This window comes from Crinia signifera, chromosome 2 (genome assembly GCF_055691185.1).
Source record: "Crinia signifera chromosome 2, ASM5569118v1, whole genome shotgun sequence".
In the NCBI taxonomy this organism is placed as follows: Eukaryota; Metazoa; Chordata; class Amphibia; order Anura; family Myobatrachidae; genus Crinia; species Crinia signifera.
Window position 1 is genome coordinate 236,523,454 of NC_139218.1, and position 72,089 is coordinate 236,595,542.

Below are 72,089 nucleotides of genomic sequence, written 5' to 3' on the forward strand. Positions count from 1 at the left end.
GCATAGGGGGCAAACATCGCTTCGCATCGCATGCCATGCGATGCGACGCGATGAAAACATTGCGCGATGCACATCGAGGGCACTGCTATAATACACAAGTACCTAAAGACCTCTCAGGCATAATAAAAATGGCTTATTAAGTTTGCCGCTATTGGCCGCCTTGCGGCCTAGCGGCTCCTGATTGGCCGCTAGGCCGCAAGGCTGCCAATAGCGGCATTCGGGAGGCGTAGCCGCACGATATACACAAACACTGTGCGGCTCCTGCTGTCTGGCTGGTTTCGGGTGTCGGTTTGTTTTTTTGCAAGGACCCTTACCTGGACTACGTCGCCCCGGGACAGGTGAGTATGGTTTCCTTCCACAGCTTCCTCCATGGATTTCGTCGGACTCCGGACGCCATCGCCGACAGCGACGTCGACATGAAGAAGAATGCTGACACAGACCGGACATCAGGACCAGGGCTACCTACGGAAAGAAGATAGGTAAGTATTAGTATGTGTGGGCTTTGTATGTATTAAAGTTTTATTTTAAGTATGTGTCAGTGTGTTTTATTGTACTATTTTTAATACTGTGGCACTACAAGACCCAGCGGGCCCTTTAATGCCCCGCAGGCTGGGACTTGTGGTTCTCCAAGTCCCAGCTTGCGGGGGAGGCTTGCTGGGACTCATAGTGCCCCAGTATTAGACAATAGTTTAATCTTTTTTTTACACCACTATCAGCTCGATGCCCACCGCCCAGGGGCATCGAGGACAGCACCAGGCTTCAGCCTGGTCAGGTAAGTCCTGGAGGGGGGGGACCCCTTTATTGGGGGGGTCCCCACTCCCCCAGGGCCCCTGGCCAGGCTGACTGGTCGGTAGGTCTGAATGCTTTGGCTGGGGGGACTTGTATAAAAAGTCTCCCCCCGGCTGTGGCATTACCCTGCTGGCTGGTTTGGCCTGGGGCTGGTTCTTGAAATACGGGGGACCCCTAGTCATTTTGTCCCCAGTATTTTGGGAACCAGCCCCGGACCTGGAGCCTGGGGCTGGTTGTTAAAAATCGGGGAACGCCTATTTGTCGGGTTCCCTGATTTTTAATTACCGGCCCCGGCTCCATCAGCCTGGTGCTGGTTACAGCTGTGGGGGGGACCCCACGCTGTTTTTTTTTAATATTTATTTATTTTTCTATTTTTTTACACTAAAGCCTGCACGGATCTGACTGATCCGTGCAGGCTTAAAGCAAATACGACAGGGAAAGCAAGGTGTATTTTCCTGTAATATTTGCGTGGGTGTTTCACACCACTTAGCAGCCGTATTATCAGTACGGCTGCTTAGTACATCAGGAACCACCATTCTTTTGAATGGTGATTTCTGTCATATCCTATCGATGGTGTAGACATTCGTATTTGTAAATACAAATACGAATGTTCCATCTTTAGGAATACGAATTGTTAAATTTTCGGGATTGTAAATCCCGAAAATACAATTTCTCCCTACGAATACACCTTTTTTCTACGAATCCATTTTGGTAAATGTCCCCCTTTATATCCACCTGCTCATCATTCTGAACTGATGTCCCACCACTTTGGAAGTCTGATGCTCTATTGACCTGAACAATAGCTCGCTTGCCATTGAGGTTCCCTGAATTTGGTGACCGGGATAACACCTCCAGCGACACCAAGGATTTCCCAATTGACTCCTTCACAAAGGGACAATGCAGGTTATAAATGGGTGCCAGACGCGGTCCCGACAGTCGGGATCCCAACAGTCATTTACCCGACGTCGGGATCCCGACTGTCAAAACTCCAACATGGTTGCCGGACGGCCATTGGCTATTCTCCCTCGTGGGGGTCCACGGCCCCCACAGAGGGAGAATAGAATAGGTGGCGAGCGCAGTGAGCCACCGTGCCTGCAGCGTGGCAAGCGCAGCAAACTTGCAAGGGGCTTTGTTGCGCTCACCATGCTGTCTGAGTCCGAGTAGTCGGGATCCCGACATCGGGCTAATGACTGTCGGGATCCCGACTGTCGGTACCGTATACCACACCCATTATAAACTAACTTTTAGATATCTTTCTATTTGCACTAGGTCAAAAAAATCTGTGATTTTACATTAGTTTATTATATTTTATGAAAAAAGGATAAAAAGATCCACAAAAGATCAAATTGATCAAAAAGGATTTTTCTTGAGGTTTTCAGCACAGCGCTAGACCTTTGGAATCAGTGTAAACTGGATGATTCTTATTTTGCATGAAATAGTGCAGTCCACTCCTCTTCTAAAGATTTGTAAAAAAGCATTTATTTGAAAAAGAAAAAACATGAAAAACACATCTAAAAAGTCACTTTCCTATATAAAAACACAGAAAAAAATCCCAAAAAAGACTTCTTTACATAACACAGTCACTGCATCATAGGGAAACACAGAAAGTTCCTGATGTAGCAAGCCAGATCTTTTCTAGGTGACTAAGCTATGCCAAAAAAAGAAATTTCATGGAAGAAGATGCAATCCCCGGGAAGTCTTATGAACTAGAAACCTTTTCCAAGGCCTGGAGCACGAAATAGAAAAAAGGAGAACACTCTCACCCTTCCGCTGTCGACACACTGGTGGGGTACCTCTCGCCTTGGTATAGGGATGCCATGGATTCACACACTGCCACTGTGCTTGTCCGTGCAGTCCCTTTCCCTCTGGATACCCTCCTCTCAGGAGAGATGTTATACCCAGGGGTTGCTCTGCCACTGCAGCCCCCTGGTTTCTCCTGGCTCACAGTACTTCTGACTTCTCTTTGCGGGGAAAAACAACGTGGGAGCTGGAGAGACTGTCAGCACGTCTCCTGCTCCAAAGCGCAGATCTCAATCAGCTGTAATCAGCTGTGCGCCTCCTGCTCTCGCCCTGTCTGATAGTCAGCTTCTTACAACGGGTGGGTGGTCTACTGCGGGACTGTCCATGCGCTTGTTATCACAAAGTCCTCCAAGCGCCGCTCAGGTCTCCGCATATAAGTGCTCCCTCCTTTCCTCCTGCAAACTCCCTCTCTCCTTATCTGTGAGTACAGTGATCTGCTACACTCCAGGCTGCTGCCGCCAATGCGTTTTCTCCCTCTACGGGTCTTTGTCAAGATCTGGCGTGCTACCTCAGGAACATTGGGTGACATTCTGTGGGATGAGATTATTAGACTTTTGCGAGTTTTTTCGCAAAAACGGCCGAAATCGCATTTTTTTCCATTTTCGCATATTTAATGAGCTGCGAAAATGTGAAAAAAGTGCGATTTTGGCCAACAAGTTGGACACACTGGAAATGCGATGGCTGCTTTTCGCAGCACATCGCATCCAGATGTTTTCACATGAAAAAGTATACAAATCGCATATTTAATGGTATGCGATTTGTATAAAGTGTGTCTATAATTCGCCCAAAAATCAGACCAGTTTCTGATGGGCGAATTAGCCAGAACCCTGCACAGATCGCAATGATCTGTGCAGGGTTCTGGTGTAAAAATAAGTTGAAACAGTTAAAATAAAATAAAAAACCAGCGCGGGGTCCCCCGCCAGAGCATAACCAGCCCCGGGCTCATTGAGCCGGTGCTGGTGACATAAAATCAGGGTCCCCGACAAATAGGGGTCCCCTTGATTTAATGAAACCAGCACCAGGCTCAAGGTCCGGCGCTGGTTCCCGAAATACGGGGGACAAAATGACTAGGGGTCCCCCGTATTTTAAGAACCAGCACCAGACTCAACCAGCCAGCAGGGTAATGCCACAGCCGGGGGACACTTATTATATAAGGTCCCGCGGCCAAAGCATTATCCCCGTGGCTGCTCAGCATGGGCAGGGGTCCTGGGGAAGTGGGGACCCCCCCAATGAAGGGGTCCCCCCCTCCAGGACTTACCAGCCCATGCTGAAAGTCCGGGGCTGTCCCCGATGCCCCTGGGCGGTGGGCATCGGGCTGATGGAAAGTGTAAAAAAATAGAAGAAAAACTATTGTTTTCTACTGTAGAACTATGAGTCCCAGCAAGCCTACCCCGCATGCTGGGACTTGGAGAACCACAAGTCCCAGCATGCGGGGCATTAAAGGGCCCGCTGGCACTTGTAGTTCTACAGTACAAAAAATAGTCAAATAAAACACACTGACACCCTGAAAAATAAAAGTTTAATACACACATAACACACACACTGATACTTACCTTGAGCCCGTAGGTCGGTCCCTGGATCCGGGGTCCGGGGCTCCTGGACAGAAGAGTCCGGTTCCGGGGCTGGTCCGGGGTCCTGGGCTCCAGGGCTGATGTCTCCGGGGTCCAGGATCCGAAGAAGTCCAAAAGGGGTTCCAAAGGAAGGAAAGAATACTCACCTGGTCCCCGGCGACGACATCGGCATCCTCTCCGGCAGACGCGCTGCTCCCGACTGGTACCCGCTCACGGACTGAAGAGGCGCAGAGATGTTTAATCTTCCGCGCCTCTTCTCCAAATGATTCTATTGGCTCCTGATTGGCCGCTAGGCGGCCAATGAAATCATATAGTATATCTATAGTATATCTATACGTCATCTGTCCATATTTATGGTTAAGATTTAGCCATACATATCAATTACAGTAAATCTATATAGGTGTCCTCCCCCCCCCACCACCAGCACCCCCCACCACCACCACCACCACCTTGTCTGTGGCCCCACGCGCAGTATTATTATCCATCATTTCTATCCCCCTCCGTTTGGGAAACGAATACAGAAGTTTCCAAGGATTGCTGTGAGGGTCTTAAGACTCTTGGTGAATAGGCAAATATATCTAAGCTATATCATATCGTACTGACAATATCCAAGCGCCTTACAGGTTGTTGTTGTTGTTGTTGTTGTTGTTAAATAAATAAGTAGATTCTGATTGGTTGATAAGGGCAACATCACATCTTCAATTTAACTCCAGTCTAAGTAAATAAACCCCAACAGTCCATATGTAAGTATTTCAATAGTTAAGCAAAGATAGTTAAATCAGATTGGCACTACTGAGAGCTCTACTATTTGAATTTTAAGATTCAGGTTAGCACATAAATTGCAGTATGTGTCAAATGTATTAAACCTGGTGAAGTGATAACGTGGAAGGTGATAAAGCAGCAGCAAGTCAGCTCCTGTCATATTCTGTAACCTGACAGTTGGCTGGTGCATTATAACCTTCCACTTTATCACTTCACGAGGCTTAATACATCTGGCCTATTTTTCTTGTATTCCATAATACCAGCTACCTAGGGTGCCAGAATCTCGGAGGGGGGCAACACAAGTCTGCCTGTCACAAAATGAAGGATGCCCATGAGGAAGACATCTTTGTACTAAATGCAGGTGGTGGCTGTGGATCTTCTTAAACACCACCTCCACACTTTCATTGAGGAGCTAGAAAGTGGTTATTTGTGGCATTGTGTGGTTCGGGGAAGTGTTGACTAGAGAAGCCTTACATCGGCCGTGCATAATACTTCCCATTGTTCCATGAAAACGTTTAGTAAATGTTATTATTTATTAATAGTACTAATAGTACTAATACTAATAGTACTAATATGTATACTAATATGTATAGACTTAGCAAATGTGTGCATTTTTAATCAAGTCGTACTAAGTTAGATGTTTGTCACTATTGTTTTGTCATCACAATGGAGACATGATTTGGCACTACTATAATGTACAAACAGTACTGACATTGGAATCAGTGTTTAGATCAGGGGGCAGCTGTTAGCAGCCGCAAACACACAAGTAGCAATGGGCACGTACAGTATGTGAGCAAACCCAATGGAAAAGTTGATCTCAGTGTGATTCCAATTATCAGCCCCCTCCAGCAGATAAAATTGTCAACATATACATACCTAATTAATATTGTAGGATGTTAAATGTAAGTCATTCAATCATATAAAATAGAATTATTTCAAAGGAATATGAGACAATAGGTCTCATGCTGAGATATATATAAAACATGGAAATAGTTACAATCCATGCCCACACAAATCTGTAAGCCTACAAGTGCATGCAAATAAGGTTCTTCCATCTCCATGAACTTGAAGAAATGGTAAGTGTTACACACAGGCCAATAGTTGTAAGGTCATCCTTTTTGTAACTGAGAACTAAGGCAGACCCACACATTGAATACACCTATTGTTGGAAATGTTGTGTGTGCAGGTGTTGATATTACAGATTTACATATGTACACACCAGCACATGACTCAAACTATGAACAACCATAACCTGTGATGTTTGTTTAATGATCAATAATAGGTACAGCCATATTTATGTTTACACACTGGTTGTCATGGAGCAGAGCTTTAGTGTAGTGCGGTGTCATACAGATCATCAACCGGTTAGTGTATGAACAGTGTAGTGTAGGTGGTGCACCTACACTGTAATCGGTACTTGTTTCCTAGCAGGGCGCCCAGTACGCTAAATGCTTACTGGGATATTCTCCGTAGTGAAATCGGATCGTATTGCATCGCATGCCGCGGTATAATAGCATGTGATGCATGCGATGCGATGTCCATATAAAGTGCACAGGAGTGCTTATACAATGAAATATCTAATCCGATCTCAGTCCACCAAATACGATGCGATGCGATATTTCATTGTACAAGCCCCCATGTGATGGGTGTTTACAATTGTAATCACCTATGCCATCATTTTGAGTCAACCCCAGTATCAACGCCACCCAGAGTGGCAAGCGCCCCTGCGAGGGGCGGTGGAACACGTCCTCCGACCTTCTTATACGCTCACTATCCACGTCGACGTGGAGTTGATGTTATATAGTGTGGCAAGCGCAGCGAGCCACTGAGCTCGAAGCGTGGTGAGCACAATGAGCACTGCGATGGGAAGCGGAATACATGTAAAGTAATCCGTGTCTCCTCGTGGGGCTCGCTGCGCTTGCCACGCTTTGGGCTCGGTGGTTCGCTGTGCTCACCACACTATATAAAGTTGACTCCACGCCGACGTGGATAGTGGGGGTATGAAACGGTCGGAGGACGTGTTCCGTCGCCCCTCGCCATGCTTCGGGGTGGTGTTGATACTGGTGGGGTTTTAGGAACAGATTCTACTTTCCATCTATGGGAGTCATGGAATCCCAAGAGGGAGAGTAGCACCTGTAAATTGGGATCTGGCTGTCGGCCAGTTTATCAGTCGGGGTTCCGGGGAGTGAAATTGCATCGCATTCATTGCACGGCAAAAACGTACCATGCGATGTGATTTCACTACATTTGCGTACGTAAGAAATCTGGGCGCCCTGCTAGGAAACAAGTACCCTGTAATCTTTGTGGATTACAGTAATTGCCAGTCTCTCTGGAGCCAAGTAGAAGATGTGTCTTCCACTGTGATGCTCTCACACAGACTACACAATAAAGTTTAAGATGGCACCTGCACATGGTCAGTAGAGACATTGGTGGCCATCTTGGAATTGGACATTATTTGTCCTTGGTGGATAGGAAGACTAAAGTCTGTGCACAAACAAAAATACTAAGATCGGGAAATCAATACTGAAATTGAAGGTTGTGAAGCCAGAACGCGGGAATCTGGCATTAGATTCTTGCGAGACACTGAGTCTATAAAAGCTCGGCGTCCTGAGAATTCGGTGCCATTTCTCAGTCACACTTCCAGCTGTGCACAGCTCATCTTGTGGCGGGTCTGGGTGTTGTGCAGGCTACAGGGGTGTTGAACTTGTCATCATTAGTGTGCAGAGGGGTGTTGTGCAGAGGGGTGCAGTGCAGTCAGTTCAGAGGGGTGCTGTGCAGTGCAGACAGAGGGGTGTTGTGCAGTGCAGACTGCATACTTCAGAAGGGCTTGTGCTGTGCAGACTCAGAGGGGTGTTGTGCAGTGCAGAGGGGTGATGTGCAGTGCAGACTAGAGGGGTTTGTGCAGTGCAGAGGGGTGTTGTGCAGTGCAGAGGGGTTTTTGCTGTGCAGAGGGGTTTGTGGCAGTGCAGTGCAGACTCAGAGAAGAGGGGTTTGTGCAGTCCAGAGGGGTTTGTGCTACAGTATATACTTAATTATATTGTAGTAATTGTACTGGTCATGTGTTAGGCAGGCTTTCAGTCAGTGTAGTGTGGTACAGTAGTACACAGGCAGACTGTCAGTCAGCTTTTAATTGTGGTGTGTGGTCACTGTGGTGTGCTGCACTGCAATCAAATACAACATATAATACTGTCAGAAGCAGAACAAGTTCAGTGTGTGATTGTTCTGCCTCCACGGTCCACACAGTGTTATACAAAAAAAATACAATATAAAAATACATTTTGCTGTTCTTTATTTTTTGGTGTATACTGCACCCCAATAGTATACACCACAAGTTCTGTGTGTGACTGTTTTGTATCCACACAGCATTATACAAGCTGCGCATTAAAAATAACTCCGACCTGGGGTAATGACCATGGTTCGGAGCTGGGACTTCAGCTATACATACCGTTTTCACACTGCCGGATGGTCCCTATATGCCATATGGTCCCTTATGTAAATACAATGCATTTAAACCAAGTGGTTTTTTTTCTTTACATTCTGCAGGAATAATTGGTCTTGAGCTGGGTTCAATTTAATGTATACCATTAATTTTCTATGATAAAATCCTCTAAGAAAATTGCCCTAACTGTATTCTTTTTCAGAATAATTTATATTGGGTCATTGTTTATTATTGTTATTCTATATGTGTTTTTATTATTTTTTATAAATATTCTCAAAGTTAATAAATTTTATATGAATTTTGAATAATTCTACAGATGTGTGGCACTCTCTTTTGAGTCAGTTATATTTAAGCACATACGTGTACAAGAGTAATTTTTTTTTACTACTTAATCATCCAGTACAATGCATTTTGTCTGTGGACTTCTTCAAGGGGTGGAAGGCTCTTGTGTGACTGCCTAACTCCTGCTAATAAATTTAACATACTCCACAATAAACTATATTGTTGGATGGAGTTCTGGACCTTTATGATATTTAACCTGTTGGACATTGTTGTAACTGTAAAGGTCCTTTGATTGCCACCTGCTATTTTCATCTAATATATAGATTATATTTTATATATATATCACTCCTCCAATCAATATTCCCGGCTCTCTACACTGACCTTCCCTTACTGCTCCCTACACTCAGCCTCACTTGCTGCTCCTTATACCCTTCCTCACTGCTCCCTCTACACCCACTTTTCCTACTCCCTATAGCAATCCATACTCCAATCCCAAAATCCCTGGATTTGAAAAACAGTACAGGATTGGCCTCCCTTTACAGAACCTTTGTCAAGACTCTCCTCAGGACCATCTTTACATAACCAGCACATGGACAGGTAAACACTATAATAAAAACTGAGTAGTTCTATATATCAGTTTTACTACAGTTCAGGTATAATTAATCAACAATTAACAACAGACTTGTTCCTGGGAATATGTGCTTAGAGCTTAAAAAAAAGAGATTTACATAGGCCTGTATGAGAATCGCATGGTACCCCTCTACCATTGTTAGGTAGAAGTCATGAAAATAAGGGATGCAGGCTAAAGAAACACTTTACACCGAGTATATGCAGCCACATAAATACATGCAGGCATGCTCTTTGTAGCAGCATAAGCAAGATACATAGATACATATAGCAGCTAGATTATATTAAACATATAAAGGTCAAGTATAAGAAGTGGCAGATTTGTCATTGTTTTTGTAAGAGAATTAACTCTTTTGTTGCTGGAACAACTCGTCACAGAGCTTGAAAAATAATATTTAGTAAAATGTGATGAGGCCACAAGCCTGACTCGGTCTTCTTCAATATAATGTAATATGTTATGCTCCCTGCAGATACCTAGTTAAAAAAAAAATTAAAGAAGTACATGAATTTTATGGAACACTTACAGGTGACTAGCGGTGGAGATGGCGACATTCAGAATAACTACCGATGCTGGCATCATGATGCAGGGAATCCCAATAGGGGACAGGCAAATGTACTTACCTTATGCTTGCCCTCCTCAGAATAACTGCACTAATTCCGTTCTCCGGCTGTTCTGGGTAACAGGATCCAGCGTCTCCAAGTCCTGCTCTGCAGAGATCTGGTCCGTGACCAGTGGGGAAACAACTGACGCCAGTGAGGGGTGTGTCAGCAGCGTGTCAACGCATACACCCCAGCAGGTACTACTCAGGTGCCAGCGTTTGGGCCTGAGGGAACCGCGGTTCTAAACACGTAGTAGGAGTCTGGTGGTGGCAGCGATATCCCCGCCCACTGAGTAGTGGGTGGAGTCAGTAACAGGCAGTCACCGACAGTAACAGGGAATACCCTATTGGCCAGGTCCCGTGAGACCAGAAACCGCCATCTGTGGACCTGAAGGGCGAAGCGAGAGTGTAAGGGCAGGCGTCCAGTCACACTATTATTAAAACCTTTTTTTCTGTTCCATGCCAAGACAAGCTGCGCTTATATCAGGGGTTCCCAAACTTTTTTGATTCTTGGCACCCTAGAGCATCAAAATATTTTCATGGCATCCCTAGGCCAAATGCTTCTTATGGAGAAATTCAGAAAAAAAATATTCAATTAAGTGCAGTGTGTGTATATGTCTCAGTTATCTGGTGAGGGACAGGATTTGCTTCTGTTTGTCCACATATATTATGATTGGCAGCCACTAGCACTGGTTTTGCCTGGTACATTGACCATAAATAATATGAATTGATACTGGTCCACCAACCCAAGGCACCCCTGCAAGTGTCCTGATGCACCCTAGGGTGCCTAAGCACACAGTTTGGGAACCACTGGCTTATGTGATTCATTGAGTTGTGTTGAACGCTTGCAATATTTTATTGTACACAATCCATGACAATAGTAAAGTCCATTCAGCATGTCCTCCTACCCCCTATCACATCTGTGATAATACATGTGTGTGTGTATATATCAGAGGCAAACGCAGGATTTTCAGAAGGGGGTTTCCAGAGGGGCAACAAAGGGGTTTTGTCAATCTCACTGGAAGGTATGAATTATTACGCTTGTAGGACCCCTTTATTAAAGTAAAGGACAATGTTTACTATGGGGTCTGCTGCCTTTGGACAATAGGTATAACACAATTGCAAAGAGGAAAGAGAGATTGTCACGTGTAAGGCGCACCTGGCGAAAAAAAGAGTTTATAAAATATAACTTTTATTTCTTTTTTTTTTTCTTTAAGAACTGTGACATATAAAACACATATAAGGGTAAGACAAGGTAAGTATAAAAAGGGGATTAGCCCCGCGTAGTGGATCCCCTCTATCCCCAATTTATCTTTTGTAATTGGTGTGTGCTTTGTGTCAGATGGGGTTAGCGCATTTACAATTGACAATAATTCCTTTATTTGAATATTAACAGGGCGAATAAGTGATTTTGCTGTTTCCAGCTAAATGGCACAGTAAGGCAGATGTATACACCTCGAGTAATCAGCTATTTTATTTGCTGTGGGTTTCCACTAACATTCACTTCTGCTTAGGTGCCAACAGTATTAATTATTTATTGGGTGTCACTGTATATGAATATCACACAGGGAACATTTATTAATTTATGTGGTGTTTGCCCCTGAAATCATCGGCTCTTTATATCGCAGGGGGTTATCCACTAGATGTAGCCTGTGTGCATACAATACTGGACACACTGATCTGTGCCACAATGTGCAGGGGTGGCACAAGGGAATGTCTCCAATAGCGCTGACCCCTGTGGTGCCATGTCCACCGCCGGCTTCTCCCTCGGTGGTGGGAGAGAGCCGCGCTGGACGCCACGTGCACTGGCGCCTCAGTGTCAGTGTAGTCTGTCCGCCGGCTTCTCCCTGAAGTGCTGGAGAGAGCCGTGCCGGACACTGACTACACGTGCGCCCGTGTAGTAGAAAGGTGTCGGGTCTGTTGTGGTATCACTAGCAGTAGGTGCTACCGTGATCCACGCCCGGTCACCAATCTATCGCCTCTGTCTCACAGAGCGCTGCCTATCTGTTTGACATATCAAAATACATTCAGTGGGGAGGGGAAAGGGGGGATTTGACACACTACGTGTGTTTGGTCAATGCGCGTGTCGCCACCAGCTTCATCAGAACAAACCTGGTCAACCCCCGGAAGTCCTTCTTATACCTGCACACCTCATGAATATTCATAAATTCAGGTGTGGGGGCGTGTCCGCCTATTCTTTGGTTACACATTTATTATTGCCTTGCATATATTTTTGTTTTGTTTCTGTTTCTAGAGTCGGACAACCTGTTATCCTCTTATTTCTTTACTCATACCGAGTTATTTATATGTATCAATTTGAGGAAAATATGATGAATGATATATCCAGTCTGATATTGTTACAGAGTGGAGTGTTTCTGTGTTGCATGAGGAAACTAAGTAGGACTTGATAATATACGCTGATTCTTATGAAAGGTGACTTGAGGGTTAAAACAGTATTATGTCTAACACTGATATATGGTAGTGTCCTCCTAGGATTCTCAAAGTAGGCATTCTTAAATTCAGCAAGGTAGAATGGAGATTTCTGTTACCATTTTCCTCCTAAGGAGGAGAAGCGATATCGCTTAATCTTGGTTCTCAAATATAGGCCCTTATTCTGGTTGGTGCGGATATGTCCGCGTGCGTTCGTTCCGCCGATGTTTTGTGTTTGCGCATGTGCAGAGGCATATCTGCGCATGTGCGAAAGGGACATACGTCCAAATTCCGCATGAATTGTTTACACTACGAACAGGGGGAGGAGAGGGGCGTGAAGGGCTGTTTGGCCTCATTAACATATGCATACGCCCCGCGTTTCATGGGCGTTCCCATGAAACCGCTGGGCGTACGTATGGTAATGCGGCCGTGACGCACGTGTAGGGGGCGGACATATGACATTGCCGGATGTCAGCTGCCCGCCCAGATCCCTGCTTTTGCACGGAGAAATGCCTGAGTAATATAAGCTCGTGGGAGCTGCCTGACCACTTGGTCCTGCATTCGATGGTCTGCGACCATTGAATGATGGGGGAGGTTCCCAGAGATGGAGGAGGTGTATACATGAGAAATCCACTCGTGCTCCGTGCGGTCAGCGGCTTACCGCATTCGGACGGAGTGAGCGAACCGTACGGAAGGCGGGGTTTAGGACGCACGGTCCTGGCCGCATATTCGGTTCCGGCCGCACAGACCAGAATAAGGCCCATAGCGAGATTGTTTTTCTTCAGAGTGGCTCCGCAAAGAGAGGAATTTTTTTTTTGTTATAATGGACAAAATGATTGTAATCATTATGCTGATATCAAGACTCAGTGTAACTGTTTTCTGCAGACTTCTTTTGTTTTATTTTATTCAGTTTCCAATCGTCTACTTAGAACTGCCATTTACCGTGTACTGTTAGTTTTAACTTTTCTAGGCATTATTGTTGTCACTGGGAGGGTTTTACTTGGAGATATTTCATTCAAGGAGTACGGGTAATTCATGCAAAAATATGAGAATACCTTTATTCTTTTCAACAGTGTTGATTACCATCAAACTGCATTTAACGTTGTGATCTATTATATCACCGCAAAGAAAAAAAGGGGGGCGTGAAGGAAAGAAAAGAAAAATGGGATTTACATCGATTGAATCGGAATTAAAAGGGGGGCACCTCATGGTATCACCCTGGAAGCGATCTTACTAGTTATCGTGTAATAATCTTTTTTGGTGCATTGTGAAAATTAGTGTATAACTGAATGGTGGTCCTGTCCGTGGCGACTGTGATGGTGGTTATAGAGATTTGTTGGATTTTTGACTGGTGATTCTGCATGTTAAGTGTGAATAGTGCAATTGGTTTTCTGTGTTATTTGGTGTGTTAGATCTATTTGTATGCTGAATTTCTGTTTTAACGTGCATAGATTTACTGATACTGTGTACTGATTTAAAAAAAGGGATAGTGATAATGTAAACAGTGTAACAAACTAAATAATCAAACACACACGTGATGGTGATAGGGTAGGGGGTGGTTTGGTGTGCAAAGTCCATTTGGGTCCTCATTGCGAGGTTTAATCCGTTGGTGGCTAGAATTGTGTTCCTTCCATGATGTCTATGATGAGATATCTGAGAGGACTCCTATATCGCACGGTTATGGATTTATGTGGGGTATCATATTGTCCAGATGCATATGGGGTTTTGGTATTCCTCTTGCTTCAGAACGTTAGATGGGTGCCAGGAGGTCAGGTAGGTGTAATGTTAATTTTTAATTTTTAATAAGATGTCAGAGGAAGACAGTATAATTATTTTCTTCATTTATTCCATTTGGAGACATGGTTTTCATCAGGAATATTAGACGTGTCTCCTGTTTAAGGAGCGCCTTATCCCAGTCTCTTCTGTGTATTCCCATTTCTATGTTCATCATTCCGAAGGCTATCAGACCCCCAGCACTTCCTGTGTGATATTTTGCGAAGTGTTTGGCCACTGGTGTCAGGGTCTTCAAATTCTGTTGGTCCAGAATAGGTATCCAGACTATTTGTCTACAGAAAAAAGATAGACAACCATTAGGTCGACACCATTAGTTTGACAAGAAAAGAGGTCGACATGTAAAAAGGTCGACACGCAAAAATGGTTGACATGCAAAAAGGTCGATACGCAAAAAGGTCGACATGCTAAAAGGTCGACACTACCATTGGGTCAACAGTGTTTAGGTCGACAGTCAAAAGGTCGACATGGGTTCTTTCACTGTTTTTTGAGCCGACATGTGCCGATGGGCGGTATTTCATGCCCTACCATCCACTAGGGCAAGGTGTGAGAATAAATATAGCACACATGTGGGCACCCCTGGATGGATACTGTCCACATGCGGGCACCCCTGGACTGATACAGCACAAATGTGGGCACCCCTAGACAAATACAGCACACATGTGGGCACCCCTGGATGGATACAGTACACATGCGGGCACCCCTGGACTGATACAGCACACATGTGGGCACCCTGAACTGATGCAGCACACATGCGGGCACCCTGGACTTATTCTGGGCACTGGCAGCAGTAATTAAAATAATGTAGCCCCCTCTGTAGCACTAGCAGCAGCCCCCTATGCATAAATCATCCCCCCCAGCATGTTTTCCCCTCACTCCGCTCAGCAGACATCACGGACCGATTTGGACTCGAAAAGATGGCGGGAACAGGCGAACTCCTCGGATCCGGCCTCGGATCAGGTAAGTTCGTGGGGGTTCGGATCTCTACTTATAATACAGTATGTAAACTTTACTCCTGACCACAAAAAAATGTCATTAGATCTCACATGTTAGGACCATGTTGATACTAGTGGTGGATCCAGGGGTGGGGCTGCAGCACAGTCCAACATAGGGAAGCCACACCAACTAAAAATGAGTCCCGGCTGGTGATGTTTGGCAGTGGTTGAGGTGGCCGGTTGGTGTAACTCCCCTGTTTGAATTCTGGACCAAGCTGCAGCCCCACCTCCGCGACCGCTATTGGTTGATGAGTACAGGAGTTTATACTTAAATTGCCATTGCTTGTGTATCATCTGGTCCTAACAAGGAGCAAAGATATTGGAAATAAGATTTTGAATCACTGGGGTTTACTTAACTAAATGGGAGTACTATTTCAGATGGGATGTTGCTATGGGCAACTAATTGGAATCTACTTCTTATTTATTTAGCACCTTCTAGAAGATAATATATAGTATCTGATTGGTTGCCCATAGAAACATCCTGTCTGAAATAGAACTTTTCTTAGTAAATAAGCCCCAATTTCTATATTTGTCAGCCCCACCAGTGAAGAAACTGGCATATCAGACATAATGGAAGAATGGGAGGGGATAGGGATTTAGGGAATAATTCAGCAAGGCTCGCTAAGCAGTGGATGTTCAGAACAATGCACGGTGAAAAACGCAAACGCATCCAACCATCGAATGATTTTGCTCCCCTTAGGAAATTAAAGTCAGTCTGGCATCCTGTGACGTCAGCCACATCGGCCCGTCTGCGTTCCATGGGGAATATCCATCGTCTTCATACGGATGCCCATAAAACGCTGGCCATTCATTTTCTCCAGCCCCTTTTCCACCCCTGTCTTCCCCTGCCCCTCACTCCCCACAACAAATGGCTTGACAACTCCCGATGCCGTTCAGTGCAGGGCTTCGCACATGCACAGAAATGCGCAAGCTCTAGCGCAAACCCTGCCCAAATTCGGATCCTAAATCAGACCCTTAATCAACTGTAATGTCCTTGAGTGGAAAGGAGCAGATTTGTTCTATTGGATGTTGCAGTGAAGGCTGTATATAGGGTGGTATAAGGACATGAGCTGGAAATCTGAGACTCTCGGAAATCTCAGACTCACGGAAACACCAGCCATAGGATCCTTCTATAGCTATCTGCAATTGCATTGCTTTAGTGGAGCTTGGTAAGTGGGGTTTTTTAATCAGTAAAAGAAAAGCACAGAGAATTGCTTGTGTGGAACGTGCACTCAACAGAACATGGATCTTGTAAAAAGCCAATCTATCACAGCAATGGCAGCATCGGTGTGCGCACATAGTGTTAGGGGTGCACAGGCACCACCTAATGCTGTGCCCACCCTTATATACACCTCACTGCTGCTAGCAACCAGCAATACCTTTTACCATAGACTTTTCCTTTTTAGAACAGTATTCTGTTAAAAGAAGCGCCCATCATTCAATTATGTGTGTTTTGCATTGTTAATTGTACTAGACCATTGTCATATCACTACATACCTGTGTCGTCCATATATGTTTTTGACTTTATTTGCATGAACTGTTACAGAGAGTAATAAGAAGATTAAAAACTGACTGAAATAGGCAGGAGATCATGTTGTGGCTGAGAGACTTTTATATTGTAGTGAGTGCCAATAGATGATGGTAGACACGCCTGATTGGTGGTGGTAGACACGCCTGATTGGTGGTGGTAGACACGCCTGATTGGTGGTGTTAGACATGCACAATAGGTGGTGCACCCCCTAATAAAATGTGCTGCGCACGCCTATGAATGGCAGAGAGGTTCATGAAAGAACAGATAAGAAGAAAACTTAAATCCCATCAATGCAAATCAGCCTCTTAAATGTGATTACTATTTAAATAAAGAACCCTTCTTGTAGTCTGTATGATGTTGATGTTTACCTGCTAAACATTGGTAAAATGCACAGTAAAATTACTTCTTAAGAGCTATAACAAATGTGAACATGTATAATGTGATTCACTGCAGGCTCCGCAATAACAATACGGATATCAATATATATATATATATATATATATATATATATATATATATATATATATATATATATATATATATATATATAGAGTTACAAGCGCACAGTGTCTTGTTCCGTGTCAAGTTCTTATCAGGAAATATTGTTACCGCTGTTCATTTATTTGAACTCACCATTGGGCATCCTCGTGCCCAACACTTTATAAACTTCAACCATATATTAACTCTAACTTAATTAATACTTAACACTAAAATAACGACACGGACACAAGTGCTGGCGTTTCAAAACTTGAATGTCCAATTTATTTTTGACAACTTATTAAAGACTATCAAAATGGTGGCGGCACCAAAGAACAGTCAAGATAGGAAAGTGGGGGTAAGCATCACCATGCCATCCAGGCACCACTGGTGATCACTTTCCCAGCACCACCAGTCTTGCAGATGGTGTAGAAGCATGGCCCATGACAATCGCTGTCAGGGAGAGTGCACCCACTATCTACAAACTCACACAACTACACAAGATGACTGCTCTTTACCGCCACCGAAGAAAAGGGGATGGGAGGGAGGGGATTAGGAAGCAAAAGAGGAAGCTTCCTATATCACATGCCCCTTTCTATCCTGTCTACCCCTCCTTGAACCCACTGTTTGGCTCACCCCTATCTCATTTACATATGACCTGATTACTAACTAAAGTGTCAGCATGTCAGCACCCTCCAGTGGTTCATGTCTCCTCATTGCTTATTCAGCATTCAGTTTCTGTTGAGCAAAACAAATTACTTTCCTTTTTTAAGGAAGTTTATAGGATAGCAATCTAGAGGCGCGTCCAAGCAGGCAAACTGGAAGGGTCTACATTAGAACATGACGATACTGGGGGATTCAAGCCTCTTGCGTTAATTGCCGGATACCTCTTTTGAGTAGCTAACCCTATGTAACCCAGGGAGGAGACCAAGTGTTGGGGCATCAGTCACCTCTGGGGCTCAGTGTAGCTGCACAGATCCTCATAGCCCACAGTACTGCACCAACCTACCATATACTTACCGTTATTACACATTACATTCCCACAGCTAATATTACACATGGATATAGGTCAGACCAGTACAGTAGTACAATGGGAAACATTCACATTAGTGGGAAATAACACATCAGACACTGATTGACTTGTCAGGCTTTTTATTGTCGACAACAACAGATTCATATAGAGGCCGCTCAGCGACCAAATTACTCCATAGAAAGTGACAGCAAAATGATGTTTCAGACTTGCTGGATATGGAGAGAGGGAGTTGTGAAGACAGAGATTGGGGGTAGGGGTATTACCTGTCAACGGGACAGGCTTGGATAGGGGGATGAGCCGTCAACGGGACAGGCTTGGGAAGGGGGATTGGCCGTCAACAGGACAGGCTTTGCAGAAACTTCAATGATTCAAGTTTGCTGCATAACAAGTTTTATAATCAAGTCAAACATATGAAACAAATGTTTCAAAACAAGTTCCCAGGTTATGGGATAAGTGGTGTTAATTTGAAGGACTCAGTGAGTCTGATGTCCAGGATCTTGGTTATATATCGACCCTGGGCATCCCGTCCTCCTCGTACTGGCAGAGGAAGCCAACGGAGACTGGCTTGATGTAGATGACCGTCCTATAAAAACAGACTTTGATCAGTGACTGTTATTGTAAAGACACAAACGTTTGCCATGTACAAGTCATCTCATTATTCCCTGGCCTGCTGCTATCTAGCACCTGCACCGTGTTACTGGCCCTTACTGACTACATTTATCTGTGTGATTCCTCTTTTGACCAATAAGAGCGCTGATACTGTGTGAGTGACATGACAAGGACGGCCCCATACAGGAAGCCCCATGTACAGTGATGTGAGATCCCTCTAATGGGGCTACACACCGAGCGATTGTGGCCTATTTTCTAAGTGATCTGACTATATCGACTAGAAATGAAGCACGCATCGCTGTGTGTGTAGGGCCCATAGCGATAGTGATGTGTGGCCCCATGCGTCGCTATTGCCGGAAGATGTAGATACTGCAGGCAGTATAAATCTGGTCATCGTCTGTGTTCCCTCTATTGAGAACACTGGCAGTGACAGATCGCTCAGCACACAGCACTGGTGCTGCGCTGTATGCTTAGCGATCAGTACTGAGCGATCTAGCATCGCTCAGATCACTGATAATATCGCTATGTGTGTGTAGGCCCCATAATTTACATGACTTAATTTCTCCTGCTGTAGCATTTCTCTTCTTATATTGTTACTCATTAGTATAATGATAAATACATGTATGTAATACTAGTAGGATACCAGCCCATCAGCGCTGTGTGAGAGAACTTGTGTAGCGGCCCCAGCTGCAGCAGATATGGAGACACCGGTTCTACATCACAGCATTTGTGTAAGACAAGAGGCCCTGAAATCTACCCCAGTGACCAGAGCAGGGAGGATGCGCGTATTGTGCCGGTAACCTACCTGGGCGAGGAGTCACTGCTGGTATCTGAGGAGGATTCCGAGGACTCAGAGCTGGTGCTGCTGGTGTCTGATGAGGATTCCGACCGGTCTGTCAGATAATAATAGCCGCTGGTGCTGCTATCAGTGATCTCATCCGACGATATGGTGTCATCCGTCATCATGGAGAACACTGGGGACTCCTCACACCTCTGCACCTCACTCTTGCAGGCTAGAAAATGATAGACACAATCTGGTAGGTTACTATGGGCAACATCACCTCTTTTCATTGTAGCAAATGTACCCCGTACTGTGTATAGGCTCTATGTAATAGGCTGTGAGTTCTGGGCGTAGGCGCAATCTCTGCTGTAGATATAAAGCAGTATAATGTATGAGGCAGAATCAGGCTGGTGAGATAACAAGCTCCTGTCCCCTCACAGAACTCCAAGCTTATTACATACTGTATATACTAGTTACCGGCCTGTTACAGAACTCCCCACCTATTACATCAGTGGCGCATGCAGGGGGGTTTCTGAGTACCCAGAACCCCGACAGGAGTCTAAGGGTGCTAGGCTGAAAGCTGAAGGTCCCCTCTTTCCATGGGTACAAGAAGTGGTCCACATCCAAGCCTATTAATTGCTCTTCCTAGTCAGATATTTCAGGTTCTGTCTGACTTAGAGTTTTTTTTGGGACTCTCCCCCTTGACGGACACTAGCAGCTTGTCTCTACTGTTCCCAGAACCAGAGATATCAGCCTTCCAGCAGCTGGTTACTGCTCTACACACACCTGGTATGTAGTTTTATATTCTCGTTGGCAGATTGCTCTGCCTCCTGAACTCTAATCCCCTAGTCCCCAATACCATTTAGTAGGTGGGATTCTCTAGTTTGTAATTCCATTAACATCTAAGAAATTTATTTCCGGGAACTGGAGATAAATGCAGTCAAGCAAACTGTCCTCCAACCAAAAAATTATGAATAATAAGACCACTCCACTATACACCCCTGCTCTGCATATTAAACATCCTTTACCACCCTGGAAGTTATGTATCAGGGCCCCTTCATTCAGCCCAATGCCCCCTTCTCCCACCCCATTAATATACATTTGGTCTATCTATAATACTTTACCTGACCCCGCATATACTGGGTCATTGAAGTGTCCATCTCTGTGCTTTGCTCTGCCCCTCTGGAAACCCCCTTCTAAAAATCCTGCGTTTGCCCCTGTACATATATACTAGTTACCAGCCCGTCACAGAACTCCCAGCCTATTACATATATACTAGTTACCTGCATGTCACAGAACTCCCAGCTAAGTACATAGATATATATACACTAGTTACCTGCCTGTCATAGAACTCCCAGCCTATTACATACAGTATATACTAGTTACCTGCCTGTCATAGAATCCCTGGCCTATTACATATATACTAGTTACCTGCCTGTCACAGAACTCCTAGCTTATTACATATATACTAGTTACCAGCCTGTCACAGAACTCCCAGCTTATTACATATATACTAGTTACCAGCCTGTCACGGAATTCCCAGCTTATTACATATATACTAGTTACCTGCCTGTCACAAAACTCCCAGCCTATTACATATATACTAGTTACCAGCCCGTCACAGAACTCCCAATCTATTACATATATACTAGTTATGCCTCTGCACCTGGGGGAAGCTTACCTTCACTGATCAGGTATTCCAGAAGCTCTGCCACGACTGCTGCCGCGTCCTCTGTGACCAGAGTAGTATCCGGCTCAGTGGGACGTTCACCAGACATATCGGTACAGGGCACAGGGGGCTGCACGTTGGTGAGGTGCTTGGCCGCTCCTTTAATAAGCCTCGCAGACTTGCTTGGCTGTAAGGAGCAGAGTAAAAGACATCATGAGCTGTGACTACAGAACTCTCCGCAGTGCAAGCACTTCTACCATGGAAGCAATAGAACAGATCAGGGCAGTGGTACCAGCTACAACTCCAGAATTGTAATATATATATATATATATATATATATATATATATATATCCTCCCCAATAGTGGTACAGCGCCAATCAATTATATAAAAACAATTAAACCTATAATCAGATCTGAACCACCCTACTATTCTCTTGGAATGAGTATAATACGCACTCAAAGAAATAAGACCACAAGACTGTGATCATTGGAGAATCACTCATTTATGCACCTAATAAAAGATTGTTAAATGTGCCCCTGATGAAGTCTCTTTAGACGAAACGCGTTCTGTCGTTTTTGGCATCTCTGTGAATATTTTAATAAAAACATCATTTGGAAAAATTCTTCTCACTGGTCCCTATAACCCTCAGGGACTGTTGTGGTAACGCTGCCTAGTACCGATTCATAATTTGTTCATGATAATTTGTTCCTGAAATTGTACAGTGTTCTATAGACAATAGCATATAGCGCGTATTGCAGTATTGGGGAATATATATATATATATATATATGTGTGTGTGAGTATATACACCATCGATATATGCACCATTGATAAAGGGAAACAATCAGGTTTTACCCCATAGATAGCAAAACAATATTTCTACATCATCCGTAAACCATTGATGACTATTAATCTATGGCCTGGCTCCTAATTTATGATGGTCATCACTTTTCTTAACAAGTAACTATAGTTCAACACAGGTCACAGCAATCATAATATCAGAGGGGAGCCCAGGAATGGGAGATGTTGGTAGGTGTGCATGCACGAGTAATAAAATCAGAGCACCTATAAGTGTTGAAGTTATTACTAGTACTGTACTAGGGATGGCCATCATTGCCATTTCCATCGATGGATGTTGTTGATGGCAATAATATATCTGGCCATCGATAGTGTTAAACTATGCAATGGATGTCCATCGATATTTTTACATATCAATGATCATCCATTGTGTTTGACTGATTGGCCTGTAGCCCAATCAAAACATGGGGCGGGGCTTCATGGGTATCAGGGCGGAGCTATGCTCCATGTCCTGGAACTTTGAAAAACAAACAAAAGCAAAACATTGGTTTTGCTGTGCTATCGATGGAGGGAAACCATCTGATTCTCCCCCCATCGATGGCAAAAGTATTCAATATCGGCCATAAACCATGGATGATTTGGAATCATCTATGGTCGATGGCCATCCCTATACTGTTGTACCCATATTGTATACAGAGCACAGGCCGGGCTGCAGTCACAGCAGCTGCTGCACTCTGAGCTCTCGGGTGATTGGCAGCTAATTGGCATCATGCCAAAAGGAGAATAGATACATTTGCAGATCTGCAGGGAGGGAGCAGTAACTCCTGTATAGGGGGGAATCCACATTACATGCAATGCTGACATATCTGAGCTCCCAGAACACATGGGATAGACATGAAATAATAAGGCAAAGATGTAAAAATCATACTTGTCTACACTTCCAGATAGGCCAGGAGGCTCCCATAAATCTGGTGGCCCTTATCGTTCCCAGGACAGCAGGCCAGTCTCCCGCAATGCCTTGCCCCTCCTGCCAGCATTTTCCCACTTAGTCCTCTGAGCCCCCCTTACCCATGCAAAGTGGGTTGGGTAATGACGCAATTCACATTACACCATGACATCATAACCCTGCCCAAACTTTGCAATGTTGCTAATCGCAGGGGGCAGGGCTACAATGATGTGTCGCATCTCCACGCCCCCAGACTGCCTTCTCCGCGCCACCTCCCCATGTCCTTTAACAGAGCACTCTGTGTGCAGACTTCTCTGCACAGCGAGGTAGACTCTGGTATGAGGGTCACTACCAGGAGGCATGCGCAGTTAGTGGCAGTTAGAGTCAGGTGGGAGGAGAGTGGGCAGGAGGCAGCTACTGGCAGGAGAAGGAGCACACTGCACATAGCCAAAAATGGGAGAGGGGGTCTCCAGGTGGAACCTCTATATGTACGACAGCAGCAGAAGTGCTGCCGAACTACAAAGCCCAGCAAGGTGGGGAGATGGACACTTCAGTGCTGATAATGTGAGAGCCTGTAAAGGCTAATGGTAAAACGTGAGTGTTACTACACAACATGCCCACATTATGTACCCCTAATGCTACATACAGGGAGCATCACCCACCCATGTACCCCTAATGCTACATACAGGGAGCATCACCCACCCATGTACCCCCTAATGCTACATACAGGGTGGTACATTTATATGTTACTAGTTATCAGTCGGTCAACATAATACCTATCTCCCATATTTAGGCCTATAAAACTGGAGAAATCACCCCCCAACCTGCCCAGAAACACCCAATATTGTCTGAAACCCCACCCCCACCCCCTATTGCGGCCTGTGATAATTCTCTGTATGTGCAATGTACAACCCATAAATATAACAGCGCACTTACCTTCTTCCTGGGTGCAGGGACGCACATTTTACTGCACAGACAGCCCATATCTCACAGGAGGTACAGGTAACTGCTTAAGATCCAAGTAATAATTAAAAAATAAGCAATGAAGCAAGAGAGCATACAATGTGCTTCTTCTCCTGACAACTGCAGAGTCTCAGGTGATGGAATCCCTGTGTAACAGAGCCTGTGATGTCATAATGATGTCATGGGACAAAATGGCCGCTATGCTGCAAAAAATGTAAAGCAAAAGAGTTCAAATTGTGTTTAGGGATAAGAGGGGCAGAACAGCGCACATTGGGGGAAATGCAATAGGATGAGAGATTCAGAAAGTGAGAGATTAGGTAAGAAATATCCAACTGGTTTTGCAGTGTAAATGATTGCCGCTTTAAAAAAAATTGGATATTTCTTACCAAATCTCTCATTTTCTGAATCTCTTATCCTATTACATTTCACCCATTTTATTTATTTTTATTTATTAACAGTTTCTTATATAGCGCAGCATATACTGTTGCGCTCAACTGTCATGATACAAAGGCCTCAAAGGGGAACGGGGAAATGTTAAATAATGAAAGCCTTTAACGTCACAACCATTTGGCCCATGTGCCATATATCCTTACTATTTTGTTCAATTATAGACCAGATTGACAGCGCAGTGTGTATTCCCTAGCAAATAAATTAAATAAGGGTACTTGTGGAGTATCACGGCTCCCACGACCTGCATCGTATGCAGATCGTATGCTAAAAATCGCATCGCATTGCATCGCATTGCATCGCATGTGGCATACGATGGCATACGATGCGATGCGATGTTTTACCGATTTTTGACTATTTTTGTTAAAAAATCGTATGCCATCGCATAACATCGTATGCCATATGTAGTGGCATACGATGTCATACGATGCAATACGATGTTTTACCGATTTTTGAGCAAAAATTGTCAAAAATCGGTAAAACATCGAATGACATCGTATGCCATATGTAGTGGCATACGATGTCATACGATGCGATACGATGTTTTACCGATTTTTGAGCATTTTAGCTCAAAAATCGTATGCGATCGCATCGCATGCCATACGATGGCATGCGATGCGATGGCACCCGATTTTGGACTGAAATGCATCAGAATGCATTGAAATGTGTATTAAAGTAGTGAAATGCCCCCAAATGCCATTTTTCATAGTGCACCACCCCCACTATCAACGTCAACCCGAAGCGTGGCGAGCGCAGCGAGCCCGCGAGGGGCGGCGGTACGCGTCCTACGACCATTTCATACCCCCACTATCCACGTCGTCGTGGAGTTGAGAATAGAATAGTGTGGCGAGCGCAGCGAGCCACCGAGCCCGAAGCGTGGCGAGCGCAGCGAGCCCCTCGAGGGGACGCGGATACCTTCACAGCTATACGCGTCTCCTCGCAGGCTTTACAGGTATCCGCGTCCCCTCGCGGGGCTCGCTGCACTCGCCACGCTTCGGGCTCGGTGGCTCGCTGCGCTCGCCACACTATTCTATTCTCAACTCCACGCCTACGTGGATAGTGGGGGTATGAAAAGGTCGTAGGACGCGTACCGCCGCCCCTCGCGGGCTCGCTGCGCTCGCCACGCTTCGGGTTGACGTTGATAGTGGGGGTGGTGCACTATGAAAAATGGCATTTGGGGGCATTTCACTACTTTAATACACATTTCAATGCATTCTGATGCATTTCAGTGCAAAATCGGGTGCCATCGCATCGGATGCCATCGTATGGCATCCGATGCGATCGCATACGATTTTTGAGCTAAAATGCTAAAAAATCGGTAAAACATCGTATCGCATCGATGGCATACGATGCCATGCGATGTTTTACCGATTTTTCACCATTTTTGCTCAAAATCGGTAAAACATCGTATCGCATCGTATGACATCGTATGCCACTACATATGGCATACGATGCCATGCGATGGCATACGATTTTTGAACAAAAATGCTCAAAAATCGGTAAAACATCGCATCGCATCGTATGCCATCGTATGCCACTACATTTGGCATACGATGCCATACGATGGGAGCCGTGATACTCCACAAGTACCTAAATAAGCATTGTAAGAACAAAGGTGCGTACACACTGACCGATATATCGGCCATTCGATTGAATAGACGATATATCGATGCACCATCAGCCAGTGTGTATAAGCGATAAATCTGTGAGCGGCGTCGTTCACAGCTATATCACGTTGGCTCATCAACACAGCCAATGCCGAATCTAGAGATACAGTATATCATGCTGTGAGCCTCCAGTGAATAAAAGTACAGTAGGTGGGTGCATGCAAATAAGTCCGCCCACTTTTGATGTCATTCAGACGGATCAGGCAGTGTGAATGGAGAAATCGCTGCTCAATCCGTCTATTTATATATCTGCAGACCTAGCTGTAGACACTGTTAAACCATCACCTGAAAGTTCATAAATGGTTTAGAGCAGGATGTATTAACATACATTGCTGCCCCACAGCGATACTAGCGAATATGTACTAACATATGCGGCTAGCAGGGACGTGCAGTCAGGGGAGGCAGAGGAGGCAGTGCCTCCCCTGTCATTAATGATTAAAATAATACAAAGAAGATACTTATGACACATATTCTGTGTCATAAGTATCTTCTTTATAGTAATCTATTCATTTTCATTGTTTAAATCGATTTCGGAGGCACCGAAAGCGGTGCCTCCTGCTGCCCCTTACAATAAGCTGGAAGAGGGGTCGGGTAGGATGCGGGGACATGCAGAGAATAGCGCATTAAAAAAACTAGTGAAAGCGGCACCACTACAAGTGCCGCAGTGACAGGGGCATGCTTTTAGCCAATCAAGCATGACCCTGTCACTAAAGCCATCAGAAAGGCCGCCCCCCACGCCATCAGCGCCTGCCCTGCACTGCACTCTTACAACAACCAGCGGCTAAGTCCCAGACAGTAGGGGAGCGGACCAGTACCTGCGGGCGCGGAGAGTCGGGGCCTTGGAGCGGTTACATTCAGCCTTAGACCTGGCGCCTTCCTGATGATCGCCAGGCTCCTGGGTGCCGGGAAGCTGCGGCAGCTGCTGATGCGCGTCCTCTCCTTACTGGACGCGATCATCAAGGAGTCCCGGCTGGAGCACTTTTGCTGCCTGCAGAGGCAGCATTTGCGGAGCGCGGAGTGCATGGCATGTGGAGGAGGAGAGGAGTCTGATGGCAGGAGCAGCAGCATTGTCCTGAAGCCCTCCATCTGCCTGGCCCGCTGCATGGCACCCTTCAGGACATGATGAAAAGGCTGCATTCTGGACTCCACCTGTGTGTCAGCGCCATGTTGGAGGAGCTGCAGGCCTGAGTAGGACAAGGTGAGTGAGCACTCATGCCCCTTGACATCATATTCTACTCAGCCAGCCATAACCCCCATGGCAACGAGCATCTATCCCCATGGCAACGAGCATTATGTGTCTGGCATGCTGCAGGGGGCATTATGTGTCTGGCACGCTGCAGGGGGCATTATGTGTCTGGCAAGCTGCAGGGGGCATTATGTGTCTGGCACGCTGCAGGGGGCATTATGTGTCTGGCACGCTGCAGGGGGCATTATGTGTCTGACACGCTGCAGGGGGCATTATGTGTCTGCCATGCTGCAGGGGGCATTATGTGTCTGCCATGCTGCAGGGGGCATTATGTGTCTGCCACGCTGCAAGGGGCATTATGTGTCTGGCATGTAACCCCATGGCAACGAGCATTATGTGTCTGGCATGCTGCAGGGGGCATTATGTGTCTGGCACACTGCAGGGGGCATTATGTGTCTGGCACGCTGCAGGGGGCATTATGTGTTTGGCATGCTGCAGGGGGCATTATGTGTCTGGCATGCTGCAGGGGGCATTATGTGTCTGCCACGCTGCAGGGGGCATTATGTGTCTGCCACGCTGCAGGGGGCATTATGTGTCTGCCACGCTGCAAGGGGCATTATGTGTCTGGCATGTAACCCCATGGCAACGAGCATTTTGTGTCTGGCATGCTGCAGGGGGCATTATGTGTCCAGGGCTGCCAAGAGAAATTCTGGGCCCCGGTACAACAACTTCCCAGGGCCCCCATTTCACATACAATACCGCTATGATAAGCTGCAAAAAACATCGAGGGAAACATCTGTACACACAAACACACTCACATAGGGCCCAATTCAGACTTAATCGCATGGCTGCAAATTCGTGCAGCGGACGATTACTGATGTACTGAGCATGCCTATGGGCTTCAATGTGTATGCGCGATTCAAACCAGCGATTAAGTCCTGCTACACTACGTTTTCTATTAGCAATCTGTTAACAAGGTGATTTAATAGGAAGCCAGCATCTAGGGCTGGTAGCCGATCATTAATTGGGAAGGAAAGTGCTAGCCGTGCCCCCACAAAAAAACATTGGGGATGTCAGAGATAGCACAGGAGTGCCCAAGCCTGTAAAGATGCATACACATGTACAGATTTTTCTGTCTGATCTATCTGATGGGAACAAAAACCTGGAAATGTATGGGAGCAAATGACAATCAAAACATTGTTCCCAAATGCTTGAAAACAGACAGTGATCAGTCAGACAAATTGTTTAAATCATTCTGATATAACAAATTTATCAAAGCATTTTTTTTCTGTTATCTTGCATTTGGGTGGACATTTTTGATTGTCATATGCTCCCATACATTTCCAGGTTTTTGTTCCCACCAGATAGATCAGATAGAAAATCTGTACGTGTGTACGCACCTTTAGGGAAGGGTTTTTGATGTCAGCTCCAGCCACGATCAAGCTGGTTGTATCGTAGACACCTAGTAAATCCCTGGCTACTCAGAGCTTGCAATCGGTGGTGACCAGTGAAAAAAATCATTCCATAGTGAGTGTCTCACAAATGGATTTACTGTAGACATTTTTGCTCAGCTGTGAGTAGTTTAGCAGCAGTACACATCTATTCACACATCATGCACATTAATTCGCAGGGTGGGATTTCACTATAGTGGAGCGGCTTTTACCTGATTACCCCCATACTGTATATATAAAGAGATACAAATATAGACACCAGTCATAGCCTCAATGCAGAAAAATACAAGACAACCAGTTTGTTTACGGTCCTGTAGTTTATAGTCAGCACCATTCGGATCACATATGCCTAAAGGCACTGAAACGTCAGCTTATTGTATGGTTGTTTGCTTTTAACAACTTGTTAAAAATTTTGAAAAACTGAACCCTGGATTGACGCCGTTCTTCTCTAAGATATTTATAGATATATAACCAATAAAATCAGGTGTCACTCCGGGTCTTGGTGCAAAATCACATTTTACTGTACATGTCAACGTCGTTTGGGGCTTAGCCCGTCATCAGGACAATTTACATAAAAGGCCCATACACACTGGGCGACTTTGAGCTGAAAGTCGCTCAAAACAGCAGGTTTGAGCGGCTTTCAGCTCAAAGCCGCCCAGTGTGTATGCCTCAGCGGTGAGCGCTGCTGCGGGCTCTCACATCATCGCCGGGAAAGCCGCTCATCTGCTGGTTATACCAGCAGATGAGCGGCTTTCAGGATGGCTTTGCATAGCTATCCGCTATGCAACGCAATCCTCCCCCCTCCGTCGGCACCGGGCAGGGGGAAAGCCGCTCAGTTTGTATGCACCTTTAGTGCAAAACAAGGTGTTATTTATACTTACATACAGCATACCCTCCAACATTTGGAGGGCAGAAATCGGTACAATTTTAGGAAGGGGCGTGGCCATGTGTAAAGTAGGCGTGGTCATGCCCCCAGACATCCTGGCCCCCGGCCCAGCACCTGATGCAGCTCATGTCACATAGGGGTTTGGTGGGCTGCTAGCATATTAAATAAGTATAATTATTTATTAACTAAGTATATTAAATATTTTTTTATATAATTAGTTAATAAATAAGTATACTTATTTAATATGCCAGCAAACCACATGTGACATGAGCTGCAGGCCTGACAAATAGTTGCGTCATATGCTGGATAGACAAGAAGACTGGAGGGCTTCTAGAAGTGCAGCCTGCGAGCAGAGCCACCTACTTGCTCTGCGCTGTGATGTGTGGCACAGGCTGAGGCTATGGACGCTCCGCTGCGAAATCGGGATCTGTGGAATGGATCCACCCCCTCATGCGTGCACCCCTCTCCGCCACAGAGACTGGCAGCGTCCAGACAGTGAGGCAGAGACGGCCTTTCCCCTGAGTGCGCGGTACCGGCGCATGACGTCATGACGCACGGGCCGGCCCGCAATGCACTCATGGGAACGGGAGAGCCGGCAGACCAGGCAGCACAAGCCAGAGCGGGGCCCGGGAGATTCTGGAGGAGATGGAGGGATGTTTTTGTGGCGTACCCGCTGTACTGATTGAAAAATCGGTACATTCGGTACAAACTGGATTTGCCAGTACAGACCGTTAAAAAACGGTACTGTACCGGCAAATTCGGTACAGTTGGAGGGTATGATACAGCCAGATACTCTGTGTCATTGGTAGTTCATACATAGTATATGTGTATATATAATATATATATATATATATATATATATAGTGTATGTATGTATGTATATATATACACACACATACATACATACATACATATATATACACATACATATATACAGATCAATCAAAGATAGACAGAATCTATTATAAGTTACATATTAAGCCAGGCAGCAGGGCAGGCAAATCAATGTACTTACAGGAAGCACTGCAGCGTGTTTTAGAATTTACTTGGTCTGTCTTAATTTTCTGGGTCAGTGCACACACAGTTCAGTGAGCTCAAGCTTTCAGCTCCTCCGGCTTCACCGCACCTTCCCCTCCTGTCTCTCACGTGTAGGCTGCAGCATCCGGTCCTAGCTGCTGCAGTCTGCAGATACAGTCAGACCTGCGAGATGACTCTCTCTGCACGGAAGCTCCGCACTGTCAGTGTCTGCACACTCTCACTGACAGACACAGTAAGCACCCGCTCGCCTTCTCCTCCATTAATTTGCCACCACCCGCGCTCCCGAGTCCCGCTACACAGAACCGCGCAGTGCACACACTTAAAAAAAAAAAAGTGTGTTTGTGTGTGTCCTCGGACCCGGGCCCCCTGATAGGCCCGGGCCCAGGTAAAATGTACCCGCCCCCCCTGCCTCTCGGCGGCCATGTATGTGTCTACCACGCTGCAGGGGGCATTATCCCTCTATGCCACACTACACATTAAGCGACACTAAAATTCCATAAATGGGCCCAAAATGTATTATTACACTATTGCGTGTATACCGATACCCAGAAGTGCTGGGAATGTTGGCGCTGCCGGTGGAAGAAGACGCAGAAAGCTGCATCTTGTGCCAAGACAAAACTGCTCTGCGAAGTAAGTGCCTGCTGGCTAGTGTTGTGCGAGCAGTGCAGTGTACTGACTGTTTGATTGTGTGATAGTTACTCTGTATTGATTTACCCAGAGTATCTCCCCTGCAGCCCTTGTGAAGATTAATGGGGCATACACACAGGACAATTTCAGACCCTTTTCTAAGCGATCTGTCTAGATCGCTTAGAATAGGAGCACGGATTACTCTGTGTGTATGCACTGTGGTGATGCACGGTCCCATGCGTCGCTATAGCTGTGTACACACGGGGGAGATATATCGCTTGCTCTGTGTCTCCTGTTCATCAGCGACCAGAGATGGTCGCTGATGAAAAAGAAACCTGCCGGGGGAGCCCGGCAGTGGTAATCAGCTGGTCGCAGGAGCATGTTCCTGTGACCAGCGATCACTGCGGGGGTAAAAATGGGAGCGCGCAACCGGCGATATATCGCCTGTGCACACTCCTATCGCGGGCAATATGGTCGCTCAGCGACCATATTTCCAGCTATATTTGCAATATTCACCCCCGTGTGTACGCACCTTATCACCCAAGGCTCAGCACGGTCACTCATCACAGAGCATGGCGGGTGTACCACGATGTGTGCTGACCAATCGTGCTGAAGCATGACGCTCAGCGCCACGGCACCATCGCCCATGTGTTTGGGGCTTAACTGTTAGCAGACGTTTACTGCACAGTGCGTATACTTATATAGTGTGTGTATTACAACATCTAGTCCCAGCTGCCTGCTTGATGTTTATCAAGCAGGCAGCTGGGACTAGATGTTGTAATACACACACTATATAAGTGTTTACGTGTCTGCCAGGCACTTATTATATGAAAACAGTTATCCCTCTATGACCGCAGCTCTCCACTTAATGTGGGAATATTTCAAAAGAAGATTGTGTTTCTAGAATATCTGACATATCTGATATATAAGTAACTAATTAAAATTGTCAGGCTAAATAATTTATCAGATATTCAGATTAGAATATTGTGCCTCAACCAAGTCATATATAAAATAACTGTCTGGTACTAGGACCACATGAATCCATAATATACCAATTGTGGCTCCACAACACTAATATGTTGAACAGTTCCCACACAGTGGTGAAACTGTTACCATTCTAATAAGATACAAACTATTCATTGACCTGATGTGAAATTTTATAACTAACGACTGCAACAAAGTGGTAAGCCTGTGTAGTGCTCTATATGCGCACCGTCTGTCTTTCTGACCTTGTGTACACACCATAAGTCTCTTTTTTTTACTTTTATATGCTTCACAGTTGTATTCTATTATAATAAAATTTATATTTTATTTTAATCAGGTGCATATCGCACAGGACAGCTTTTCTTCTATACTTTCTCTGAATCATTTTTGCCTAGTGGTAGCACACCTCTGCATTACAATGGCCTTATACAGTAGGTGTCTTATGCAATTGGCACCGCCCCCTCTCTCCTTTGCCAAGAAGCCACTGGCAGCAAGTAATTAGAAGCCTTACTGTGGGGCATAATTTGCAAGGGGCATTTTTGTGTTTGGGACATAAAAGGTATGTGGGGCATAACTGTTTGGCAAAATGTGCAAATGGGCATTACGGTGTGTGGCATATTGTGTCATTGTCATTACAGTCTGTGGCATAGGGTGGGATGCACTAAAAGAAATGCACTAAGAACCCTGTTATCTGGGTTTTTACTGCTTTTTGGGATGCAGGAAAACCTGCATGCCGGGTTTTCGCTGCAGAGGTTTTGCCAACAAAAGCTGGCGATGCACCATAGAAGCCTATGGGCTTCTTACAGTGACCCCCACCACACTGCACGGACCTCTGCTGACCCACCCTCACCTGTGCCTGGGCAGCACAGGTGAGGGGGGGTCACTGGAGCACAGTGCTGTGCTGCCCAAACCAGTAAGCTCCCCCTCCCTAGCCCTGCACATCCCCTTCCGGGAGCAGGAAGGAGGAAGCAGAGATCCCCTGAGGAGGGGAGAGCAACTGGGGACCCTCTCACCCTCCCTCGTCTGCTTCGCAGAGGGCTCTTATCGCAAGAGCTGTCCTTTGCTATACTAATCGCATACTTTATGTTACAGCATATGCAATTAGTATCGCTGCGGTAGCTGGCGGAGGGGGGGATGGGGGGCGTAAACTGGCGTTGGAGGATAGTGCATCTCGCCCATAATATGCAATATTTATGTAGCATGGTATAATATGTAATGGACATTACGGTGTGTTGCATAATGTGACCATGCCTCTATTGTTATGTAGCCACTCCCCCAGTTGCGTGTGATGACACCCCCTCATGACACTTGACCACAACCATTTTGGTACCATGTAAGAAAAAATTCAGCTTGCACCACTGGTTACAAACCAGTGCCTCACCAGCCACTGACCTCACCGCACGTCACTGGCGGCTAGCATCGCAGTGCGGTGACGGAGGCCTCCCGTGATACCTGTGATGTGGTGTGCAGGCGGTTTCCGTCACCTCCTGGGCTCTCCCCCCCCCCCCCCCCCCTGCAGCAGGAAGGACATCCCCGGCTGTGATATGCTGCTGGGGGAGGAGGAGCAGCATAGAGGACAGGGAGGAGGGTCTGCATCTGCGGCGTGCGATGGCGATAGAAGCCCATAGGCTTCTATAGTGTATCGCGGATTCGGAACGAAATCCCGACGGTCAAAATCCTGACAGGGTCAAAATCCCGACATTTAAAATCCCGACATGGTCAAAATACCGACATATAGAATGTGCAGGTGAAACTGTCAACATGACTTTGGGACGACACGTTGCGAGGTCGACGGGTTTTTCACTATTTTTTTACCTGAATGTCGACACAGTCGACACGGACACAATTGGAGGTGAACCGCAGCCCCTCGCATCGTTCGCGTCGCTCGCAATGCTTCGGCACATTATTTTATTCTCCCACCACGCCCTAGTGGACGGTAGGGCATGAAATACCGACTGTTGGCACATGTCGGGTCAAAAAACAGTGAAAAAACCCATGTCGACCTCGCGACCTGTCCACCCAAAGTCATGTTGACAGTATCACCTGCACATTCTATATGTCGGTATTTTGACCATGTCGGGATATTAAATGTCGGGATTTTGTCTTTGTCGGGATTTTTTCCTTGTCGGTATTATGAACCATTCGGGATTTTGACCCTGTCGGGATTTTGACTGCATCCCGTGTATCGCCACTAGGGAAGCCAATCCCGGGGCATTTTTTCAATCCCGGGATTCGGGATTGAAAAATGCTCAATCCCGGGATTCCCGGGATCCCGGGAATGGCTTTCCTAATAAAAAAACGCCCTGGCCGCCCCGCATTTACTTACATTTGCAGGGGCGGCCGGGTTGATGGGTGGGAGCCAGGATGCCGGGTGGGCAGCTTCATCCGGCCGGCGGCAGGGTGGGCAGCTTCCTACTTTGGGAGCCGGGTTGCTGAGCGAGTGCTCAGACGCTGCCCGGCATTAGACTGCGCATGCGCAGTCTAATCCCGAAAATCCCGGGATTGGAAACTCCAATCCCGGGATTGAAATCCCAGCGTTTTGGGGGCCAAATCCCGGGATCCCGCCGATCCCGATCCCGGGATTGGCCACCCTAATCGCCACCCCAATGTGGCGATACCCTGCCAAGCGAAGTCGAGGCAGATGGATCTTAGTACATCAGAAAATGTGGTAAAACCCCCGAAAACGGGGGTTTTACCGCTTTTTCCCTTTAGTTTATCCCGCCCTTAATATCTATGGTCAACAGGTTATTTTCCTTATACCAAGTAGAATATCTTGGTTAAGTTGATACCTATAATTTTCAGTTAAAAGAATAATTGGTGACTGACTGACTGACTGACAATATTTTGTTTACGATCAATCTAGGTCTATTTATTTGCATCAACATTTATTTATATACAGATGGAGCTGGCTTCTTCCTTGCAGGAGCTGGCGATTCAGTCCCTGCCAGTGGCCGGCTCTCGCCAGGGGCGTGCACGAGACGCTCGTGCTGTCCCCCTTATCCCTGCCCGTCTCCCAGAGGTGGAGACGGACAGGGACCCACAGCGACGCCATCCTGAAACTGGGACATCTCACACGCACGTGCGTCCCAGTCAGATGGAGCACCTCTGTAACGGCGATCACCAGCGGAGACATGCTGGCAATCCCTGGCCAAAAAAGAGAGGCGCTCCTTCTGTACATACAGTAGTAACTTCCTATTCTTTACTACTTAACAATACAGAAGTGTCAGTTGTGTAAAATGCCCTACTGAACATGATGTATATATTATAAACAACTTCAAATGACAAAATGACTCTGCCAGGTCACACTGATTAATGTGCATCACTTGGACGAATGCGTAATTGTGCCAGGTTCTGTTGTGCTTCATCTGCTAATTTATACATACTCTCATTGCTGTGAAGTTAAAGGGGGAAATTTACCAATATGAAAAACCTAGTTTTTCGTATTGGTAGTTTCCCTACGACTGCATACGACTGTTTAAGTCGTATGCAAAGTCGTGTTCCGGAGGATCAGTTACAAAGCAGTCATATACGACTGCTTTGTAACCTTCCGATGGTGTAATGATTCGTATTAGCGGCCGTATATACGGCCGCTAATACAAATTATTTCTAGCAGTCTGCATGGATCAGTCAGATCCGTGCAGGCTGCAAGGTGTAAAAAAAAATAGAAAAAATAAATAAATAAAAAAAAAACCGGCGTGGGGTCCCCCCCACAGCCGAAACCAGCACCAGGCTGAAGGAGCCGGGGCCGGTAATTAAAAATCAGGGAACCCGACAAATAGGGGTTCCCCGATTTTTAACAACCAGCCCCAGGCTCCAGGTCCGGGGCTGGTTCCCAAAATACGGGGGACAAAATGAGTAGGGGTCCCCCGTATTTTAAGAACCAGCCCCAGGCACAACCAGCCGGCAGGGTAATGTCACAGCCGGGGGACACTTATAATATAAGGTCCCGCGGCCAAAACATTCTCCCTACCGACCAGTCAGCCTGGCCAGGGGCCCTGGGGGAGTGGGGACCCCCCCAATGAAGGGGTCCCCCCCCTCCAGGACTTACCTGACCAGGCTGAAGCCTGGTGCTGTCCTCGATGCCCCTGGGCGGTGGGCATCGAGCTGATAAATGTAGTAAAAAAAAGATGAACCTATTGTTTTTTACTGTGGCACTACAAGTGCCAGCAAGCTGGGACTTGGAGAACCACAAGTCCCAGCCTGCTGGGCATTAAAGGGCCCGCTGGCACTTGCAGTTCTACAGTTAAAAAAATAGTGCACAAAACACACTGACACACTTTTAAAATAAAACTTTATTACACACAAAGCCCACACATACTAATACTTACCTATCTTCTTCCCATAGGTCGCCCTGGTCCTGTGTCGGCGTCTTCTGGTCCTGTGTCGTTTTCTTCCTCCATGTCGACGTCGCTGTCGGCGATGGTGTCCCCGTCCGGATCCGAAGAAATCCATTTGGGAAGCTGTGGAAGGAAACCATACTCACCTGTCCCAGCGCGACGTAGTCCAGGTAAGGGTCTTTGCAAAAAAACAAACCGACACCCCGAAACCAGACCGGACTGACGGAGACGCACGTGTGTTTGTTTACATCGTGCGGCTCCGCCTCCCGAATGCCGCTATTGGCCGCCTTGCGGCCTAGCGGCTCCTGATTGGCCGCTAGGCCGCAAGGCGGCCAATAGCGGCATTCGGGAGGCGGAGCCGCACGATGTAAACACCGTGCGTCTCCGTCAGTCCGGTTTGGTTTCGGGGTGTTCGGTTTATTTTTTTGCAAAGACCCTTACCTGGACTACGTCGCGCTGGGACAGGTGAGTATGGTTTCCTTCCACAGCTTCCCAAATGGATTTCGTCGGATCCGGACGGGGACACCATCGCCGACAGCGACGTCGACATGGAGGAAGAAGACGACACAGGACCAGAAGACGCCGACACAGGACCAGGGCGACCTATGGGAAGAAGATAGGTAAGTATTAGTATGTGTGGGCTTTGTGTGTAATAAAGTTTTATTTTAAAAGTGTGTCAGTGTGTTTTGTGCACTATTTTTTTAACTGTAGAACTGCAAGTGCCAGCGGGCCCTTTAATGCCCAGCAGGCTGGGACTTGTGGTTCTCCAAGTCCCAGCTTGCTGGGGAGGCTTGCTGGCACTTGTAGTGCCACAGTAAAAAACAATAGGTTCATCTTTTTTTTACTACATTTATCAGCTCGATGCCCACCGCCCAGGGGCATCGAGGACAGCACCAGGCTTCAGCCTGGTCAGGTAAGTCCTGGAGGGGGGGGACCCCTTCATTGGGGGGGTCCCCACTCCCCCAGGACCCCTGGCCAGGCTGACTGGTCGGTAGGGAGAATGTTTTGGCCGCGGGACCTTATATTATAAGTGTCCCCCGGCTGTGACATTACCCTGCCGGCTGGTTGTGCCTGGGGCTGGTTCTTAAAATACGGGGGACCCCTACTCATTTTGTCCCCCGTATTTTGGGAACCAGCCCCGGACCTGGAGCCTGGGGCTGGTTGTTAAAAATCGGGGAACCCCTATTTGTCGGGTTCCCTGATTTTTAATTACCGGCCCCGGCTCCTTCAGCCTGGTGCTGGTTATGGCTGTGGGGGGGACCCCACGCCGTTTTTTTTTTTATTTATTTATTTTTCTATTTTTTTACACTGTAGCCTGCACGGATCTGACTGATCCGTGCAGGCTAAAACGCAAATAGAACAGGAAAATGGTGTTCTATTTTCCTGTCGTATTTGCGTGGGTGTTTCACACCACTAAGCAGCCGTATTGTCAGTACGGCTGCTTAGTAAATCAGAAACCACCATTCTTTTGAATGGTGATTTCTGTCGTATCCTATCGATGGTGTAGGGCATTCGTATTTGTAACTACAAATACGAATGTTCCATCTTTAGGACTACGAATTGTTGTATTTTTGGGATTGTAAATCCCGAAAATACAAATTCGTAAAAAAAAGGTGTATTTCTCCCTACGAATACACCTTTTTTCTACGAATCCATTTTGGTAAATGTCCCCCAAAGTTGCAGCACGGTATCTTCAGTACTAATTTAGGAGTAATGTTTTGCTGTGTCCACAATGCAAATGAGGTGCATTATTAAATAAGATGGTACACTACACCTATTGGAGTGGCTCAGTCATGCCAGCCAGGTGTCCTGCACAATCTGGCGTCGAATTGCTAGTTGTATGAGGACACATCTGTAGGATCAAACTAGGTATAAACTGAAAAACTGCGGTAAGAGAACTCTACCTGTAAGGTTGCAATATTTAAGGTAATAATAGTCTCACACATGCTATACTTATATATATATATATATATATATATATATATATAATCGAAAACTTTATTACATCACCATTTCAATAGTCTCCTTACTCACAGGTAGGTTGTTAGCGGTCGACGTTTCGGCCACGTTTCAAGACAACGGGTGACATTCTATGCTTTGAGATAAATGCGCATGTTTTTTTACCGCACCACATCGCCGCAATTCGCCATTTTTGAAATCGCATTTTTCAGTCATAATTCGCATATTTAATGTGATGCGATTTGGAGGCTGAAAAGTGCGAAGTGGTGCGATTTGCGGCGAAGTGGTGCGATGTCTTTAGTCCTGAAAATGTGCGATTTTCATATCTGAAAATCGCACGTTTGCAGGAAAGCGCAAATTAAAAAAAAAAAACGAGCGCGGGGTCCCCCGCCAGAGCATAACCAGCCCCGGTCTCATTGAGCCGGTGCTGGTGACATAAAATCAGGGTCCCCGACAGATAGGGGTCCCCTTGATTTAATGAAACCAGCACCAGGCTCAAGGTCCGGCGCTGGTTCCCAAAATACGGGGGACAAAATGACTAGGGGTCCCCCGTATTTTAAGAACCAGCACCGGACCCAACCAGCCAGCAGGGTAATGCCACAGCCGGGGGACACTTATTATATAAGGTCCCACGGCCAAAGCATTAACCCACTGGCTGGTCAGCATGGGCAGGGGTCCTGGGGAAGTGGGGACCCCCCAATGAAGGGGTCCCCCCCCTCCAGGACTTACCAGCCCATACTGATAGTCCGGGGCTGTCCCCGATGCCCCTGGGCGGTGGGCATCGGGCTGATGGAATGTGTAAAAAAAAGAAGAAAAACTATTGTTTTCTACTGGCGAACTATGAGTCCCAGCAAGCCTACCCCGCATGCTGGGACTTGGAGAACCACAAGTCCCAGCATGCGGGGCATTAAAGGGCCCGCTGGCACTTGTAGTTCTGCAGTACAAAAAATAGTTAAAGAAAACACACTGACACCCTGAAAAATAAAAGTTTAATACATACACAGCCCACACACACTGATACTTACCTACCTTGAGCCCAAAGGTCGGTCCCTGGGTCCGGGCTCCGGGGCTCCAGGGCAGAAGATTCCGGTTCCGGGGCCTTGGTCCTGGTTCCGGGGCTGGTCCAGGGTTCCGGGGCTCCTGGGCTGAAGAATCCGGGGTCCAGGATCCGAGGTAGTCCCCAGGGGTACCTAAGGAAGGAAATCCTACTCACCTGGTCCCCGGCGACGACCTCGGCATCCTCTCCGGCAGAAGCGCTGCTCCCATCTGGTACCCGGCTCACAGGACTTTCACAGGCGCAGAGATGTTTCTTCCTCGGCGTCTCTAGTCAGAATGATTTCTGGCCAATCAGGAGCCGAGAAAGTCGTTAGGGGGTTAATGCTTTGGCCGCGGGACCTTATATAATAAGTGTCCCCCGGCTGTGGCATTACCCTGCTGGCTGGTTGGGTCCGGTGCTGGTTCTTAAAATACGGGGGACCCCTAGTCATTTTGTCCCCCATATTTTGGGAACCAGCGCCGGACCTTGAGCCTGGTGCTGGTTTCATTAAATCAAGGGGACCCCTATTTGTCGGGGACCCTGATTTTATGTCACCAGCACCGGCTCAATGAGCCCGGGGCTGGTTATGCTCTGGCGGGGGACCCGGTGCTCGTTTTTTTTTTATTTAAACCGTTTTTTTTTTTTTTTACACCAGAACCCTGCACAGAACATTGCGATCTGTGCAGGGTTCTGGCTAATTCGACAAACAGAACCTGGTCTGAAATAAGTGCGAATATTAGTCACCTTAAAAGTGCGATTTGCGAAAACGCATTGCATTAAATAAGCGATTTGTATACTTTTCTTTACGAAAACATCTGGATGCGATAAAAATGCGATTTTATCTCGCACTTTTGGTCAGCATGCATTAACGCACATAATATGTGATTTCTGTCCCTTAGCGCATCCTATTAAATATGCGATTTGAAGGAAAAATGCGATATCGCCATTTTTTTACTAATTAACGCAAAAAAACGCAAATCGCATCCCATAGAATGTCACCCTACAACTGTAGACAACCTTTCACTTCCAGAGACCAGGGTGGGGAACTACCAGCTGATCCACCACATCCTCATCCTTTTTGACAACGTGGTACAAGAGCTCATTACAAATAGCTATGTGGGTATACGTAATAATGTCACCTGGTACAACGGGTTCCCCCTTTAACAACCTTAACATTTTCTCTAGCATTTATTAAAGTAGGGTCCTTTAACTGTTCAGACATAAACAAATCCTTCTTTACCTCCAGATCAGGCACTACTACCTCTCCGTTTCCAGCAAGAGGGTCCTCACTGGACTCTCCATCTGTCCCCTCCCCAGCCAAACTAGCAAAAGGTAAAGGGTCAGAAGGTTCAGAGGACATACATACATCCACAAAATCATCGGTATTAACTACTGGCTCTTCACTCCCATCTGTGGCTAAACGTGATTCCCACAATTTCCAAAAATATGGAAATCCCTCCCTATTATGGCCTCATGCACCAAGGAGGGGACCAATCCTACTTTCACACTTGCTGACCCACAACAAGTTTCTATATGTACTTCAGCAGTGGCATAATGTTTAGTATCCCCATGTATACAAGTAACCCCAATAGGTATTTGCTGGACCTTTAAGGGATTCACTAACCCAACTTCAGCAGTATCCGGATTTCCATGGCTCACCCACTTGCGCAGGACCACAGGCAAGGATCTCAAATAGCGGTCCATGATGACTCTTTCCACCATCCGGGTCCAGTTAATGTCTCTGGAATTAGCCATTTTTTGGTTAGCTGAATAAGGTTGTGCATCTGTGAGCGAGGAGGCATCTCCAGGGCATATACCCAGCGGTGCACCCGTTGGGCTCCTATGGACAGTGTGACTCCCAGGCGGGTTAGGATCTCAGTTTTTAATTTGTCATAGTCCCTAGTATCGGCAGGGCTTAAATGAAAGTATGCTTTTTGGGGCTCACCCGAGAGAAAAGGTGCGAACAGACTGGCCCATTGTGCTTTCGGACAGTTCTCACGCTCAGCAGTCCTTTCAAACGTGGTCAGATAGGCCTCCACATCATCAGTCTGTCACTTTCTGCAGGAAGTGACTGGCCCGGATAGAACTAGAGCTGGCCGGAGCACTGATAGCCACATCCCCAGTCCGTGTTGCCAAGCTTCCCACCACTTCGGCTAAGGCCTCTTTATCCTGTTGCTGTTGCCTGCAAAGTTCGTCCATTGCCACCTTTTGCAGCCTGGTGGCCTCCTGCTGCTAACTTCTATTTTCCTCCAATGCCACCTGCTGCAGCCTGGTGGCCTCCTGCTGCTACCTCCTACTTTCCTCGATTGCCACCTGCTGAGCCGCTGTGGCCTCCCTCTGTACCGCTGTAGGTTGCAGCAAGGCTTTAAGCAGTTCCTCCATGCTGACAGATTTTTCCTGCGGTTTTGTAGCTGCTTTCACCCAGGACATATATCAAATCCTCAGGTGAGTCTCAGCAACTTCACACTGGGCTGTATCTGCATAAACCACATTTTTCTGCAGGCCTCACACAGCTGCTGCTCTAACTTATGCGCAGAACAGGTTGTTCGCATTCTCCACCAAGTTGTAACACTGTAGGGGAATGTGGATACCTTTTCCTGGGGTAGAAGGCAGCCAGCAGCAGCTGAGAAATCATACAAGTCCTGTCTTTGTGGTGAGACTGGCCGCAACCAGTTTTATTCAGCAGAAAATAAAATAAACATCAAAAGAAAATACCTTGCCGGTCCGGCACTAACTAAACACAGGATGTTCCTAACTGTCACTAAACAAAAACACAAAGTTTCCCAGTCAACACTGGGTGGCTCACTTGTATAAGGCAGCTTGTTTCTCACACAGAGATTCTGCAGTCTCCCCAGGCAGTCTGCACACGCTGCTCCCTCTGGCAGCCTTTTCTCATCCCATGCACAGCTGCTCGCTGATTAGCCCTCTGTGAGGTCAAACACCTGTTTCTAAAAGGTGTAGGACAAGAACCTGGGACAAATATACCTGCCCTCAAACAATACTCCAGTGTTCTTGTCACAATATATATCTTTCACCCCTTCTATGGCCGGTTTCACACACTCCGGCTCCTGCCGGACGGTGAAATCCCGCACGGCTAGGGAGCCGTGCCGCACACATTAGTTGTGAATGGACACTATTGTGTCCATTCACACAGGACTGCCACGGCCCGGCCGCACGGTTGCAGCCGGATCCCGACACTGGAAGGGACGGCTGCCGGGCTGTGGCCATCCCCTCTATGATAAACCACTGTGTGTGGCACGGCTCCCTGGCCGTGCGGGATTTCACCGTCCGGCAGGAGCCGGAGTGTGTGAAACCAGCCTATCCCTGTAAGGTCTGGCAGACACCCAGCAGACTGGAACTATTGTATTATAGGTGAAATATCAATATTGATCAGGACGTTTCATTTTAACAGTTTTTAATTAAAGACCGGTACTTGTGTATTTTGGCGGCGCCCATCGCATCGCATGCTCGCTGCGCTTGCCACGCTGCAGGCACGGTGGCTCGCTGCGCTCGCCACCTATTCTATTCTCCCTCTGTGGGGGCCGTGGACCCCCACGAGGGAGAATAGCCAATGGCCGTCCGGCAACCATGTCGGAGTTTTGACAGTCGGGATCCCGACGTTGGGTAAATGACTGTCGGGATCCCGACTGTCGGGACCGCGTCTGGCACCCGTTTATAACCTGCATTGAACCATGCGTAAGTCCCTTTGTGAAGGAGTCAATTGGGAAATCCTTGTCGCTGGAGGTGTTATCCTGGTGGTTGTATAAGGTGGGTCACCAAATTCAGGGAACCTCAATGGCAAGCGAAATATTGTCCAGGTCAATAGAGCATCAGACTTCCAAAGTGGTGGGACATCAGTTCAGAATGATGAGCAGGTGGAGATAAAGTCTTTAAGCACAGGTCCAAAGGCACCAATGCGTTTCACTGAATGCACTGTCAGCTTTTTACACCTTTAAAAAGCTGACAGTGCATTCAGCGAAACGCGTTTGGGCCTTTGGACCTGTGCTTAAAGACTTTATATCCACCTGCTCATCATTCTGAACTGATGTCCCACCACTTTGGAAGTCTGATGCTCTATTGACCTGGACAATATCTCGCTTGCCATTGAGGTTCCCTGAATTTGGTGACCCACCTTATACAACCACCAGGATAACACCTCCAGCGACAAGGATTTCCCAATTGACTCCTTCACAAAGGGACTTACGCATGGTTCAATGCAGGTTATAAACGGGTGCCAGACGCGGTCCCGACAGTCGGGATCCAGACAGTCATTTACCCGACGTCGGGATCCCGACTGTCAAAACTCCGACATGGTTGCCGGACGGCCATTGGCTATTCTCCCTCGTGGGGGTCCACGGCCCCCACATAGGGAGAATAGAATAGGTGGCGAGCGCAGCGAGCCACCGTGCCTGCAGCGTGGCAAGCGCAGCGAGCCTGCAAGGGGCTTTGTTGCGCTCACCATGCTGTCTGAGTCCGAGTAGTCGGGGTCCCAACATCGGGCTAATGACTGTCGGGATACCGACTGTCGGTACCGTATACCACACCCGTTATAAACTAACTTTTAGATATTTTCTTTCTATTTGCACTAGGTCAAAAAAATCTGTGATTTTACATTAGTTTATTATATTTTATGAAAAAAGGATGAAAAGATCCACAAAAGATCAAATTGATCAAAAAGGATTTTTCTTGAGGTTTTCAGCATAGCGCTAGACCTTTGGAATCAGTATAAACAGGATGATTCTTATTTTGCATGAAATAGTGCAGTCCACTCCTCTTCTAATGATTTGTAAAAAAGCATTTATTTGAAAAAGAAAAAACATGAAAAACACATCTAAAAAGTCACTTTCCTATATAAAAACACAGAAAAAAATCCCCAAAAAGACTTCTTTGCATAACACAGTCAGTGCATCATAGGGAAACACAAAAAGTTCCTGATGTAGCAAGCCAGATCTTTTCTAGGTGACTAAGCTATGCCAAAAAAAGAAATTTCATGGAAGAAGATGCAATCCCCGGGAAGTCTTCCTATGAACTTTTCTGCACAGTCTCTAGAAACCTTTTCCAAGGCCTGGAGCACGAAATAGAAAAAAGGAGAACACTCTCACCCTTCCGCTGTCGACACACTGGTGGGGTACCTCTCGCCTTGGTATGGGGATGCCACGGATTCACACACTGCCACTGTGTGTTACGCTGGGTGGCTGGTAGAACGTCAGGCGTGAGCCCGTAGCCGGGACCGCCGGTCAGGACGGCCACAGCGAACCCTACACTCTCTCTGTTGGGTTCCTCTGGCAGATGACTGGCCACTGCGAGAGCTAGTGTTCACCTGTGGCCGCCGCGTCCGAAGGAGCGAGTTATGCCCGCTCCAGCCCCGATGCAGCCAGGTCTTATGTTGGGACAAGTGACCAGCGATCGTCTGAGGTAACACAAGAGGCGACTCTAACTACAGGGCCTAACTGAAATAACACACCCTGACTGTCGGCACCAAGCCAAGGACGGGGATGCGACCCAGTCGCAAACACAAAGAAGATGATACGGGGAATTACCACCATGCGATAAAATACTAAACCAAAAGAATTCCCCAAAACGACAGAGGAACGTAACAGGAGATATGCCCTGCCTAAAAATAAGAAATAACGAGAAGTACAGAATAAATCCTGTTGCTAACAGAGACCAACAGGGTAGGTCCGAGAACACAGGGACCAAACCTCAAACAAGGAAATGGCGGGGTGGCCAAGGTGTAACATAAGGAACACAAAAGGTAATAAGCCCCAAAAACAGGGGATAAAGAGTAAAGCTCCTAAAGGAGCACTCACGTGACCCCAGGAGGGGGAGCAGGGTGAACCAAGGCTGGGAAGTACCAGGACTGACACCAGAAGACTCTAGGAAGCAGGGTCTGGGAACAGGCAAGGCGACCAGGATAGCTGAGTGAACAAGCTATAACCGGCGCCATCTTGCCTGTGAGCATCCCTTAAAAGGGATACTATAGCCAATGGGAATGTCCCTGCATGACCCAGCCCCCGGCTACTTAGAACCATTAGGTGGCCGAGCGTGCGACTCCCGGCATCCCCTGTTGCTAGGCAACCGCTGGGCGGCTGCAGGGGAGCGCCGGGAGCTAATATACAGATGCCCGCGCCGGGCGGAAGTGATGTCACTCCGCCCGGAGGAAGTGATCATTGGACGCTCGGCTGAGCCGGGCGGAAGCGCTGTGTGCACCTCCTGTGCACCCGCCCCCGGCCGCCGAGCGTCAGGAACGGCCGGAGAGCCCCTGCAGCGGCGCACCCGCTGGGCGGAAGTACCCGCTGGACGCTCGGCTGAGTCGGGCGGAAGCGCGGTGTGCACCTCCTGTGCACCCGCCCCCGGCCGCCGAGCGTCAGCGCAGGTAACAATGTGCTTGTCCGTGCAGTCCCTTTCCCTCTGGATACCCTCCTCTCAGGAGAGATGTTATACCCAGGGGTTGCTCTGCCACTGCAGCCCCCTGGTTTCTCCTGCCTCTCAGTGCTTCTGACTTCTCTTTGCGGGGAAAAACAACGTGGGAGCTGGAGAGACTGTCAGCACGTCTCCTGCTCCAAAGCGCAGATCTCAATCAGCTGTAATCAGCTGTTCGCCTCCTGCTCTCGCCCTGTCTGATAGTCAGCTTCTTACAGCGGGTGGGTGGTCTACTGCGGGACTGTCCATGCGCTTGTTATAACAAAGTCCTCGGAGCGCCACTCAGGTCTCCGCATATAAGTGCTCCCTCCTTTCCTCCTGCAAACTCCCTCTCTCCTTATCTGTGAGTACAGTGATCTGCTACACTCCAGGCTGCTGCCGCCAATGCGTTTTCTCCCTCTACTGGTCTTTGTCAAGATCTGGCGTGCTACATCAGGAACTTTATGTGTTTCCCTATGATGCAGTGACTGTGTTATGCAAATAAGTCTTTTTTGGGATCTTTTTCTGTGTTTTTATATAGGAAAGTGACTTTTTAGATTTGTTTTTCATGTTTTTTCTTTTTCAAATATATGCTTTTTTACAAATCTTTAGAAGAGGATTGGACTGCACTATTTCATGCAAAATAAGAATCATCCGGTTTACACTGATTCCAAAGGTCTAGCGCTGTGCTGAAAACCTCAAGAAAAATCCTTTTGGATCATTTTGATCTTTTGTGGATCTTTTCATCCTATTTTCATGTTTTATCTAGTATACAGTTGTACTATTTGGGGATAAGCAGCTGCAGGACTATTTTTTGGCGCCCAAGAGTAACTTTGTTAATTGTGTGGTATTATATTTTATATCTGTGCCATTAAATAATCGTTATTTTTTTGTATAGAAATTAATTTTTTACTGTAGCACTGCTTCCACCTTCTTTCAGTTTTTTTATTAAATATAGGGAGCAGCAGCTTTGACACGTGACAAGCGCTCTAAATTAACCACAGTTAATTCTTCTTTTACCTACATATATACATCTATATTTGTATCCAATTTATTTTTATTTCTAAACAATATAGTAAAAGTGATTTATATCTATACGTCATCTGTCCATATTTATGGTTAAGATTTAGCCATACATATCAATTACAGTAAATCTATATAGGTGTCCTCCCCCCACCACCACCACCCCCCACCACCACCACCACCACCACCACCACCACCACCTTTACCTTGTCTGTGGCCCCACACGCAGTATTATTATCCATCATTTCTATCCCCCTCCGTTTGGGAAACGAATACAGAAGTTTCCAAGGATTGCTGTGAGGGTCTTAAGACTCTTGGTGAATAGGCAAATATATCTAAGCTATATCATATCGTACTGACAATATCCAAGCGCCTTACAGGTTGTTGTTGTTGTTAAATAAATAAGTAGATTCTGATTGGTTGATAAGGGCAACATCACATCTTCAATTTAACTCCAGTCTAAGTAAATAAACCCCAACAGTCCATATGTAAGTATTTCAATAGTTAAGCAAAGATAGTTTAATCAGATTGGCACCACTGAGGGCTCTACTATTTGAATTTTAACCCCTTCCTGACAGAGCCAGTTTTTGCCTTCCTGACAGAGCCCTTTTTTTCAAATCTGACATGTATCACTTAAGTGGGGATAACTTTTATTTGCTTTTACTTATCCCAGTGATTTTGAGATTGTTTTTTCGTGACACATTGTACTTCAAATTAGTGGTAAATTTTGGTCGATACAGTCTGTGTTTTTTTGTGAAAAATACCAAAATGTCGTAAAAAAATGGAAAATTTAGCAATTTGCAAAATGTTAAATTTTCTGCTTGTGAGACAAATAATCATACCACTCAAAATAGTTAATAACTAACATAGACCATATGTCTACTTTATGTTTCCATCATTATTTCAACTTCCTTTTAATTTTTTTGGACACTAGGAGGCTTACAATATGAATAGCAAATTCTCAAATTTTCAAGAAAATTTCAAACACTGATTTTTTTAGGGACCAGTTCAGTTCTGATGTGACTTTGAGGGACTTGTATGTGAGACACCCCCATAAATGATGCCATTTCAAAAACTGCACCCCTCACAGTATTCAAAACAGCATTTTGGAAGTTTGTTAACCCTTTAGGTGTTTCACAGGAATTAAAACAAAGTGTAGGTGAAATTTCAAAATTTCATTTTTTTTGCAGATTTGCAATTTTAATACATTTTTCTAAGGAACACAGTAGATTTTACTAGAGAAATGTGACTAAAAATTGATTTCCCCAATTCTTTTGTTTTCATAAATATCCTATATGTGGCCCTAGTGTGCACGTTGACCAAACCACAGGCTTCATAATAGAAGGAGCACCTACTTGATTTTGGAGCCTCCTTTTTATGAGATTATTTTTTAGGCACCATGTAGGTTTCTAGGCACTATAAGATGCTAAAATTTAGGAACTCCCCCACAAGTGACCCCATTTTGCAAACTACACCCTCAGGGAATTCATCTAGGGGTATAGTGTACATTTCAAACCCCCAGGGGTTTCACCAATTGTGGTACAACTGGGCAGTGAAAATGAAAAATTAAATTTTTTACACAAAAATGCAGTTCTGGCTCAAAATTTTTCATTTTCACAAGGAATGAAGGAGAAAAAGCACCCCAAAATCTGTGCCCCAATTTCTCCCGAGTACGGCAATGTCTTACATGTGAACAAAAAATACCATTTGGGTGCATGGCAGGACTCAGAAGGGAAGGAGTGATTTTTGGATTTTGCAGCTCAGATTCTGGTGGAATGTTGGTGGGTGCTATGTCGCATTAGCAAGACCCCCCAAGCACCAATACAGTGGAACCCCCCCACAAGTGACCCCATTTTGCAAACTACACCCCTCAGGGAATTCATCTAGGGGTATAGTGTACATTTCAAACCCCCAGGGGTTTCACCAATTTTGATACAACTGGGCTGTGCAAATGAAAAATTACATTTTTTACACAAAAATGCAGTTCTGGCTCAAAATTTTTCATTTTCACAAGGAATGAAGGAGAAAAAGCACCCCAAAATCTGTGCCCCAATTTCTCCCGAGTACGGCAATGTCTCACATGTGACCAAAAAATACCATTTGGGTGCATGGCAGGACTCAGAAGGGAAGGAGTGATTTTTGGATTTTGCAGCTCAGATTCTGGTGGAATGTTGGTGGGTGCTATGTCGCATTAGCAAGACCCCCCAAGCACCAATACAGTGGAACCCCCCACAAGTGACCCCATTTTGCAAACTACACCCCTCAGGGAATTCATCTAGGGGTATAGTGTACATTTCAAACCCCCAGGGGTTTCACCAATTTTGATACAACTGGGCTGTGCAAATGAAAAATTACATTTTTTACACAAAAATGCAGTTCTGGCTCAAAATTTTTCATTTTCACAAGGAATGAAGGAGAAAAAGCACCCCAAAATCTGTGCCCCAATTTCTCCCGAGTACGGCAATGTCTCACATGTGACCAAAAAATACCATTTGGGTGCATGGCAGGACTCAGAAGGGAAGGAGTGATTTTGGGATTTTGCAGCTCAGATTCTGGTGGAATGTTGGTGGGTGCTATGTCGCATTAGCAAGACCCCCCAAGCACCAATACAGTGGAACCCCCCACAAGTGACCCCATTTTGCAAACTACACCCCTCAGGGAATTCATCTAGGGGTATAGTGTACATTTCAAACCCCCAGGGGTTTCACCAATTTTGATACAACTGGGCTGTGCAAATGAAAAATTACATTTTTTACACAAAAATGCAGTTCTGGCTCAAAATTTTTCATTTTCACAAGGAATGAAGGAGAAAAAGCACCCCAAAATCTGTGCCCCAATTTCTCCCGAGTACGGCAATGTCTCACATGTGACCAAAAAATACCATTTGGGTGCATGGCAGGACTCAGAAGGGAAGGAGTGATTTTTGGATTTTGCAGCTCAGATTCTAGTGGAATGTTGGTGGGTGCTATGTCGCATTAGCAAGACCCCCCAAGCACCAATACAGTGGAACCCCCCCACAAGTGACCCCATTTTGCAAACTACACCCCTCAGGGAATTCATCTAGGGGTATAGTGTACATTTCAAACCCCCAGGGGTTTCACCAATTTTGATACAACTGGGCTGTGCAAATGAAAAATTACATTTTTTTACACAAAAATGCAGTTCTGGCTCAAAATTTTTCATTTTCACAAGGAATGAAGGAGAAAAAGCACCCCAAAATCTGTGCCCCAATTTCTCCCGAGTACGGCAATGTCTTACATGTGACCAAAAAATACCATTTGGGTGCATGGCAGGACTCAGAAGGGAAGGAGTGATTTTTGGATTTTGCAGCTCAGATTCTGGTGGAATGTTGGTGGGTGCTATGTCGCATTAGCAAGACCCCCCAAGCACCAATACAGTGGAACCCCCCAACAAGTGACCCCATTTTGCAAACTACACCCCTCAGGGAATTCATCTAGGGGTATAGTGTACATTTCAAACCCCCAGGGGTTTCACCAATTTTGATACAACTGGGCTGTGCAAATGAAAAATTACATTTTTTACACAAAAATGCAGTTCTGGCTCAAAATTTTTCATTTTAACAAGGAATGAAGGAGAAAAAGCACCCCAAAATCTGTGCCCCAATTTCTCCCGAGTACGGCAATGTCTCACATGTGACCAAAAAATACCATTTGGGTGCATGGCAGGACTCAGAAGGGAAGGAGTGATTTTTGGATTTTGCAGCTCAGATTCTGGTGGAATGTTGGTGGGTGCTATGTCGCATTAGCAAGACCCCCAAAGCACCAATACAGTGGAAGCCCCCCACAAGTGACCCCATTTTGCAAACTACACCCCTCAGGGAATTCATCTAGGGGTATAGTGTACATTTCAAACCCCCAGGGGTTTCACCAATTTTGATACAACTGGGCAGTGAAAATGAAAAATTACATTTTTTTACACAAAAATGCAGTTCTGGCTCAAAATTTTTCATTTTCAGAAGGTATGAAGGAGAAAAAGCACCCCAAAATCTGTGCCCCAATTTCTCCCGAGTACGGCAATGCCTCATGTGTGACCAAAAAGTGCCAGGACTCAGAAGGGAAGGAGTGATATTTGGATTTTGCAGCACAGATTCTGGTGGAATGTTGGTGGGTGCTATGTCGCATTAGCAAGACCCCCAAAGCACCAATACAGTGGAATCCCCCCACAAGTGACCCCATTTTGCAAACTACACCCCTCAGGGAATTCATCTAGGGGTATAGTGTACATTTCAAACCCCCAGGGGTTTCACCAATTTTGATACAACTGGGCAGTGAAAATGAAAAATTACATTTTTTTACACAAAAATGCAGTTCTGGCTCAAAATTTTTCATTTTCACAAGGAATGAAGGAGAAAAAGCACCCCGAAATCTGTGCCCCAATTTCTCCCGAGTACGGCAATGCCTCATGTGTGACCAAAAAGTGCCAGGACTCAGAAGGGAAGGAGTGATATTTGGATTTTGCAGCACAGATTCTGGTGGAATGTTGGTGGGTGCTATGTCGCATTAGCAAGACCCCCAAAACACCAATACAGTGGAACCCCCCCACAAGTGACCCCATTTTGCAAACTACACCCCTCAGGGAATTCATCTAGGGGTATAGTGTACATTTCAAACCCCCAGGGGTTTCACCAATTTTGATACAACTTGGCAGTGAAAATGAAAAATTACATTTTTTTACACAAAAATGCAGTTCTAGCTCAAAATTTTTCATTTTCAGAAGGTATGAAGGAGAAAAAGCACCCCAAAATCTGTGCCCCAATTTCTCCCGAGTATGGCAATGCCTCATATGTGACCAAAAAATACCAGTTGGGTGCATGGCAGGACTCAGAAGGGAAGGAGTGATTTTTGGATTTTGCAGCTCAGATTCTGGTGGAATGAATGGTGGGTGCTATGTGGCATTAGCAAGACCCCCGAAGCACGGTGAAATGATGAACCTAATAATCCATAGATGTGTGGTATATTTTAAAACACTCCTTTATACATAGGCTGGGTTTGTCGGGGCAAGTTTCACAGTGGAAAATAGTTTCCTTTCTTATTCCCTTTTTATAGCAAACTTTGCACCTTTTTTGTGTCCTGCCCTTTCTTGCAGTGGAGGGGATTTCGTTAGGAAAATGCTGCCCTGGTACAATACTGGGGCCAGTACTAGAAGTACTGGGGCCCTCTGCCTGCTGGTTCCCAAATATTAGGCCCTTTATGACTTCCTCTTGAAAGTGCATAAATGTCCCCCTCTGGCTGGTAGAACGGAATAGCACGTAAGCGTTATACAGTGCCATCTGGATGATATACACGGCCAGCTTCTTGTACCAGATTTTTGTTTTCCGCAGGGCACTGTACGGCTTCAGTACCTGATCTGAAAGATCCACTCCGCCCATGTACCTATTGTAATCCAGGATACAATTAGGTTTTGAGGTGTGGGTACTGGTACCTCGTACAGGGACGGAGGTGGTACTGTCTCCATGAATTGTTGTCAGTATAAGGACATCCCTCTTGTCCTTATATTTGACCAACAACATATTTTCGGTGCATATTCCCCTGCTTTCACCCCTTCTCATTACTTGGGCAATGTGCGTTTTTGGGAGGCCTCTTTGGTTCTTACGCACAGTACCGCAAGCTGCTGTACCTCTTGAACCAAGGGCCTTAAACAGGGGGATGCTAGTGTAAAAGTTATCCACATAGAGGTGATAACCTTTATCCAGGAAGGGGTGCACTAAATCCCAGACAATTTTTCCACTAACACCTACGAGGGAGGGGGGGCATTCTGGCGGTTCAATTCTTGAATCCTTCCCTTCATATACCCTAAACCTGTGGGTGTACCCTGAGGTGCTTTCACACAGCTTATACATTTTTATGCCATACCTTGCCCTCTTACTGGGAAGGTACTGGCGGAATTTAACCCTTCCTTTAAAATGTATAAGGGACTCGTTGATACAAATACATTTTTCAGGGATGTACATCTCTTCAAATTTGGCACTGAAATGATCAATGACCGGCCTGACTTTGAATAGCCGGTCAAAGGTGGGATCATCTCTGGGTGGGCACTGTGCATTATCATTGTAATGCAAAAATTTAAGGATCATCTCAAAACGAGCCCGAGTCATGGCCATACGGTAAAATGGGGTGCTGTACAGAACATCTGTACTCCAATATTGCCTAATTTCTGGCTTTTTTACTATGCCCATATGAAACACCAGACCCCAAAACGTCATCATCTCTACTGCATCTACAGGGGTCCACCTAGCAAATGATGACGTGGGGTTTTGAGCAATGAACTGCTGGGCATATAAATTAGTTTGGTCCACCATTAAATTTATAAAATCATCAGAGAAAAATAATTTGAAAAAGTCAATTTCTCTGAGACCTGTGGAATCAAATTGGATTCCTGGCATGGCCAAAAACTCAGGAACCTGGGGCTCAAAATTGTCTGGTGGTGGGGTCCATACGAGATCAATTATTGGGGGGGGGTCTCAGCTGCTCTACGGGGGCGTCTTTGAGGGGGTCCCTCATCACCAGAGGAGGAAGAGGAGCTTAAGACGAAGCCTTCAAATTCCCCGCTTGCATCACTGGCTGTGTCAGAGTCAGAGGCAAGCATGGCATATGCCTCCTCCGCTGAATACATTCTTCTGGATGACTGGGATGACATTTGGGATGACATTTGGGATGACATTTGGGATGCCATTTTTATTTTTGTGTTTCTGGTAGTGAAATGTTTCAACACGTGTATAGTGTAGAGGGGGGGGTAAAAACTTTATTTCAACCCAGGGGGGTATGTAGTGTGTAGTGTGTATGTAGTGCAGAAAAAAAAAATACTTTATACAGGAATTTGATCCCAATAAAAAAAAAAAAATTGAAGGGGTTAAAAAAAATAAAAAATTGAAGGGGTTAAAAAAAAAAAAAAAAAGGTCCTGCGCCAAAAATTGAGCACAGATGTTGGTCAGTAACGTCTGTCACTGAACAGCGCTCAAAGGCAACAGGAATTTGATAAAAAAAATAAATAAAAATAGATCAACCCTGTGCCGAAAAAGCTGATCAGTGATGTACGTCACTAATCAGCGCACAGTGGCCACAGGACACCCACAAAATCACAGTGTGTGTAAAAAAAAAAATTAAAAAAAGACCCCACAGCACCCTCAAAAAAAAAAAAAGGTGATCACTGATGCGACACTGATTACCAGTGAGGGGCAGCAGGTGCACAACCTTTGGTGCAACTGATAGTGCAACTGGCAGCAACTGAGAGGTATATATAAAAAAAAAAAACCCTCTGCACCCCCAAAAAGTTGCTGATCACCTCAGATATAGTGATCAGCACAAAAGGCGGGGGCAGCAGACACAAAATATAGCACTCTCTATCACTCTCTGTCACTATCTCTCTCTATCTCTCTCTATCTCTCTATCTCTCACTATCTATCACTCTATGACACTGCAGCAGCAGCACTGACAGGTATTTATATAAAAATAAAACCCTGCGCCCCCAAAAAGTTGCTGATCAGTTAATTTATACTGATCAGCACAAAAGGGGGGTCAGCAGTCAGTTATATAAAAAATATATAGCACAATCTGTCACTATCTCTCTATCTCTCTCTATCTCTCTCTATCTCTCTCTATCTCTCTATCTATAACTTTATCACACTGCAGCAGCACAAAATATAGCACTCTCTGTCACTAGCCCTCTCTATCTCTCTCTATCTCTCTCTCTATCTATACTCGATGACACTGCAGCAGCACAACACAGCACAGGAAGTCACAGCAAGAAGCAAGAAGGTAAGGTTCAGGTCAGTATACTGCGGCAGCTAGGCACGGTGACCGCACTGCACGCAATTCCAGACCGGAATGGCGTCTGCAGTGCAGTCACCGTTAGTTTAAACCCCCCTCCATGGCTGTGATTGGTTCGTCGGTCCGACGAACCAATCACGGCCTTTGGGGGCGGGCGGGGTGAGGTGGGGTGACACCAGTGTCACCCTTACACCCCGCGGTGATTGGTGCTGTACTTTACAGCACCAATCACCTCCGATCCCTGTGTCACCGGCGAACGTTATTCGCCGGTGACACAGAAAACGCTGTAATTGGCTGTTCACACTGAACAGCCAATCACAGCGATCGCCGACGGGGGGGCGGCATCGCAGCCCCCCCTGGGCATGCAGGGACATGTCTGCTGTCAGGGACAGCAGACATCGTCCCTCTGTCACTGCGTCTCTAGACGCAGTGACAGTTTGAAGCCATGACGTATATATACGTCATGTGTCGGGAAGTACATCCCGGCCATGACGTATATATACGTCAAATGTCGGGAAGGGGTTAAGATTCAGGTTAGCACATAAATTGCAGTATGTGTCAAATGTATTAAACCTGGTGAAGTGATAAAGTGGAAGGTGATAAAGCAGCAGCCAGTCAGCTCCTGTCATATTCTGTAACCTGACAGTTGGCTGGTGCATTATAACCTTCCACTTTATCACTTCACGAGGCTTAATACATCTGGCCTATTTTTCTTGTATTCCATAATACCAGCTACCTAGGGTGCCAGGATCTCGGAGGGGGGCAACACAAGTCTGCCTGTCACAAAATGAAGGATGCCCATGAGGAAGACATCTTTGTACTAAATGCAGGTGGTGGTTGCGGATCTTTTTAAACACCACCTCCACACTTTCATTGAGGAGCTGGAAAGTGGGTATTTGTGGCATTGTGTGGTTCGGGGAAGGGGTGGGTGCAGAAGATTGAAGTGTTGACTAGAGAAGCCTTACATCGGCCGTGCATAATACTTTCCATTGTTCCATGAAAACGTATAGTAAATGTTATTATTTAATAATAATACTAATATGTATATACTTAGCAAATGTGTGCATTTTTATTCAAGTCATAGGAAGTTAGATGTTTGTCACTATTGTTTTGTCATCACAATGGAGACCTGATTTGGCACTACTATAATGTACAAACAGTACTGACATTGGAATCAGTGTTTCGATCAGGGGGCAGCTGTTAGCAGCCGCAAACACACAAGTAATGGGCACGTACAGTATGTGCGCAAACCCAAATGGAAAAGTTGATCTCAGTGTGATTCCAATTATCAGCCCCCTCTGGCAGATAAAATTGTCAGCATACACATATCTAATTAATATTGTAGGATGTTAAATGTAAGTCATTCAATCATATCAAATAGAGTTATTTCAAAGGAATATGAGACGCAGGGTGACATTTATTAGAGATCGATGTTGGGTTTTTGGCGATTTTTTTTCGCAAAAACTACAGTTTTTTCATTTTTTTCCCAAATCGACTACTTAATGGGTGGCGATTTGCGGCATAAATCGCACTTTTTTTTTTTGCCTTTAATTCGCACTTTCTGAAGTGGCGATTTACAACATCGCATCCAGATGTTTTCCCATTGAAAAAGATACAAATCGCTAATTTAATGTCTGCCGCATTTGGAAATCCGCAGCAAAATGCGATTTTTCCCCCCCCAAAAAATAGACCAAGCAGAGGGTGGCGATTTGCTTAAAATCGCCAGCGTTTGAGCGTAGAAACGGTTAAATCTCTCACAGGTGACCCACATAGCACTTACTAACTCCCCTACATATACCCCCACATGATTATGGACATCTGTGAGGCTGTTTGAGATGGACATTTTGCAGAGTGGACTGGAGGTGCTAGTGTGCGAGCTGGGGCGTTTGGAGGAGCTACGCAGGAGGGATGATGCTGCCCACCAGATCCAGGTACCCCGACCACTCCATGCTTCTCGTCGGTACCGTGCTAGGGTTACCTGGACTCCCTCTCTGATCAGCAGGTGGTGGACATGTTTAGGTTAAACCGACAGAACCTGTTGAACTTATATGAGCAGGTGAGAGATGATTTGGACCCTTGTGGGGGGGGCCAACTATGCAGTGTCTGGGCTGCAGAAATTAATTTGTGCCCTCCACTTGTTTGCCACAGGCTCCACTCAGTCTGTGAGCTCATGGGCCTTGGGGGTGTCACAAGCCACTTTCTCTAAACATTTTTCTCAAGTGTTAAATGCATTAAAGAAGCTGTGTCGCACATATATCACATTCCCACGTTGTGAGTCCGAGTGGCAGGACCTGAAGGTGCCATTCTATCGGCTCTCAGCATTTCCAAATGTGCTGGGAGCCATAGACTGCACCCACATTGGGATTCAGGCCCCGCACGTGAGGGAGCATGTCTATGTGAATCGCAAGGGCAGACATTCCCTCAATGTGCAGGTGGTCTGCGATGCCAACCTCAGAATTCTCAGTGTGGTTGCAGGCTATCCCGGGAACTGCCATGATGCCTAAGTCCTGCGGCACTCAGCTCTCTGGGACCGTTTCCAAAATCACACCATGCCAGAGGGCTGGCTACTTGGTAAGTCACTTACCACTGTTTACATAATGTTTGCTTACCTATGTCTTTCCCTTTAACATCCATGTGTGTAACCTTCTATTCAAGAGTCATTTCTGTTGTATTTGTTTATACCAGCCCAAACAATATAGTATAGGCTGCTACTATTATGTGCAAATTACCCACATGATATGTGACCACACAAATACCTTTACACGTTAGGTGACTCAGGATATGGGTGTCATTCGTGGCTCATGACACCTCTGCGGAACCCCCAAAGCCCTGCACAGCACCGCTACAATGCTGCACATAATGGGGCAAATGTATTAAGCCTTAACAAGAGATAAATGCAAGGGTGATAAGGAGAGATAAACGTCCAGCCAATCAGCTCCTTACTGACTTTTTTCAAACACAGCCTGTGACATGGCAGGTAGGATGTGATTGGCTGGACGTTTATCTCTCTTTATCACCCTTCCATTTATCTCTTGTTAAGGCTTAATACATCTGCCCCATTGCTACCCGCAATGTAGTGGAACGCACCTTTGGGGTGCTGAAAAGCCGATTTCGGTGTTTGGACAGGTCAGCAGGTACACTGCTATACCACCCTGCCAAAGTGGTTTTGGTTGTCCAGGCTTGCTGCATGCTGCATAACATAGCTTTGGGTCAACCAAATTATGTAGATGTGGCCACTGCAGCAGTCGTGCAGGAAGCTCAAACTACTGATGTTGTAGTGCGAAGTACACGGAGGGGGGATGTGGTTCGTAAACAGATGATGATAAAAATTTTACATGAACATTCACTGCATGAGTGAAGGAAAAAAAGAAAGAACATGATACACATGTAAATGCAAACAACATTATTCATTTCTGAATACAGGCCGGGTATTAGCACCCTTACTACTAGTGGCACCACCACCCCTAGTACGGACACTACGCCGTGGGGGAGTAGTGGGGGACCCACTCATGGGTGTGAAAGACACACTACTACTTTGGGTAGATGTGGTTTGTTGCTGACCTAACCCATATGTGACTGCGTATAGGGGGCCTCATTGACTGGGTGTGCTTGGTTTTGTGCAGGTTCCAACGATGGAACCGTCTCAAGGATGATTTCACTCATGTTGTCCATATTTTGCATGGGAGCCGTAGGTTCAGGCATCGGTTGTGAAGGTAAAAGAAAGATACCCAGCGCAAATCAGTCCCAAAGTGTCCAAAATATCAGGCTAAGTCCATAATCTTCTCATATGTGTGCAGCTTCAAAATAGGGATCCAACCACGGCTCCCACGGAGTATGCTTGTAAAGGAAAAAGAAATTGAAGCGCACCAGTCAGCAACAGGTAGGTACAATTTTTACTGATATACAGCTGACAAACATAGGTAAAAACATATAGGAATAAAAACTTCCCAAATGGAAAAGGCGGTACAGCAATACCAGGTGTCGATGGAAACCGGACAGCAGTGATCAGTTGCGGACGGAGCACCGGACAGCAAATACCAGCCACGACTTCCACAGGATACAGCGGACCAAAGCCAGGACGTCTGCAGCGTCAGGATAGAGTAACCACGCCCAACGCGTTTCGACTACGGTCTTCGTCAGGGGGTGTGAAGGTCCTACAAATGAGAAAAGAGTGGTAAGTATGCTATGCAGATTGGTGTATGGTGGGTCATGTTACCTTAGTTGGAAAGGTTAGGTGTTGCTCATGCATTATGCATTGGCACAGGCTACTGTGGTGGGGACAGCCATGTGTGAAATGTACAATGTGTTTGTATAACAGTATGATATCTCACCTGCAGACTGGACAGTGTGAACAATCGGATGTGGCTGATGTTGCTCAACAGCAGGCTGGGACTCCAGAGATGATCATTTGCACCTAACTGGCACTTTTTCAAATATGCTGATAAAAACTTTACCAAAATCAAACTTTTTTACTCTGATATGATTACATAAGGAATGTGAAGACTTTGAACTGAAGTGGTTATTTCAGTATTATGACTGTGTACAATATTTTCAATCCACTTGCAAATAACAGGAATGACCAGCAGATTACACATGTAAAAGTGACTGTAAAGTGCTTTCCAACTACCCAGAGGATTGATATGGATTAACAATCAAGTACACTGCAGCCCTACAGTGATTAGGACAGCACACATTCTTTGGATCTGTGGAACTACATAACCCAGAAAAATGCACAGTCCATTATTTAGCAATGCAAGCTAGCAAAATGTGATTTTGCTGGGATATGTAGTTCCACACACAGCAATCTTTTGGACACATAAAGCATACCACCATAATAGCATGCGCACATGACATAGCAAAATGTGTAGTTGACATGTGTGGACACTTACCAGTTGGCAGTGGAGTGGGGGGCCTGTCTGTGTCGGCAATGTGGATACCGGGAAGCACCTCCGGTGGGATGATTTGGCGTAGCAGCCTCTCATAGGCCTTAAAGCGGACTTCCTGCCTAGGGCCACCTCCTGTGCGACAGGCCTCTTTCTCCTCCAGGGCAAGCTTGGCTTTGAGGAGGCGCTTGATGTCATTATATCATTTTTTGACGTTGCGCATACTCCTCTTGTGTGTGCTAACTGCATTTACCGCGGAGGTGATATTGTCTCACATCCCCTTCTTTCTTGCCACACTTGTGCGGTGATGGTGAGGACCAAGTAGGCGGTCATACAGGGGCAAGAGTGCACGCACCAGGGCCATATTCTCCTCATAAGAGAACCTGACTTTCCTCCCACTAGCTGTACGAGCTGCATCATCCTCCTCCTCCTCCACATTTTCAGCCTCACCCTCTTCCTCCTCCTCCTGTCCTGCTTCTTACCCCAGCACCTCCAAGTCTGCTTCATCTGCCTCCTGCACAGGCCAGTCCACCTCTGAGAAATCACCCTCTTGCAGCTCCTCCTCTGTGTGCCTGGCACTCTGTTCCTCCTGTGAGGACACATGGCTTGTGCCTGCTTCCTCCTCATCCTCCATAGCCACCTGCTCAGCTTCCACCATGTGGCCTCTCCCTGGCGCAGCTCTTGCTGGGAGCATGCTGGCTCTCCCTGTCCTGCCTCTGCCAGTGCTGCCTCTCACTCCCCTACCTCTCCCAGTGGTTGGGGTATTTGGGCCCAAGCTGCCTGTCCCTCTGCCTCCTCTGCACCTTATCACTGCTCCTCTCCTCTCCATCTCAAACGCCTTACTCCCTTTCAAAGGGTAAAATGGCGTCTGCGCCCCTTTATATAGGGGGTGTGATGCGTATTGCAAGGGACTAAGGTGGGCCAATAGGTTAGCATGTTGTATGGGCTGATCAGGTGTATTGGTGTTAATCGCATTCCGGTTGGCCGCAAATACGCACATGACCTAACCCGGAAATCGCACTTTTATGGCGTATTACATCGACTCAATTCGCACCTTATCGCCGTCTATCGCCATCTATCGCACTTTTCATGCGGCATTACGCCAGCCATTCAATACGCGATTTCTGGAAAAAAAGGCGATTTTAAAAAATGGCGATACACGGCGATTTTAGTTAAAATCGCATTTTCTGAAAAACTGTCAACACAATAAATCTCGCCCAATAGGTCTCATGCTGAGTTATATATAAAACATGGAAATAGTTACAATCCATGCCCACACAAATCTGTAAGCCTACAAGTGCATGCAAATAAGGTTCTTCCATCTCCATGAACTTGAAGAAGTGGTAAGTGTTACACACAGGCCAATAGTTGTAAGGTCATCCTTTTTGTAACTGAGAACTAAGGCAGACCCACACATTGAATACACCTATTGTTGGAAATGTTGTGTGTGCAGGTGTTGATATTACAGATTTACATATGTACACACCAGCACATGACTCAAACTATGAACAACCATAACCTGTGATGTTTGTCTATTGATCAATAATAGGTACAGCTATATTTATGTTTACACACTGGTTGTCATGGAGCAGAGCTTTAGTGTAGTGTGGTGTCATACAGATCACCAACCGGTTAGTGTATGAACTCACTGTTTGGTGGTGCACCTACACTGTAATCGGTACTTGTTTCCCAGCAGGGCACCCAGTACACTCAATGCTTACTGGGATATTCTCCGTAGTGAAATCGCATCGCATGATGCGTTATAGTAGCATGCGAAACATGCGATGCGATGTCCATATAAAGTGCACAGGAAAGCTTATACAATGAAATATCGAATCCGATCTCAGTGCACCAAATGCGATGCGATATTTCATTGTACAAGCACCCATGTGATGGGGGTTTACAATTGTAATCACCTAAGCCATCGTTTTGAGTCACCCCCAGTATCAACGCCACCCTGAAGCGTGGCGAGCGCAGCGAGCCCTGCAAGGGTGGGGCGGAACGATTCCTACAATCTTTTCATACCCCCACTATTCACGTCGGTGTGGAGTTGATGATATATAGTGTGGCGAACGCAGCGAGCCTCCGAGCCCAAAGCGTGGCGAGCGCAGCGAGCCCCTTGAGGGGGTGCGGAATACATTTAAAGTAATTTGCGTCCCCTCGCGGGGCTCACTGCGCTTGCCACGCTTTGGGCTCGGTGGCTAGCTGCGCTTGCAACACTATATAAAGTCAACTCCGCACCGACGTGGATAGTGGGGGTATGAAAAGGTCGGGGGACGCGTTCCATCGCCCCTCGCCATGCTTCGGGGTGGCGTTGATACTGGTGGGGTTTTAGGAACAGGTTCTACTCTCCATCTATGGGAGTCATGGAATCCCAAGAGGGAGAGTAGCACCTGTAAATTGGGATCCTGGCTGTCGGCCAATTTAACAGTCGGGATTCCGGGGAGTGAAATCGCATCGCATGCATTGCACGGCAAAAACGTACCATGCGATGCGATTTCACTACGTTTGCATACGTAAGAAATCTGGGCGCCCTGCTAGGAAACAAGTACCCTGTAATCTTTGTGGATGACAGTAATTGCCAGTCTCTCTGGAGCTAAGTAGAACATGTGTCTTTCATTGTGATGCTCTCACACAGACTACACAATAAAGTTTAAGATGGCACCTGCACATGGTCAGTAGAGACATTGGTGGCCATCTTGGAATTGGACATGATTCATCCTTGGTGGATAGGAAGACTAGAGTCTGTGCACAAACTAAAATACTAAGATCGGGAAATCAATACTGAAATTGAAGGGGGTGTGGCTTGGCCAGCACATGTGAAGGTGAACCTCTATAGCAGGGAAGCAGAGGGGCGCGAATCCTAGCTGCCAACCCTATCCTTGTGATGGGCTTTGCTCTGGCCCGCCCATATGTCCTCCTATCCTGAAAAGGACCCCCAGTTGTCTCCTGTCTGGGGGATATCATAGCATCCCTTGTGGTGGGTGGACAGGAGAAGTGCCAGGGGACATGGAGGTGCTGGGATGCAGTGAAATCCAGGATGCATATTGTTGCACTGAAGCCACCTGATGTCTTGGCAGCAGTGAAATGCGGGAGAGAGGGAGACCCTCTTCTGAGGAATCTGTAGCCTGTGGGTGCAGACTTCCCCAGGTTCATCCATGGGAGTGACGAGATGCTGGTTGGTGGTGAGATTCGGGCAGCTGCTGCAGGGACCTGCAGTATCCATGGCCTGGGAGATAACAGCCGGGATGCTATGGATAGCCACTCAGTCTGCTGGTAAAACCAGCATATGAGCGGCAGTGGTCAGCAATGATGAGGGAGCGTGCATCAGCGCTCATCACTCATTGCTGGTTCTTACACACTGGGCGGCTTTTGAGCTGAAACAACTCAAATGGTGAAACTGAGCTGCTTTCAGCTCAAAATTGCCCAGTGTGTATTAGAGATGAGCGGTTCAGATTCCCTGGAATCCAAACTGCTCTGAACATAGAGCCTTATTCTAGTTCACTCTTTCTGACAAAATCCTTCTTACTGTAGATGGACAAAACCATGTGCACTGCAGGGGGGCAGATGTAAAATGTGCAGAGAGAATTAAATTTGGGTGAGTTATTTTGTTTCTGTGCAGGGTAAATACTGGCTGCTTTATTTTTACACTGCAATATAGATCTCACTTTGAAGTACAGTAAAACCCCACCCAAATCTAACTCTCTCTGCACGTTACATCTGCCCCACCTGCAGTGCACATGGTTTTGTCCATCTAAGAAGGATTTTGTCAGAAAGAGTGAACTAGAATAAGGCCCATAGTCGGCCTGACGTACCGCGAGCCGCGCTCGGGTTTCCGAAGCCAGAACACGGGAATATGGCATTAGATTCTTGCGAGACGCTGAGTCTATAAAAGCTCGGCGTCCCGAGAATTCGGCGTCATTGCACAGTCATGCACAGCTCTTCTTGTGGCGGGTCTGGGTGTTGTGCAGGCTACAGGGGTGTTAAACTTGTCATCATTAGTGTGCAGAGGGGTGTTGTGTAGAGGGGTGCAGTGCAGTCAGTGCAGAGGGGTGCTGTGCAGTGCAGACAGAGGGGTGTTGTGCAGTGCAGACTGCATAGTTCAGAAGGGTTTGTGCTGTGCAGACCCAGAGGTGTCACGTTTCGTGAAGCACCAGCTGAAGTATAATGGAGGCTAGGTGCTTTAATATAGGGATGTTGCATGAACGACAGAAGTGATGAAACAATGTTGTAAAATAAACCTTATTTATTAAGGTACTGTAATACAGGTTGTAAATGATGGCACAATAATATACTGAATGTTTGTGAAATTATAAAAGTCAATAGTATAAATCTCTATTGAAGAAGATGAATGATGCTTGACAATTGAAAGAAGTATTGCAGGATTGGTTGAATAATTGGATGATTGGCTTCCAGGTTGAAGGATGGGATGAAGAATTGGATGATTGAAGAATAGGTTGAATGATTGAATGAGGATTGTATGATTGGATGAAGGATTGGATGATTGGATGAATGATTGGATGAAGGATTGGATGGTTGGATGATGATTGGATGAAAGATTGGATGGTTGGTGATAAAGTCTGGGAGTTCTTTCTGAGTGTGATCGTGGCTGCTGAACCAGAAGTAACCGTGGAGATAACCGTCAGGAATTAGGATGAAGATAATACTCCTTTGGGGGGCTAACCTTGTCCAGTCCGTATTGGCGGCAGAAGGTTCCTTGGTGTTCAGGTAGGCAGTAGAATATCGGCAGGAGAAGAGAAGACTTTCACCAGAGGCACAAGAACTGTAGTATTACTACAGACAGCCAGGAGTGAGCAACTATGTTAAGGCATGGACATCATTGTACTGACTGCCGGTCTGTCCGGCCAGTCAGTACTTAAGAGGTGAGCTGTGCGGCTATTGAACAGCCACTTGACAGGCGAGGTAGGAGCAGCACAGGACTGGATGGAGAAACCAAAAAGATGGCGGCCGCCAGCGGAGGCGACAGAATCCAGCCGGCATCGAGTGTGCGCAGCTGCGCAGTCTGCAGCCAGGGCCTATCCAGGAACAGACACACATGGCGTCTCACACACACCACCCATGTCCCGCACAGCACTGGAGCACAGCGTACCACTGTCACAGGTGACAGTGCGGACATCTGCACCCCACCTGCACAAGGCACCGGAGCGGAGGTGAGCGCTAGGGTATGGAACATGCTGCTGCAGGACCCAGAGCTTGGCATAGCATAGGGGATCAGGGTAGCAGCCATGGTGGTCGTGACAAGAGGGGTGTTGTGCAGTGCAGAGGGGTGATGTGCAGTGCAGACTAAAGGGGTTTGTGTAGTGCAGAGGGGTGTTGTGCAGTGCAGAGGGGATTTTGCTGTGCTGAGGGGTTTGTGGCAGTGCAGTGCAGACTGAGAGAAGAGGGGTTTGTGCACTCGAGAGGGGTTTGTGCTGTGCAGACTGCAGAGGGGTTTGTGTGCTGGGTTATATATTATATATATAATATACTTAATTGTATTGTAGTAATGTACTGGTCATGTGTTAGGCAGGCTGTCAGTCAGTGTAGTGGGGTACAGTAGTACACAGGCAGGCTGTCAGTCAGCTCTTCATTGTGGTGTGAGGTTACTGTGGTGTGCTGCACTGCAATCCAATACAACATATACTACTGTCAGAAGCAGAACAAGTTCAGTGTGTGATTGTTCTGCCTCCACGGTCCACGCAGTGTTATACAAAAAAAATACAATAAAAAATACATTTTGCTGTTCTTTATTTTTTGGTGTATACTGCACCCCAATAGTATACACCACAAGTTCCTTGTGTGATTGTTCTGCATCCACGCAGCATTATACAAGCTGTGCATTAAAAATAACTCCAACCTGGGGTAGTGGCCATGGTTCGGAGCTGGGACTTCAGCTATACATACCGCTTTCACACAGCCGGACGGTCCCTATATGCCATATGGTCCCTGTATGTAAGTACAATACATTTTGTCTGTGGACTTCTTCAAGGGGTGGAAGGCTCTTGTGTGACTGCCTGACTTCTGCTATTTAATTTAAAATACTACACAATAACCTATATGTGTATATATATATATATATATATATATATATATATATATATATATATATTACAAGGTGTGGCACTCCACTATTTCAATCATATGAATGAGAATAAGATAGTTGTGTGACTGAATAGGTGGATTGTCGCACCTTGCATCTACCTGTTATTATTATCCCTATGGGGACACCCGTGATATTAAACTTTGTTGGATGGAGATCTGGACCTTTATGATATTTAACCTGTTGGACATTGTTGTAACTGTAAAGGTCCTTTGATTGCCACCTGCTATTTTCATCTAATATATAGATTATATTTTATATATATCACTCCTCCAATCAATATTCCCTGCTCTCTACACTGACCTTCCCTTACTGCTCCCTACACTCAGCCTCACTTGCTGCTCCTTATACCCTTCCTCACTGCTCCCTCTACACCCACTTTTCCTACTCCCTATAGCAATCCATACTCAAATCCCAAAATCCCTGGATTTAAAAAACAGTCCAAGATTGGCCTCCCTTTACAGAACCTTTGTCAAGACTCTCCTCAGGACCATCTTTACATAACCAGCACATGGACAGAAAAACACTATAATAAAAACTGAGTAGTTCTATATATCAGTTTTACTACAGTTCAGGTATAATTAATCAACAATTAACAACAGACTTGTTCCTGGGAATATGTGCTTAAAGCTTAAAAAAAAGAGATTTGCATAGGCCTGTATGAGAATCGCATGGTACCCCTCTACCATTGTTAGGTAGAAGTCATGAAAATAAGGGATGCAGGCTAAAGAAACACACCGAGTATATGCAGCCACATAATTACATGCAGGCATGCTCTTTGTAGCAGCATAAACAAGATACATAGATACATATAGCAGCTAGATTATATTAAACATATAAAGGTCAAGTATAAGAAGTGGCAGATTTGTCATGGTTTTTGTAAGAGAATTAACTCTTTTGTTGCTGGAACAACTCGTCACAGAGCTTGAAAAATAATATTTAGTAAAATGTGTTGAGGCCACAAGCCTGACTCAGTCTTCTTCAATATAATGTAATATGTTATGCTCCCTGCAGATACCTTAGAAGGGCGCCCACCATGGCCATCTCGGGCATTAAATGCACTAAAAAATCGGGTGCGATGCGACCGACGAGATGCCCGAGATTTCCCATAGGGAACAATGTTAAATGTCTCAATTGACCCGATTTTCCTGTTCAATGCCTCAATTGACCCAATTTTTCCGTAGGAAACAATGTTAAATGGGCCACAGAGGCCAAATAGGCACCCTGAAGTCTATAAAAGCCACCCGAATTGTTAACGCCACCCCACGATCAACGTCAACCGAAGCGTGGCGAGCGCAGTGAGCCCGCGAGGGGCGGCGGTACGCGTCCTACGACCTTTTCATACCCCCACTATCCACGTCGGCGTGGAGTTGAGAATAGAAAGTGTGGCGAGCGCAGCGAGCCACCGAGCCCGAAGCGTGGCGAGCGCAGCGAGCCTTGCGAGGGGACGCGGATACCTTCACAGGTATCCGCGTCCCTTCGCGGGCTTCACAGCTGTCCGCGTCCCCTCGCGGGGCTCGCTGCCCTCGCCACGCTTCGGGCTCGGTGGCTCGCTGCGCTCTCCACACTTTCTATTCTCAACTCCACGCCAACGTGGATAGTGGGGGGTATGAAAAGGTCGTAGACGCGTACTGCCGCCCCTCGCGGGCTCGCTGCGCTCGCCACGCTTCGGGTTGACGTTGATCGTGGGGTGGCGTTAACAATTCGGGTGGCCATTATACACTTCAGGGTGCCTATTTGGCCTCTGTGGCCCATTTAACATTGTTTCCTATGGAAAAATCGGGTCAATTGAGGCATTGAACAGGAAAATTGGGTCAATTGAGACATTTAACATTGTTCTCTATGGGAAATCGCGGGCATCTCGTCGGTCGCATAGCACCCGATTTTTTAGTGCATTCAATGCCCGAGATGCCTGAGATTTTTTACTAACGATGCCCACGATCAAAATCGTGGGCGCCGTTCTAAGTAAAGAGTACCACCTTTTCTTCTGTGCCATGCCAAGACAAGCTGCGCTTATGTCAGGGGTTCCCAAACTTTTTTGAATCATGGCACCCTAGAGCATCAAAATATTTTCATGGCACCCCTAGGCCAAATGCTTCTTATCGAGAAATTCAGAAAAAAATATTCAATTAAGTGCAGTGTGTGTATATGTCACAGTTATCTGGTGAGGGACAGGATTTGCTTCTGTTTGTCCACATATATTATGATTGGCAGCCACTAGCACTGGTTTTGCCTGGTACATTGACCATAAATAATATGAATCGATCCTGGTCCACCAACCCAAGGCACCCCTTCAAGTGTCCTGATGCACCCCAGGGTGCCTAAGCACACAGTTTGGGAACCACTGGCTTATGTGAATCATTGAGTTGTGTTGAACGCTTGCAATATTTTATTGTACACAATCCATGACAATAGTAAAGTCCATTCAGCATGTCCTCCTACCCCCTATCACATCTGTGATAATACATGTGTGTGTGTGTATATATCAGAGGCAAACGCAGGATTTTCAGAAGGGGGTTTCCAGAGGGGCAACAAAGGGGTTTTGTCAATCGCACTGGAAGGTATGAATTATTACGCTTGTAGGACCCCTTTATTAAAGTAAAGGACAATGTTTACTATGGGGTCTGCTGCCTTTGGACAATAGGTATAACACAATTGCAAAGAGGAAAGAGAGATTGTCACGTGTAAGGCGCACCTGGCGAAAAAAAGAGTTTATAAAATATAACTTTTATTTCTTTTTTTTTCTTTAAGAACTGTGACATATAAAACACATATAAGGGTAAGACAAGGTAAGTATAAAAAGGGGATTAGCCCTGCGTAGTGGATCCCCTCTATCCCCAATTTATCTGTTGTAATTGGTGTGTGCTTTGTGTCAGATCGGGTTAGCGCATTTACAATTGACAATAATTCCTTTATTTGAATATTAACAGGGCGAATAAGTGATTTTGCTGTTTCCAGCTAAATGGCACAGTAAGGCAGATGTATACACCTCGAGTAATCAGCTATTTTATTTGCTGTGGGTGTCCACTAACATTCACTTCTGCTTAGGTGTCAACAGTATTAATTATTTATTGGGTGTCACTGTATATGGATATCACACAGGGAACAGTTATTAATTTATGTGGTGTTTGCCCACTAGATGTAGCCTGTGTGCATACAATACTGGACACACTGATCTGTGCCACAATGTGCAGGGGTGGCACACAGGAATGTCTCCAATAGCGCTGACCCCTGTGGTGCCGTGTCCACCGCCGGCTTCTCCCTCGGTGGTGGGAGAGAGCCGTGCTGGACGCCACGTGCACTGGCACCTCAGTGTCAGTGTAGTCTGTCCGCCGGCTTCTCCCTGAAGTGCTGGAGAGAGCCGTGCCGGACACTGACTACACGTGCGCCTGTGTAGTAGAAAGGTGTCGGGTCTGTTGTGGTATCACTAGCAGTAGGTGCTACCGTGATCCACGCCCGGTCACCAATCTATCGCCTCTGTCTCACAGAGCGCTGCCTATCTGTTTGACATATCAAAATACATTCAGTGGGGAGGGGAAAGGGGGGATTTGACACACTACGTGTGTTTGGTCAATGCGCGTGTCGCCACCAGCTTCATCAGGACCAACCGGGTCAACCCCCGGAAGTTCTTCTTATACCTGCACACCTCATGAATATTCATAAATTCAGGTGTGGGGGCGTGTCCGCCTATTCTTTGGTTACACATTTATTATTGCCTTGCATATATTTTTGTTTTGTTTCTGTTTCTAGAGTCGGACAACCTGTTATCCTCTTATTTCTTTACTCATACCGAGTTATTTATATGTATCAATTTGAGGAAAATATGCTGAATGATATATCCAGTCTGATATTGTTACAGAGTGGAGTGTTTCTGTGGTGCATGAGGAAACTAAGTAGGACTTGATAATATACGCTGATTCTTATGAAAAGTGACTTGAGGGTTAAAATAGTATTATGTCTAACACTGATATATGGTAGTGTCCTTATATGTATAAGGATTCTCAAAGTAGGCATTCTTAAATTCAGCAAGGTAGAATGGATATTTCTGTTACCATTTTCCTCCTAAGGAGGAGAAGCGATATCGCTTAATCTTGGTTCTCAAATATAGGCCCTTATTCTGGTTGGAGCGGATATGTCCGCGTGCGTTCGTTCCGCCGATGTTTTGTGTTTGCGCATGTGCAGAGGCATATCTGCGCATGTGCGAAAGGGACATACGTCCAAATTCCGCATGAATTGTTTACACTACGAACAGGGGGAGGAGAGGGGCGTGAAGGGCTGTTTGGCCTCATTAACATATGCATACGCCCCGCGTTTCATGGGCGTTCCCATGAAACCGCTGGGCGTACATATGGTAATGCGGCCGTGACGCACGTGTAGGGGGCGGACATATGACATTGCCGGATGTCAGCTGCCCGCCCAGATCCCTGCTTTTGCACGGAGAAATGCCTGAGTGGTCTGAGCTCGTGGGAGCTGCCTGACCACTCGGTCCTGCATTCGATGGTCTGCGACCATCGAATGATGGGGGAGGTTCCCAGAGATGGAGGAGGTGTATACATGAGAAATCCACTCGTGCTCTGTGCGGTCAGCGGCTTACCGCATTCGGACGGAGTGAGCGAACCGTACGGAAGGCGGGGTTTAGGATGCACGGTCCTGGCCGCATATTCGGCTCCGGCCGCACAGACCAGAATAAGGCCCATAGCGAGATTGTTTTTCTTCAGAGTGGCTCCGCAAAGAGAGGAAAAATATTTTTGTTATAATGGACAAAATGATTGTAATCATTATGCAGTGTAACTGTTTTCTGCAGACTTCTTTTGTTTTATTTTATTCAGTTTCCAATCGTCTACTTAGAACTGCCATTTACCGTGTACTGTTAGTTTTAACTTTTCTAGGCATTATTGTTGTCACTGGGAGGGTTTTACTTGGAGATATTTCATTCAAGGAGTACGGGTAATTCATGCAAAAATATGAGAATACCTTTATTCTTTTCAACAGTGTTGATTACCATCAAACTGCATTTAACGTTGTGATCTATTATATCACCGCAAAGAAAAAAAGGGGGGGGGGGGCGTGAAGGAAAGAAAAGAAAAATGGGATTTGCATCAATTGAATCGGAATTAAAAGGGGGGCACCTCATGGTATCACCCTGGAAGCGATCTTCCTAGTTATCTAGTGTAATAATCTTTTTTGGTGCATTGTGAAAATTTGTATGCTGAATTTCTGTTTTAACGTGCATACATTTACTGATACTGTGTACTGATTTAAAAAAAGGGATAGTGATAATGTAAACAGTGTAACAAACTAAATAATCAAACACACACGTGATGGTGATAGGGTAGGGGGTGGTTTGGTGTGCAAAGTCCATTTGGGTCCTCATTGCGAGGTTTAATCCGTTGGTGGCTAGAATTGTGTTCCTTCCATGATGTCCATGATGAGATATCTGAGAGGACTCCTATATCGCACAGTTATGGATTTATGTGGGGTATCATATTGTCCAGATGCATATGGGGTTTTGGTATTCCTCTTGCTTCAGAACGTTAGATGGGTGCCAGGAGGTCAGGTAGGTGTAATGTTAATTTTTAATTTTTAATAAGATGTCAGAGGAAGACAGTATAATTATTTTCTTCATTTATTCCATTTGGAGACATGGTTTTCATCAGGAATATTAGACGTGTCTCCTGTTTAAGGAGCGCCTTATCCCAGTCACCTCTGTGTATTCCCATTTCTATGTTCATCATTCCGAAGGCTTTCAGACCCCCAGCACTTCCTGTGTGATATTTTGCGAAGTGTTTGGCCACTGGTGTCAGGGTCTTCAAATTCTGTTGGTCCAGAATAGGTATCCAGACTATGGGTGACATTCTATGTGATGAGATAAAATCGCTTTTTTTTTTATCGCTCCACTTCGCACTTTTGCAAATCGCAAGATTGGCCCGTTTTTCGCATATTTAATGAGATGTGAAAAACGGGCCAAATAGTGCGAATAGGTGCGAGGTGGTGCGATGTCTTTAGTCCTGAAAATGTGCGATTTTCATGTCTGAAAATCGCACGTTTGCAGGAAAGCGCAAATAAAAAAAAAAATAAACGAGCGCGGGGTCCCCCGCCAGAGCATAACCAGCCCCGGGCTCATTGAGCCGGTGCTGGTGACATAAAATCAGGGTCCCCGACAAATAGGGGTCCCCTTGATTTAATGAAACCAGCACCAGGCTCAAGGTCCGGCGCTGGTTCCCAAAATACGGGGGACAAAATGACTAGGGGTCCCCCGTATTTTAAGAACCAACACCGGACCCAACCAGCCAGCAGGGTAATGCCACAGCCGGGGGACACTTATTATATAAGGTCCCGCGGCCAAAGCATTATCCCCGTGGCTGGTCAGCATGGGCAGGGGT

The 72,089-nt window shown here is 46.1% G+C and overlaps 1 protein-coding gene across 1 annotated transcript; it reads right to left on the reverse strand.

The window, feature by feature from the left end:
- Window positions 1–18,627: 18,627 nt before the first annotated feature.
- Window positions 18,628–41,710, reverse strand: LOC146058498 (uncharacterized). The gene is made up of 4 exons (XM_083170787.1): window positions 41,567–41,710; window positions 21,198–21,372; window positions 19,541–19,748; window positions 18,628–18,709 (listed from the first exon to the last, which is right to left on the reverse strand). Exons 1-4 carry the CDS (start codon window positions 41,708–41,710, stop codon window positions 18,628–18,630), a joined length of 609 nt encoding a protein of 202 aa, XP_083026913.1.
- Window positions 41,711–72,089: the final 30,379 nt, after the last annotated feature.

Bases quoted from the DNA above. Each gene is read 5' to 3' on its own strand.
- LOC146058498 (XM_083170787.1), bottom strand. From the start codon at position 41,710: ATGGACGAACTTTGCAGGCAACAGCAACAGGATAAAGAGGCCTTAGCC. The intron at 19,749-21,197 runs GTAAGCTTCCCC...ATCATTTTCTAG, and splicing joins GGAATACCTGATCAGTGAAG to CCTGCAAGAGTGAGGTGCAG. The intron at 18,710-19,540 runs GTAGGTTACCGG...CTGTTTTTATAG, and splicing joins AGCAGTGACTCCTCGCCCAG to GACGGTCATCTACATCAAGC.